The sequence below is a fragment of the Oncorhynchus tshawytscha genome, linkage group LG15, assembly GCF_018296145.1.
Source record: "Oncorhynchus tshawytscha isolate Ot180627B linkage group LG15, Otsh_v2.0, whole genome shotgun sequence".
NCBI lineage: Eukaryota > Metazoa > Chordata > Actinopteri > Salmoniformes > Salmonidae > Oncorhynchus > Oncorhynchus tshawytscha.
Window position 1 is genome coordinate 16,819,622 of NC_056443.1, and position 59,294 is coordinate 16,878,915.

The 59,294-nt window shown below is 44.1% G+C and overlaps 1 long non-coding RNA gene and 1 pseudogene across 1 annotated transcript; both read left to right on the plus strand.

Moving 5' to 3' along the window:
- The first annotated feature begins 20,145 nt into the window (after positions 1-20,145).
- Positions 20,146-49,076, plus strand: LOC112215072 (annotated as a pseudogene).
- On the plus strand, positions 34,730-37,026 carry LOC112214509. Its single transcript, XR_006078925.1, has 3 exons — positions 34,730-35,455; positions 36,552-36,583; positions 36,856-37,026. It is a non-coding gene; the product is annotated as an uncharacterized LOC112214509 (long non-coding RNA).
- Positions 49,077-59,294: the final 10,218 nt, after the last annotated feature.

A 59,294-nucleotide genomic window follows, 5' to 3' on the forward strand; every position in this document is an offset into this window, starting at 1 on the left:
ACAATACTTTTCATATGATTCTCTTGTTTGTTTAAATACATTTGACCATCACTTATTCCAACTCGCTTAATGGTTAATCGCTTAACCGTTTGGTAAACCTATAGATTTGAAACTGGTTTGTCTACTATATATGGATTTGGAGAAATACAGAAATAAAATGTGTATTTGTAAAGTATAAACATCTAAATGACATGTATGGTACATGGTACAAGGGAGATGAAGAAATAAAAGCTTGTGGACAAGAGGCCTGTCAGAGAGGTGGGTATGTGCCCCATCAAAGTGTTCAAAGAGGTAGGCATGGGCCAGGTCAAAGTGTTCAAAGACGTGGGCATGGGCCCTGTCAAAGAGATGGGCATGGGCCCCGTCAGTGTTCAGAGAGGTGGGTATGTGCCCCATCAAAGTGTTCAAAGAGGTGGGCATGGGCCCCGACAAAGTGTTCAGAGAGGTGGGTATGTGCCCCATCAAAGTGTTCAAAGAGGTGGGCATGGGCCCCGACAAAGTGTTCAGAGAGGTGGGTATGTGCCCCATCAAAGTGTTCAAAGAGGTAGGCATGGGCCAGGTCAAAGTGTTCAAAGACGTGGGCATGGGCCCTGTCAAAGAGATGGGCATGGGCCCCGTCAAAGTGTTCAGAGAGGTGGGTATGTGCCCCATCAAAGAGTTCAAAAAGGTGGGCATGGGCCCCGTCAAAGTGTTCAAAGAGGTGGGCATGGGCCCCGACAAAGTGTTCAAAGAGGTGGGCATGGCCCCCGACAAAGTGTTCAAAGAGGTGGGAATGGGCCCCGTCAAAGTGTTCAAAGAGGTGGGCATGGACCCCGTCAAAGAGGTGGGCATGGGCCCCGTCAAAGAGGTGGGCATGGGCCCGTCAAAATGTTCAAAGAGGTGGGCATGGGCCCCGTCAAAGTGTTCAAAGAGGTGGGCATGGGCCCCATCAAAGAGATGGGCATGGGCCCCGTCAAAGAGATGGGCATGGGCCCCGTCAAAGAGGTGGGCATGGGCCCCGTCAAAGAGGTGGGCATGGGCCCCGTCAAAGAGGTGGACATCAGAGAGGGGGAGGCAGACAGCCGGGAACTGTTGTGTCTATTGAAGTCCGTGCCAAATTTGTTGACCATGTAGTAAACATAGGCCTTACCATGGCAGAGGCTACCGGATTAGTTCACCCCAATCTGAAAATATCAACTGTCAATTCGCTAATGAGAATTTACCATTACATTTACAGTAAATTATATATTGTAAATGCATGCGGCCGTGTGCTGACCAACCAACAGGAGTGGGCAGTGGTGGAAATGGTGATGGAAAGGAATGACATGCAGTTGTCCGAAATAAAGCAGGCCATTGTTGGTCATCTTTGAACATTTGAACATCTTGGACATGTACTGTTATTATCATGACACAAGGCAAGACCCAGATGCAGACACAGGAGGCAGATGGTTGGAGTCTTACAATGTTTATTAATCCAACAGGGTAAGGCAAGAGAATGGTCGGGGACAGGCAAAAAGGTCAAAACCAGATCAGAGCCCAAAACGTACCGATGACAGGCGGAATCAATGTCAGTGCAGGCAGGCGGGAAAGTAGTCCAGAGTCAGGCAGGGGTCAAAACCAGGAAGAGACAGGCACAGAGAGACAGGAAACACAGGGATACATACACTCGGGAAAATAAGCGACACCTGGAGGGGGTGGAGACAATCACAGAAACAGGTGAAACAGATCAGGGCGTGACAGTTATAATCTCCACCTGGCACAGCCAGAAGAGGACTGTTCACCCCTCAGAGCATGGTTCCTCTCTAGGTTTCTTCCTAAGTTCCTGCCTTTCTAGGGAGTTTTTCCTAGCCACCGTGCTTCTACATCTGCATTGCTTTCTGTTTGGGGTTTTAGGCTGGGTTTCTGTACAGCACTTTGTGACATCGGCTGATGTAAAAAGGGCTTTATAAATACATTTGACTGATTGATTGATAGAGAACGATGACATCTTTGCTAATGTGGCATCCATCTGCCTACCAACAATCTTTTGAAGAGGCACCAGGTATCTATGAAACACATTTACCTGGTGCCTTTTAAAAGAAACAACGACCAGGTGAAACAACTGCGGGCCGAGTATGTTCAGGTACAGCAATATATACTGTATTGCCGTTACTATTTGATGCACATGCTACTTCACAACATCATATTGGAACTATACTGTAAAAAGAGGGTGATTGATGTTGTTGTGAACCATCACAAGTATATCTTTGAGTGAAGCAGGTTTCAAACTGGCCAAAACTCGGCATCGTGGGCAGAGCCTCATCAGCCAATGGGCGACCGCCCAAGTGCCTGGACAACGTGGGGGAAACATCTCCATGTGCACAGCTATCTCTGAAAATGGTGTGGTAGGATATAAGGCCATTTCTTGGAGACGACAACGCTGCACACCTCATTGTGTTTCTCAATTAAAATAGAGCAGGCCTGTCCACGTGAAAGGGTCACCTCTGTCACTGTGTGGGACAATGTCAGGTTCCACCATGCAGAGTTGGTTCAGGCAAGGTTTCGGGCCCATTCCCGATTCGTGACCCTATACCTGCCAGCATACTCTCCTTTCCTCAAAGCTACTGAATACATTTTTTCAGCATGGAGGTGGAAGGTGTACGGTCACCATCCCCATGAACATGCCACCCTCCTTCTGGCCAAGGATGAGTCATACGACAACATCAATGCAGACCGATGTCAAGCTTGGATTCGCCATGCCAAGATGTTTTTCCCACGGTGCGTGAACAATGAGGACATTCACTGTGATGTGGATGAGAATTTATGGCCAAATGCTCAAGAAACACTTCATGCAAATGAATGTGTGCTAAACATCATGTTTTATTTTCATTCATTGTATTTGTTGCATTTCATTTTGTTACATTTGATTACAGACAGTACATCTATGTTGCAATTTTATCTGAAAAGTACAATGTTTTTTTTGTATTAATGATTCATTGATCACACCTTTGATAGATGTTATGGAAATTACAGATTTTCTGTCAATTTTGTTGGGTAATCTATGTGTATTGCCTGAACTGTGTAATCTACTGTAATTTACAGTACTGGAGCATATGACTTTCATCACTTCTAAGGGTGATTTGAAACAATTATCTTGTAATGTTTACAATTGGATTAACTGGTAGTTAAAACGACTAAATTGAAAAGATATCCTTGTATTGTGTTTTGGTGATTAAACCAATGTTGTTACATTTCACTATAAACATATTTTGAATCAAGGGTTGTGTGGTGAGAGATGTTTAAAATCCAAATGAACGCACAATGACATGTTTTGAATAAAAGACGGCCTGTGTTACAAGAGTGACTAGTTTGGAGTTTTGTACCAAGAGTTGTGAAATGAATCCACATACTACTTGTGACATAAAAAAAAACTGCAACTGGACTGGTTTTCTTCCTTATCTACTGTGTGAATTAAGTCTGATCACTGAGCACGGTCTGTTTGATGATAAATATCAAGAAACGTGGACATATTTGCTCCTCTGTGCAATCATTTGAGCAATCGTTTGTAGTTCAGAGACTAGCTGCTAGGTTTAACTGAATGTGGGCTGTTCCTCTGTGTGGTGTGTGTGTGTGTGTGCGCGCATTTTGTCAGTTGACCGATTCATCTGATACCACAATATCAAAGATGTTGTCAGTATATGCACAGGTCTATGATCACCTCAGTCTCCTAAAGCCTTACCTTAACCATACACGGATCACCACAAAACTTAACCTAGATCAGTGGTTCCCAAACTTTTTATAGTCCAGTACCCCTTCAAACATTCAACCTACAGCTGCGTACCCCCTCTAGCACCAGGGTCAGCGCACTCTCAAATTTATTTTTTGGCCATCATTGTAAGCCTGCCACACACACACTATGCAATACATTTATTAAACATAAAAATGAGTGTGAGTTTTTGAAGGTGAAATTAAAAATTTAAAATTGAGGGGTATACAACCTCAGTCACAGGTTTCATCAATAATTGTATTGACGACGTCATCCCCACAGTGTCACGCCCTGGCCATAGAGAGGCTTTTATTCTCTATTTTGGTTAGGCCAGGGTGTGACTAGGGTGGGCATTCTAGTTTTGTTATTTCTATGTTTTCTCTTTCTTTGTGTTTGGCCGGGTGTGGTTCTCAATCAGAGGCAGCTGTCTATCGTTGTCTCTGATTGAGAATCATACTTAGGTAGCCTTTTTCCCACCTGGGTTTGTGGGTAGTTGTTTTCTGTATAGTTTTAGTTACTGACAGAACTGTTTGTTTCTCGCTTTGTTATTTTTGTTCTAGTGTTCAGATTTGAATAAATATCATGAACACGTACCATGCTGCACTTTGGTCCACTCCTTCTTCATCAGACGAGCGTTACACACAGTGACCGTGTGTACATTTCCCAACCAGAAGCCATGGATTACAGGCAACATCCGTACCAAGCTAAAGGCTAGAGCTGCTGCTTTCAAGGAGCAGGAAACTAATCCGGACATTTATATTAAATCCTATACCTTCAAATGAACCATCAAACAGGCAAAGCATCAATACAGGACTAAGATGGAATCCTACTACACCGCCTCTGATGCTCGTCGGATGTGGCAGGGCTTGAAAAATATGACTGACTACAAAGGGAAACCCAGCCACGAGCTGCCCAGTGACGTGAGCCTGCCAGACGAGCTAAATGCCTTTTATGCTCGCTTAGAAACAAGCAACACTGAAGCATGCATGAGAGCACCAGCTGTTCCGGACAAATGTGTGATCACGCTCTCCGTAGCTGATGTGAGCAAGACCTTTAAACAGGTCAACATTCAGAAAGCCGCGGGGCCAGATGGATTACCAAGAAGTGTACACAAAGCATGCTTGGACAAACTGGCAAGTGTCTTCACTGACATTTTCAGCCTCTCCCTGACTTAGTCTGTAATACTTATGTTTCAAACAGACCACCATAGTCCATGTGGCCAAGAAAGTGAAGGTAACCTGCCTAAATTATTACTGCCCTGTAGCACTCACATCGGTAGCCATAAAGTGCTTTGAAAGGCTGGTCATGTCTCACATCAACACCATAATGCCGGAAACCCTAGACCCACTCCAATTTGCATACCGCCCCAACAGATCCACAGATGATGCAATCTCAATTGCACTCCATAGTGCAACACCATAGTGCCCACAAAGCCACTAAGCTAAGGACCCTGGGACTAAACACCTCCCTCTGCAACTAGATCCTGGACTTCATGACGGGCCACCCCCAGGTGGTAAGGGTAGGCCTCAACACATCCGCCACGCTGATCCTCAACGTTGGGGCCCCTCAGGGGTGCGTGCTTATTCTCCTCCTGTACTCCCTGTTCACCCACAACTGCGTGGCCAAGCACGACTCCAACACCATCATTAAGTTTGCTGACAACAGCCTCTCCCTCAATGTGAGCAAGACAAAGGAGCTGGTTGTGGACTATAGGAAAAGGAGCCCCGAATAGGCTCCCATTGACATTGACTGGGCTGAAGTGGAGCGGGTTGAGAGTTTCAAGTTCCTTGGTGTCCATATCATCAACAAACTATCATAGTCCAAACACACCAAGACAGTTGTGAATAGGTCACAACACCTTTTCCCCCTCTGGAGACTGAAAAGATTTGGCATGGGTCCCCAGATCCTCAAAAAGTTCTACAGCTAAACCAATGAGAGCATCCTGACCGGTTGCATCATGGCCTGGTTTGGTAATTGCTCGGCATCTGACCGTAAGGCGCTACAGAGGGTAGTGCGTACGGCCCAGTACATCACTGGGGCAGAGCTTCCTGACATCCAGGACCTATATACTAAGCGGTGTCAGAGGAAGACCCCAAAATTGTCAGACTCCCGTCATCCAAGTCATAGACTGTTCTCTCTGCACATCGCACAGCAAGCGGTACCGGAGTGCCAAGTCTAGGACCAAAAGGCTCCTTAACAGCTTCTACCCCCAAGCCATAAGACTGCTGAACAATTAATCAAATGGCCACCCTGACTATCTACCACCCCCCTTAGTTTTTACACTGCTGCTACTCGCTGTGTATTATCTATGCATAGTCACTTTACAAATTACCTCGACTAACCTGTACCCCCGCACATTGACTCGATACTGGTACCCCCTGTATATAGCCTCGTTATTGTTATGTAATTTTGTTTTGTTTATTTAGTAAATATTCTCTCTATTTCTTGAACTGCATTGTTGGTTAAAGGCTTGTAAGTAAGCATTTCACGGTAAGGTCTACACCTATTGTATTCAGCGCATGTAACAAATAAAATCGGATTTGATTTGATTTGAGATTGTCTCTCTAAATTGTTTTCAAGAGAACTCAACAACACTCAACTCTACAATAGCTCTGTGATGTATGACTGTGTTGTTAGGGGATAGTCAGCATTCCAAATTGCACCCTATTCCCTCTATAGCGCACCACTTTTGACCAGAGTCTTATGGGGCCTGGTCAAAAGAAGTGTGCTATATAAGGAATACCGTGGCATTTGGGATGTAGCCACAGTCTCTGATGACAAATTTGGTTCTGAGTGCCAAAATGAGTTGAGGAATAGGGATGGTCTGTTGGTTGCTACCACAAACAAATAGAGAGAGTCAATGGATGTGTCTCAAATGGGTGCCTATTCCCTTTAGAGTGCACAACTTTTGGCCAGGGAACATACGTGCAGGCCAATGGTCAGGGCCCATAGGGCTCTGGTCAGAAGTAGTAACCTATATAGGGAAAATAATGCCATTTGGGATGCAAGCAATGTGATTTAAGCACACATACGAGAACCTTGTTTGGTCTTGACAAAAGTCCTATCAGGGCAGCAGCTAGTCTGTCGGTCAGTGCCTCGACAAGCTGTCGATGTACCCTTGAGCAAAGGCACTTAACCCTAATTTGCTCCAGGGCCGCTGAACTACAATGGCTGACCTTGTAATACAGCACATTTCACTGCACCAATCTGGTGTGTAAAAAATATTTCATCTAATACATCTGTCAGCTATGGAAACTCAAACGTACAGGCTTCAGTGATTATCTATCCACATACTGTATAGGCCTATTACAGGGCTTCACAGGACATCAGGACATCCAGCATTAACATAATGGACAATATGGGTGAGGGAGAGAGAGATATAACACTTACCACCCAAGAAAGATGACCACATTTTTATATGCAATTTTCTGTGAATTCAATGGTACTTAAAATTCACTTCACACATAATATTGTTTTGAGCATTTTATTACACATTCTGCCTTTTGAAACATCAGTGATGTCACTTGCTATTTTGCAGCTGAGGCCAATATTTTCTTTCCTTCGAGAGTGTTTTTGTAATCACCAACTCCAACTGACCCTATCCTCTCCTCCCTCCCCCACATCCCTCATCTCCGAGTAAAACAAACAGAGAGAGGAAGAAAAAAAGAAAGAGGGAGGGGCACTTGTTTACCCGTTCATCCTCTCCAAAATGTTTTCCTTGAGGGGGAAGAATAGATCCTTCTTTGACCGAGAAACATCTCCAGAAGTCCTGAAGCACTGAAACATCACTGCAACCATTCATACAACACAAAATTAGTTTTAATGTGTTTTCTTGAGCCTGTAGGCGATTCCGAATGCAATCTGCAGTTCACACAATAACAAAGTGGCTCCCCCACCACTATTTTGATAAAAGGCTGAGGCACGGGGCTGGAGAAATGTAACCACTAAAATTCACAGACAGAGCTATGGATGCAAGGACTGACCATCCATGATATCAAAATTATAGTTTTAACCATGTTTTGAGGCATTACAGTGTTTGTTTACAATTGTGTAAAACAAGCTTATATTTTGGGTTCGGATGGGGTACGACTGTTGAACTAAGCTCCTGAGGCATTTATAAGTTATATTCTTCAAGAATCAATGGGTATGTATGTATCATTCATTTAAAAGTCCAAAAATGGATGTACAAAGCGTAGATTGCCCCTTTAAACTCTGTGGTTCAAGTTCAAAGTCTTGGAAGTGTGGCCTTGCTCATCAAAATCATTACAATGAACCCACATTACAATAAAACAATATCCTCAAAAATAATACTACAATCTTTGAGGTCCAGATTGTCATTGCCATTATTATTATTTTTGATCTACCATCATCCTCCCTAAGAAGAGAGACAGACTGTTATGGACAGCATCAGACAAGACTCAAGGGACAATGGGCGATGATGTCTCAATATGGCCTTACTAGGAGATAGCCATGTCTTCGGGAACCACCCATCACTGACAGTACGTGGCTCGGTGTATCGTCCCAAATGGCACCCTATTCCCTATGTAGGGAACAACCTTTGACTGAAAATGTTATCAAATAAAATGTTATTTGTCACATGTGCCGAATACAATGGGTGTAGACTTCACCATGAAATGCTTGTTTACGAGCCCTTCCCAACGATGCAGATAGAGAATAAAAATGGTAACACTCTTAGAAAAAAAAGTGCTATCTAGAACCTAAAAGGGATCTTCGGCTGTCCCCATAGGAGAACCCTTTGAAGAATCCTTGTCAGTTCTAGGTAGAACCCTTTTGGTTCCAAGTAGAGCTGTTTTGGGTTCTACTTTTTGGGGTTCTACATGGAACCCAAAATGGTTCTGCCTGGAACCAAAAAATAAGGTTTTTACCTGGAATCAAAAAGGGTTATCCTATGGGGACAGTCAAAAAACTATTTTTTCTTAGAGTGTAGTGCACTACTTTTGACATTAGTCCTATGGGCCCTGGTCAAAAGTTCTGCACTATATACGTAGAGAATAGGGTGCCATTTGAGATGCAAGCCCTTGGTAGTCAGTCTCCCTACTAACATCTGGACCTGTTAGTATTGGCAGACTGCTGCTGTTACTAATGTCAGGGGAAGGGGGGAGAGAGAGAGAGCATGTCACCTCTGTCATCCTCAATAAGGACTTGGATACAACCTCTCGGGTGTTCGGCTTTCTGTCTTTCATTCTCTTTCTCTCCCTCTCCCACACTCACTCACATCACTCTTTTCTGCCAATCTGTTTCCCTCTCTAATGGTCTTTCACACAGTTCATTCTCTCTGTCACGTGACAGATTCATGATGATGACATTTTCAGAATGGGAGAACTGGTAAGAGAGAGAGGAGGTGAGGAAGAGAGAGAGTGAGCGAGGGGTGGGACAAAGAAAGAGAGAGGGGAACAAGGGAACCGATGCTACAGATTATGTTCAACAGTGCTTGCCAAGCCCAAAACTCACTTAAATCTTGTTGTTTGTTCCCAACACCACATAGTACAAGCTAGCTTATCACAGTGAGTTGGTTAAGTAAGTCTGGGTGAATGAGGTAAGGGCCTACAAAATCAGAATCTGTTTTCTATCATTATAGAGTTCCAGAATGTAACTCTATACTCAGAGTTCCACATGGGAATTCCATTGAAGAACAGTTACCCAATGAGAATGAACCACTGAAGTTGCTATCTTGTGCTGCCCTCTAGCTTCAAGAAGAATAATTGAAAATCCGGATGCTGTAGGTTGAAGTTGCCCAAAGATAGGAGCAGGTCTAGGATCAACTTACTCCCAAATCTGAAGGTGTAAATTATAAAGTAAAACACAACACTGACCATAGGTGTTTAAGTGCATCCTGGTGTCATACAATGTTTTGTAGCCTAACTTTGCTATCCTGACTGACACACACACACCAATCCAATCAGAGGGGTTGGGTAAAATGCGGAAGACACATTTCAGTTGAAGGCATCCTGTTTAACTGACCAGGTTTCCCTTTCCCATTCCCTTAATATGGCTAGAAGATACACTACATGACCAAAAGTATGTGGACACCTGCTCGTTCCAAAATATAATTTCCAAATCATGGGTATTAATAGGGAGTTGGTCCCTCCTTTGCTGCTAGAACAACCTCCACTCTTTTGAGAACGCTTTCCATTTGATGTTGGAACATCACTGTCGGCATTTCAATTCATCACAAAGGTGTTCGATGGGGTTGAGGTCAGTAAAGTTCTACCACACCGATCTTGACAACCTATTTCTGTATGGACCTCACTTTGTGCATGGGGGCATTGTCATGCTGGAACAGGAAAGGGCCTTCCCCAAACTGTTGCCACTAAGTTGTAATCACAGAAAGGGTCTAGAATGTCAGCGTATGCTGTAGCGTTAGATTTCCCTAGCCCAAACCATTAAAAACAGCCGCAGACCAATATTCCTCTTCTTCCAAACGTTACAGTTAGCACTATGCATTGGGGCAGGTAGGGTTCTCCTGGCATCCACCAATCCCAGATTTGTCCGTCGAACTGCCAGATGGTGAAGCGTGATTCATCACTCCAGAGTCCAATGGCGGTGATCTGTGCATGGTGCATGGTGATCTTAGGCTTGTGTGCGGCTGCTCGGGCCATGGAAACCCATTTCATGAAGCTTCCGAAGAACAGTTCTTGTGCTGATGTTACTCCCAGAGGCAGTTTGGAACTCAGCAGTGAGTGTTGCAACTGAGTACAGACAGTTTCCTCTTTTCTATCTGTTTCAAAGAAAGTTCCAGAATTGTAAAATACAGAATAAATCAGAATGTCTCCATGACCAGGCTGGACATGGAAAAACAAGATAGAATGTTAGGTTAGAGCCTGCGTATCATGTGCTTGGTGCTGTGCTCTGTTCCAGAACGTCCAGTGGTAGAACAATAGGGTTATTATGTTGAGATTGAGATACATGATTTGTCCCACTACAAAGTAACAAAGTACAAAGTAACAAAGTACAAAGTACAAAGTAACACTACAAAGTAACTTCGGCCCCACACTACCTGGGCAGATGTGTCTGGTCAGCTGAAGTAGGCCTACCTACAAAGAGCAAAATAAGGTTGAAGATAAAGGTTAAAGGTAGGCCTAATGTAAAAACATTTCCTGTTTTTATACACTACCGGTCAAAAGTTTTAGAACACATACTCATTCAAGGGTTTTTGTTTATTTTCTCTATTTTCTACATTGCAGAATAATAGTGAAGACATCAAAAATATGAAAATAACACAAAAAAGGGTTAAACAAATCTAAATATATTTTATATTTGAGATTTTTCAAATAGCCACCCTTTGCTTTGATGACAGCTTTGCACACCCTTGGTATTCTCTCAACCAGCTTCACCTGGAATGCTTTTCCAACAGTCTTGAACGAGTTCCCACATATGCTTGTAACGCTCAAAGAGTGAATGGGTGTTGGAGTCAGGCGCAGAGAGCAGAGGATACGGGAAAAAACATGCTTTAATGTCCAACCGAAAACGTACAATAGGTGATGCCGAACACAGGCGTAATACACTCCACCTAAGTACACACTGGCATCTAACCGGACAGCGGAAAACCCACAATAATAAAGGACACCTCTTACATAACAGAAACACAAGCGGGCTAATCGAACTTAAATAACACCAACCCAAAAACCCCAACAAGGAACAGGTGAAAACAATTAAACAAAACAAAACGAAAAGGGAAAAGGGATCGGTGGCAGCTAGTAGACCGGTGATGATGACTGCCGAGCGCCACCCGAACGGGAAGGGGAGCCACCTTCGGTGATATTCGTGACAGTACCCCCCCCCCACCCCCTGGCGCACGGCTCTCGCAGTGCGCCGACACCGGCCTGGGGACGACCCGGGGGGCGAGGCGCAGTGCGATCCGGATGGAGGCAATGTAACTCCCTCAGCATAGATGGATCCAATATGTTCCCCACCGGGACCCAGCACCTCTCCTCTGGCCCGTACCCCTCCCAGTCCACGAGGTACTGCAGGCCCCTCACCCGGCGTCTCGAGTCCAGAATGGCCCGTATCGTGTACGCCGGAGACCCCTCGATGTCCAGAGGGGGCGGAGGGACCTCCGGAACCTCACCTTCCTGCATGGGACCAGCCAGCACGGGCCTAAGGAAAGACACATGAAACGGGGGGTTAATACAATAATACGAAGGAAGTAATAATCGATAACACACCTCGTTTATTCTCCTCAGGACTTTGAATGGCCCCACACACTGCGGACCCAGCTTCTGGCAGGGCAGGCGGAGGGGCAGGTTTCGGGTCGAGAGCCAGACCCTGCCTCACTGCCTCTTCTGCCGTCCACTCGCCTGACGTAATGACTCCTGGACGGCCCTCCAGGTCTCCTTAGAGCGCTGCACCCACTCCTCCACTGCAGGAGCCTCGGTCTGGCTCTGATGCCATGGTGCCAGGACTGGCTGGTACCCCAACACGCACTGAAACAGTGACATGTTGGTAGAGGAGTGGCTTAGTGAGTGTATCCAGGGGATGTATCTCGCCCACTCCCCTGGCCGGTCCTGGCAATACGATCGCAGAAACCTACCCACCTCCTGGTTCACTCTCTCCACCTGCCCATTACTCTCCGGGTGATACCCTGAGGTCAGGCTGACCGAGACCGCCAGACGTTCCATAAATGCCCTCCACACTCGGGATGTAAACAGGGGACCCTGATCAGAGAAGATGTCCTCGGGCACCCCGTAGTGCCGGAAGACATGGGTGAACAGAGCCTCCGCAGTCTGTAGTGCCGTAGGGAGATCGGGCAACGGAATAAGACTTCGAGATCCGATCCACAATGACCAGGATCGTCGTGTTTCCCTGAGACGGGGGAAGATCAGTGAGAAAGTCCACTGATAGATGGGACCACAGCCGTTGGAATGGGGAGGGGTTGTAACTTCCCTCGTGGCAAGTGCCTAGGAGCCTTACTCTAGGCGCACACCAAACAGGAGGAGACATAGAATCGCACGTCCCTCACTAAGGTGGGCCACCAGTACTTCCCCCTAAGACCTCGCACTGTCCTCGAAATACCCGGGTGACCTGACGAGGGTAGACTATGAGCCCACCGAATCAATTGATCACGAACAGCGAGTGGCACGTACCTACGACCCTCCGGGCACTGTGGAGGCGCAGGTTCCTCCCTTAGCGCCCGCTCGTTGTCCGCGTCCATCTCCCATACTACCGGTGCCACCAGCCTATCCGCCGGAATGATGGGAGTAGGATCGATGGACCGGTCCTCAGTGTCGTAGAGACGGGACAGCGCATTGGCCTTAGTGTTGAGGGAACCTGGTCGATACTAGATCGTAAATCGAAATCTGGTGAAATACATGGCCCACCTTGGCTAATGACGATTCAGTCTCCTAGCTGCTCGGATATACTCCAGGTTACAGTCATCAGTACAGATGAGGAAAGGGTGCTTAGCCCCCTCAAGCCAGTGTCTCCACACCTTCAGGGCCTTAACCACAGCCAACAACTCCCTGTCCCCCACATCATAGTTTTGCTCCGCCGGTCCGAGCTTCTTCTAAAACAAAATCACAGGGGCGGAGCTTCGGTGGCGTACCCGAGCGCTGTGAGAGCACGGCTCCAACCCTAGCCTCGGATGCGTCCACCTCTACTATGAACGCCAAAGAAGGGTCCGGATGCGCCAATACTGGCACGTCGGTGAACAGCGCCTTCAAACGACGGAAAGCTCCGTCCGCCTCTGCTGACCACTGCAAACGCACCGGCCCCCCCTTCAGCAGTGAGGTAATGGGAGCCGCTACCTGGCCAAAACCCCGGATAAACCTCCGGTAGTAATTGGCAAACCCTAAGAATCACTGCACCTCTTTTACCGTGGTCGGAGTCGGCCAATTACGCACGGCCTTGACGCGGTCACACTCCATCACCACCCCCGAGGTGGAAATGCGATAACCCAGGAAGGAAACGGCTCGTTCGGAAAACTCACATTTCTCCTCCTTCACGTACAGGTCATGCTCCAGCAGTCGCCCAAGAACCTTGCGCACCAGAGACACAGACGCGGCGCGTGTGGTGGAGTAGATCAAGATATCGTCAACATACACCACCACACCCTGTCCGTGCAGGTCTCTGAGAATCTCGTCGACGAAGGATTGAAAGATGGCTGGAGCATTCTTTAACCCAAACGGCATGACGAGGTACTCATAATGGCCAGATGTGGTACTAAACGCGGTTTTCCACTCATCTCCCTCCCGAATACGTACCAGATTATACGCGCTCCTGAGGTCCAGTTTCGTGAAGAACCGCGCCCCGTGAAATGATTTCCACCGCCGTAGCGATGAGAGGTAGTGGGTAACTAAAACCCACCGTGATGGAATTGAGACCTCGATAATCAATGCACGGACGCAAACCACCCTCCTTTTTCTTCACAAAAAAGAAACTCGAGGATACGGGTGACATGGAGGGCCGAATGTACCCCTGTCCCAGAGCTTCCGTGACATATGTCTCCATAGCCAACGTCTCCTCCTGGGACAAAGGATACACGTGACTCCTGGGCAGTGCAGCGTTTATCTGGAGGTTTATCACTCAATCCCCCTGTCGATGGGGTGGTAATTGGGTCGCCTTCTTTTTGCTGAAGGCAATAGCCGAATCGGCATACTCAGCGGGAATGCCCATGCTGGAAACCTGGTCTGGACTCTCCACCGCCGTCGCACCGATGGAAAGTCCTACACACCTGCCTGAACACTCATCAGACCACCACTGGAGTGCTCCCTGTCTCCACGAAATCTTAGGATTGTGAATAGCCAGCCAGGGAATCGCCAGCACCACCGGAAACGCAGGTGAATCGATAAGGAACAGACTAATCCGCTCCTTATGATTCCCCCGCGTAATCATCTCCAGTGGAACCATGGCCTCCCTGACCAGCCCTGACGATAACGGTCGACTATCTAAGGAGTGCACGGGGAAGGGGAGGTCTACCTGTACTAACGGAAACCTCAACCTCTGGGCGAGTCCGTGATCTATAAAGTTGCCAGCTGCGCCTGAATCGATTAGCGCCTTATGCTGGAGAGAAGGAGAAAACTTAAGGAAACAAATTAATAAAAACATGTGACCAACAGGAAGCTCTGGGTGAGTGTGGTGCTGACTCACCTGGGGTGACTGAGGAGTATTCTGCCTGCCCTCTCGACTCCCAGATGGACTCCTCCAGCACCGACCGGAAGTGTGCCCTCTCCGGCCACAGCTGGTTCAGGATTGAGCTTCCTCCTCCGGTCTCCCTAGATGCAGCCCCCCCTAGCTCCATAGGTATGGGAGCGGGAGGGCCAGGAGGTGGAACAGACAGGACCCTTTCAGAACGTCTGCGAGCAGCCAGCAGATGGTCTAGCCGGATCGACATGTCTATGAGCTCGTCCAGGCTGAGCGTAGTGTCCCGACAAGCCAGCTCCCTGCGGACGTCTTCTCTCAGGCTACACCTGTAATGGTCTATCAGGGCCCTGTCTTTCCACCCCACCCCAGCGGCCACGGTCCGGAATTCCAGCCAGAAGTCCTGCGCGAGATGGAACAATCTATCACCCGCCGCTCGGCCCTCCGGAGGGTGATCGAACACGGACCGGAAACGGCGGGTGAACTCCGGGTAGTGGCCCCTCGCCGGGTCGGGCCCGTTCCAGACGGCATTGGCCCACTCCAGGGCTCTACCCGTCAGGCAAGAGACGAGGACACTCCCGCTCTCCTCGTCCGAGGAAGCTGGCCGAACGGTGGCCAGGTAAAGCTCTAGTTGAATCAGGAATCCCTGGCACCCCGCCGCCGCTCCATCATACTCCCTCGGAGGCGCAATACGCAGAGCGCTGGTACCAGATCCCGCTGGAGGAGATGGTAGCGTTGCCTTTGGGAGGGTTGGAGGGGTAGTAGGGAGACCACTCCTCGCCCAGTGGTCCATCCTCTCCATCATCTGATCTATTGCTGATCCGATGCGATGGAGGATGGACGTGTGATGAAGGACTCGCTCCTCCATCGTGGGGAGAGGGGTGGTCGCTGATCCTGCTGACTCCATACTTGTAGGTGTGGGATTCTGTAACGCTCAAAGAGTGAATGGGTGTGGAGTCAGGCGCAGAGAGCAGAGGATCTGGGACAAAACACGCTTTAATGTCCAACCGAAAACATACAATAGGTGACGCCGAACACAGGCGTAATACACTCCACCTACGTACACACTGGTATCTAACCGGACAGCGGAAAACCCACAATAATAAAGGACACCTCTTACATAACAGAAACAAGCCCGCACAAACACAAGTGGGCTACTCAAACTTAAATAACACCAACCCAAAAACCTCAACAAGGAACAGGTGAAAACAATTAGACAAAACCAAACGAAAAGGGAAAAGGGATCGGTGGCAGCTAGTAGACCGGTGACAACGACCACCGAGCGCCACCCGAACGGGAAGGGGAGCCACCTTCGGTGATATTCGCGACAATGCTGAGCACTTGTTGGCTGCTTTTCCTGCTTTTCCTTCGCTCTCCATCTCAATTTGGTTGAGGTCGGGGGATTGTGGAGGCCAGGTCATCTGATGCAGCACTCCATCACTGTCCTTCTTAGTAAAATAGCCCTTACACAGCCTGGAGGTGTGTTGGGTCATTGTCCTGTTGAAAAACAAATGAGATGGGATGGCGTATCGCTACAGAATGCTGTGGTAGCCATACTGGTTAAGTGTGCCTTGAATTATCAATAAATCACAGACAGTGTTACCAGCAAAGCACTCCCACACGTTAACACCTCCTCCATGCTTTATGGTGGGATATATACATGCGGAGATCATCCGTTCACCCACACCGCGTCTCACAAAGACACAGCGGTAGGAACCAAAAATCTCATATTGATTTGGGCTGCAATTTCTGAGGCTGGTAACTCTAATAAACTTATCCTCTGTAGCAGAGGTAACTCTGGGTCATCCATTCCTGTGGCGGTCCTCATGAGAGCCAGTCTCATGAGAGCCAGTTTCATCACAGTGCTTGATGGTTTTTGCGACTGCACTTGAAGAAACTTTCAAAGTTCTTGAAATTTTCCGTATTGACTGACCTTCATGTCTTAAAGTATTGATGGACTGTCTTTGCCTATTTGAGCTGTTCTCGCCATAATATGGACTTGGTCTTTTTCTGTATACCTACCCTACCTTGTCACAACACAACTGATTGGCTCCAAGAAGGAAATAAATTCCACAAATATACTTTAAACAAGGCAAACCTTTTTCATTGAAATGCATTCCAGGTGACTACCTCATGAAGCTGGTTGAGAGAATGCCAAGAGTGTGCAAGGCTATCATCAAGGCAAAGGGTGGGTATTTGAAGAATCTCAAATAATTTAACACTTTTTTTGGTTACTACATAATATAATATAATAGACATCAAAACTATGAAATAAAAAATATGTTTTGATGTCTTTACTATTATTCACTATAGTAAATATAAAGAAAAACCCTTGAATGAGTAGGTGTTCTAACCAGTTGTGTAATTTTTTTGGTTGATGACAAAAAACACAAACCAACAGACATTACACAAATATACATCTAATATATTAATATTGTCTGTTAATATTGTCCATTAATATTGTCAGATTTTGCACCATGCAGTCGAGGGAGATTGATAGTTCAAATTGTGCTATGACCATGAATGAGGAAATGTGTGGAGTGTGTGGGGCTTGCCATTTTAAGGCAACCACATTATCTTGGCTGCTGTTAGGCCTGCAAGCCAAATCCGTCTTTCCCTGTATGTTAGGTTCAGTGTAAAGTCATCGTTAAGCTTCTGTCAAAGCCACCAACTCTCCCTTTTTCCTCCAAACATAACGATGGTCATTATGGCCAAACAGTTCTATATTTGTTTCATCAGACCAGAGGATATTTCTCCAAAAAGTACAATCTTGTCCACATGTGCAGTTGCAAACCATAATCTGGCTTTTTTATGACGGTTTTGGAGCAATGGCTTCTTCCTTGCTGAGCGGCCTTTCAGGTTATGTCGATATAGGACTCGTTTTACTGTGGATATAGATACTTTTGTACCTGTTTCCTCCAGCATCTTCACAAGGTCCTTTGTGTTTGTTCTGGGATTGATTTGCACTTTTCGCACCAAAGTACATTCATCTCTAGGAGACAGAACGCGTCTTCTTCCTGAGCGGTATGACGGCTGCATGGTCCCATGGGTTTCGCTCAGCCTTCTCTCTTTCTTCTGGATCAACACACAGTTGATTCGTTTTCTTGTTGTTGGTCATGACCAATTCATTCGGGTCACGGCACCAAGTGTTAGCAGTTGATGTTACTCTTCAATAACACAGACCCATAAACCAAAAATTGTTTTATTCAAAGAGGAGATGTTATGTTGACAGGAAGATGTTCATTCTCCCCTGTCCTCAATGATTCTCTTCAGTGATTCTCTCCTGTGATTCTTTCCTGTGAACAAAGGGACAGGATATACTTTATAACCCAGCCCTAGCCTGTGGTTGTCCAATTAGAATTCCTTGCAAAAAAATGGGTACAATTGCCAAATAACAAGTATCCTATTTCAGGTTCAATGTATAAACAATTTGGACCAATGAGAACTTGCCATGTAGCTATGAGTCCCGGACTGAAATTCATCCCATGTCTCTGACCAAATATTGATCATTAATCCCCTATTACAGAAAAAACACTCTTTCCATTGATCGTTAGTACTCTATTGACTTTCGTCCTCTAAGACCTTTAGCACTCTATTGACCTCTCATCCTAAATATTCTTAAATTAAGAACCAATATTGATCGGTTGATTGATTTATAATGCATTCATAATGCATTTGTATAATGATTCTCTTCTTGTCTTTCTGTTTCTATGTTGACAGGGAGATGGGGACTACATGTTAAAAACATCGTCTTTGACTCTGCTGTGGCAGTCTGCATATAGCAGCTTGTAGTGTGTGTTAGCCTCCTTGAGATGAGACCACATCTCTGTGCCTTCCACAGCAATCCTATCTCAAGGCCATTCGATTGTTAAACTGTCATCACTAGCACATTAGAGTCTACTGCCTATAGGCATAGACTGGCTACTTTAAGGAATGGAACACTAGTCACTTTAATAATGTTTACATATCTGGCATTACTCATCTCATACGTAAACTCAACAAAAAAAAAAAACTTCCCTTTTTCTTTTTCAGGACCCTGTCTTTCAAAGATAATTCATAAAAATCCAAATAACTTCACAGATCTTCATTGTGAAGGGTTTAAACACTGTTTCCCATACTTGTTCAATGAACCATAAACAATTAATGAACATGCACCTGTCGACCTGTCGTTAAGACACAAACAGCTTACAGACGGTAGGCAATTAAGGTCACAGTTATGAAAACTTAGGACACTAAAGAGGCCTTTCTACTGAAAAACAACAAAAGAATGATGCCCAGGGTCCCTGCTCATCTGTGTGAATGTGCCTTAGGTATGCTGCAAGGAGGCATGAGGATTGCAAATGTGGCCAGGGCAATTGCCATGTCTGTACTGTGAGATGCCTAAGACAGCGCTACAGGGAGACTAGATGGACAGCTGATTGACCTCACAGTGGCAGACCATGTGTAACAACACCTGCACAGGATCGGTACATCTGAACACCTGCAGGAAAAGCACAGGTTGGCACAACAACTACCTCAGTTACACCAGGATCGCACAATCCCTTCATCAGTGCTCAGACTGTCCACAATAGGCTGAGAGAGGCTGGACTGAGGGCTTGTAGGCCTATTGTAAGGCAGGTCCTCACCAGACATCACCGGCAACAACGTTGCCTATGAGCACAAACACATCGTCACTGGACCAGACAGGACTGGCAAAAAGTGCTCCTCACTGACGAGTCGCGGTTTTGTCTCACCAGGGTTGATGGTTGGATTCGTGTTTATCGTCAAAGGAATGAGCGTTACACCAAGGTCTGTACTCTGGAGCAGGATCGATTTGGAGGTGGAGGGTCCGTCATGGTCTGGGGTGGTGTTTTCACAGCATCATTGGACTGAGCTGGTTTTCATTGCAGGCAATCTCAATGCTGTGCGTTACAGGGAAGACATCCTCCTCCCTCATGTGGTACCCTTCCTGCAGGCTCATCCTGACATGACCCTCCAGCATGACTATGCCACCAGCCATACGGCTCATTCTGTGCGTGATTTCCTGCAAGACAGGAATGTCAGTGGGTCTCTTGTTCCCCTTGGCCCATCCTCTACTCATACCGCCCGCTTCCGTGTCGGGGTGGTGGGGCTGTGGTCATGTGACCCTCTCTTCGTTAGGGCGCTGCCGAGCGGGGCGGCTTGGCTGGTGGTCGACCGTATCAACAGCCCTCTCACTGGCGGCAACTTTTGATTGTGTCACCCTGGAGGAGAAGTGTGAGACATCCAGGGCTCTGGATGGGTTCATGGGCCAGCCAACCCTGGGTACTGTGACGCCGCATTGCTACTGGGCATGGGCTAGGACAATGTCGGTGAGCGGTGGTGGTAGTAAATGTGAATGTAATGGATGGATTCTATTCATGTAATATATTCTGTTCCATTCTATTTCTTTCCGATTCATTCTATGCAATCCTTTTCTCAGGCGTTGTTCTCGTGGGGGTGTGTTGGCTATGAGCCGGAGTCACCCTACCTTTGCCCACTCTATGCCCCGGCCCACCTGAGTGCTGCTCAGCCTCATGCAGCACTTTCGCCGGGCACACGTTGGCATCACCGCCTCAGCAGAGGACAGCTGGGCGGAGACCGCCAGGGAGGTTAGCAGAGTACATGCCTCTTTTATAACAGCCTGGTAGCCAGATGTGTACTTGAAGTGTACCTACTTTTTCAGCCAGTTTTGCATTAGCTATGACATTTCAACTTTATTCTGGATTATTATTATAATGATGATGATGATTGTTTATTTCGGTATTTATTTTATTTATTTTTAAACAGAATGTTACTGCGTTGGGCACTAAGAATACATGTCATGTTTTTATACTTCTGTCCAATAGTAACTCTGAACTGTGACCTCTGACCTCTCTGAAGGTGGCCAACTCTCTGAGAAGTCATGGGATGCCGGTGAGACTGGTGGTTACCATCGGTAACGATGCCAGGTAGCGTCAGAACGACCCTGGCCAAGCTCATGAAGGTGGAGGACCCACAGAGCTCAGACACCCATGCATACCCCACAAGAGATGCCACCAGAGGTCTCTTCACAGTCCTCAAGTCCAGAACAGACTATGGGAGGCGCACAGTACTACATAGAGCCATGACTACATGGAACTCTATTCCACATTAGGTAACTGGTGCAAGCAGTAGAATCAGATTTTTAAAAACAGATACTAATACACCTTATGGAACAGCAGGGACTGTGAAGCAACACCAACATGGGCACAGACACATGCATACACACACACTCTACACACATGTACACATGGATTTTGTGTTAAAGATATGTGGTAGTGGAGTGTGGGCCTGAGGGCAACACACTTAGTGTGTTGTGAATTCTCTAATGAATGTTGTAATGTTTTTAAAATTGTATAACTGCCTTAATTTTGCCAGACCCCCAGGAAGAGTAGTATCTTCTGCCTTGGCAGCAGCTAATGGAGATCCATAATGAATACAAATACAAATAGGGCGCTGGTGAAAAGTAGTGCACTATATAGGAAAATAGTGTGCCATTTGTGACTCAGCCTGTCACACCCTGATCTGTTTCACCTGTCTTTGTGATTGTCTCCACCCCCCTCCAGGTGTTGCCCATCTTCCCCATTACCCCCTATGTATTTATACCTGTGTTCTCTGTTCATCTGTTCCCAGTTTGTCAAGTAACAAGTGGTTTTGCCTCAGTGTATGCTTTTCCCAGATGCTCTTTTTCTCGCCCTCCTGGTTTTGACCCTTGCCTGTCCTGACTCTGAGCCTGCCTGCCGCCCGTTGCCGTTGCCCCACCTCTGGTTTACTGACCCCTGCCCGCCTTGACCTGTCTATTGCCTGCCCCTGTTGGATGATTAAACCATTGTTAATTCGTTATTTGTCTGCATCTGGGTCTTACCTTCATACCTGATACAGCCTTAATGGATTATGACAGATCTGGATGATACACTGACACACACGCCCACTCCTTTCCGGGGCTTCAGCCACCCCATGAGGACCAACAGCTCTGGTGCTAGCTTGGCTGACTATCTGGTACTGGACACAGATGGGAAGACCTGGGACCTCAGGCCCACACACACAGGTTGGAATGGAGGAGTGGGTTAGAGGTGGTGGTGTGTGTATGGCCCTAACACTACTGTATGCCTACAAGATAGACATAGCGGCTGACATGTTGAGTCTAGGCTTAGTTATATTACTGTTGTAATATTGGTTGAGGTTCCTGGGTAGAGACATCCACAATTCCTGGTTTATGGTTATGATGGTGTATAGATGATATAGGTTATGGTTCAACAGGCTAGACATGAGAGCAGACATGAGGTAGGGTTAGCACTAGTGCTACTGTAGTAATACTGGTTATGTTAACCATAACCCCGTCCCCTACAGGTATTTCCCCCAAGACTTGACTCCAACTGTGTCACGTTCTGACCTTTATTTCCTTTGTTTTGTCATTATTTAGTATGGTCAGGGTGTGAGTTGGGGTGGGCAGTCTATGTTTGTTTTTCTATGATTTGGGCATTTCTATGTTTCGGCCTAGTATGGTTCTCAATCAGAGGCAGGTTTCATTAGTTGTCTCTGATTGAGAATCATACTTAGGTAGCCTGGGTTTCACTGTGTGTTTGTGGGTGATTGTTCCTGTCTCTGTGTTTGCACCAGATAGGGCTGTTTTGGTTTTTCACATTTCTTGTTTTGTTAGTTTATTCATGTATAGTGTCTATATTAAAGAACCATGAATAACCACCACGCTGCTTTTTGGTCCGCCTCTCCTTCACCTCAAGAAAACCGTTATAAACTGCTGCTTCATCAACTGATGCTTCATCAACTGCTGCTTCATCAACTGATGCTTCATCAACTGCTGCTTCATCAACTGCTGCTTCATCAACTGCTGCTTCATCAACTGCTGCTTCATCTGCACTGGAGGCACACACACATATGGAAATGCTCCACAATACATGCAATATTCCATAGTTTGCATACAGCATGGTTTTAGTAACAATACTATGTTATAAAATGCTGAAATGTTTTCTCTAGGTGTGAATCCGTTCTCAGCGGTTGAGATCTTCCTGGGATTCGCCCCGCTTGTTTTTGTCTTGTTTATTTTGACCTACTGCATCAAGTCATCTCTAACATTATCTTCCTATACACAGTATATAGCTGCTGCTCTCCAACTATGTTCCTGGAGAGCTACCATCCTGTAGGTTTTCACTCCAACCCTAATCTAGTGTATCTGATTCTAATAATTAGCTGGTTGATAAGCTGAATCAGGTTAGTTACAACTGGGGTTGGAGCGAAAACCGAGAGTACGGTAGTTCTTCAGGAGCAGGGTTGGACAGCCCTGCTGTATAAAGTACAAGCCACTGTATCACGTAAAGCTCTACAACCCGCCAATACTGTGCCTTGGGAAAATATTCAGACCCCTTGACCCCCTTCAATTTTTTGTTATGTTACAGCCTTATTCTAAAAAGGATTTAAAAAATAATAATCCTCAGCAATCTACACAATACCCCTATAATGACAAAGCGAAAACAGGTTTGTAGAATTTTTGCACTTTTATGAAAAATATCTTATTTACATAAGTATTCAGGCCCTTTGCTATGAGACTCGAAATTGAGCTCCGGTGCATCCTGTTTCCATTGATCATCCTTGAGATGTTTCTACAACTTGATTGGAGTCCACCTGTGACATGATTTGGAAAGGCACACACATGTCTATATAAGGGTTCATAGTGCATGGCAGAGCAAAAACCAAGCCATGAGCCATGAGGCATTGTCTGTAGAGCTCTGAGACAGGATTGTGTCGAAGGGTACCAAAACATTTCTGCAACATTGAAGGTCCCCAAGAACACAGTGGCCTCCATTATTCTTAAATGAAAGACGTTTGGAACCACCTAGACTCCGCAGTGGTTTAAGGCACAGCATCTCGGTGCTAGAGGTGTCACTACAGACCCTGGTTCAATTCCAGGCTGTCCCATAGGGCGGCGCACAAGTGACCCAGCATCGTCCAGGTTTGGCCGGGGTAGGCCACCATTGTAAATAAGAATTTGTTCTTAAAACCTCTTCAGGATCAGCCCCTTTTAATTTTTGCCTAAAATGACAAATCTAACTGCCTGTAGCAAAGGATCTGAAGCAAGGATATGCATATTCTTGATAGCATTTGAAAGGAAAGACTGACATTTGTGGAAATGTGAAATTATTTTAACAGAATATAACACATTAGATATAGTAAAAGAGAATACAAAAAAAACCATGCACATTTTTTTTTCCATCTTTGAAAGGCTGTAGTGTATTATTCCAGCCTAGGGGCAATTTAGATTTTGGCCACTAGATGGCATCTGTGTGTTTGCAACGTTTGACTGATCCAATGAACCATTGCATTTATGTTAAAAAAAATGTGTATCAAGACTGCCCGAATGTGCCTAATTGGTTTAATACATTTTCAAGGTCCTAAATGTGCACTATTCTCAAACAATAGCATGGTATTATTTCACTGTAATAGCTACTGTAAATTGGACAATGCAGTTAGATTAACAAAAATGTACGCTTTCTGCCCATATCAGATATGTCTATGTCCTGGGAGATTTTTATGTTACTTAACAACCTCATGCTGATCAAATTAGCCTACGTTAGCTCAACCGACCCTTTAGAGTTAACTGACTTGCCTAGTTAAATAAAGGTGTAAAATAAACTCTTCCTAGAGCCGGCCTCCCGGCCAAACTGAGCAACCGGGGGAGAAGGGCCTTGGTCAGGGAGATGGTCACTCTGACAGAGCTCTACAGTTCCTCAGTGGAGATGGTTGTCTTTCTGAAAACCTTCTCCGGAGCACTCAGGACCTCCGACTGGGGTGAAGTTTCCCCTTCCAACAGGACAACAACCTGAAACGCAGTCAAGCCAATGCAAGAGTGGATTCAGGACAAGTCTCTGAATGTCCAACGCTCCCAATACAACCCGACACAGCTGGAGAGGATCTGTAGAAAAGAATGGGAGAAACCCAAGCATCATACCCAAGAAGTTTCTAAAAACCTGTTTTTGCTTTGTCATTATGGGGTATTGTGTGTACATTGATGAGGGAAAAAATACAAATGTAATCAACTTTAGAATAAGGCTGTAACGTCACAAAATGTGGAAAGTCAAAGGGTCTGAATACTTTCCGAAGGCACTGTACATACACTCCTCACATTTACTTCTGTACTTACTGCCTAAGCTGGAAACCTAACCAATAAGATAGTTGATGCCTAACTGTTAACATCTTAAAGGGCCATTACACCACCTTTCAACCTCCATTTTCATTATCTCCAGCGACATACTGTTTCAGAGCACTCGTCTGAGTGTGCCAGAGCGCGGAATAACTGATGAATTTACTCACGCTCATTACCCGTTGAATATGGCCGGTGTCATTAAACGTTGGCAAAGAAGCATAATTAAATTGTTGCCAGCAGCACAGTTAGTCACCAACTCTCAGGATAACATGAAAACAGCCTAACTAACTCTGCTTCGTTCGAGTAAAATGGTCAGTGAGGTGTTCTCTCATTTGTGTCTGGAAGTAGCTAGCCAACGTTAGCCAGTTAGCAGTGGTGTAAAGTACTTAAGTAAAAAATACTTTAAAGTACTACTTACTGTAAGGAGTTTCTTAGGTATCTGTACTTTACTATTTCTATTTTTGACTACTTTTACTTCACTACGTTCCTAAAGAAAATGATGTATTTTTTGCTCCATACATCTTCCCTGACAACCAAAAGTACTTGTTACATTTTTAATGCTTAGCAGGACAGGAAAGTGGTCCAATTCACAAATGTACCTGGTCATCCTTACTGCCTCTGATCTGGAGGACTCACTAAACACAAATGCTTCATTTGTAAATGATGTATGCTTGTTGTAGTGTGCCCCTGGCTATCTGTAAATAACGTTTAAAAAAACGAGAATTGTGCAGTCTTATTATAGGCCAATTGAAATGACTTATACTTTTGATACTTAAGTATATTTAAAACCAAATAGTTTTAGACTTACTCAAGTAACGTTAGTATTTTTCGGGGTGACTTTCACTTTAACTTTTAGTAATTTTCTATGATGGTATCTTTACTTTTGACAGTTGGATACTTTTCCCACCACTGCAAGTTAGGTCAGAGATCAGAATGCTCGGATCAACCGAACTCCTTGGCCAGAGCGTCTAGTGTGCGCTGTGAATTTAGGAAGGGACAATCTGACAACGCTCTGAATTTACCAATGCCCAGATTGCACTCTGGCACTCCAGATAGAATTTACGAACACGTCCTAGGTCTCTTGTTTCTTAGGCGAAGCATTAACGACATCAGGTTGTGTCGGGGTCCCAACAAGATCCTGCTCACCCTCAACGACATCACCTTCATCAATCCGTTGCTTACCAACAAGGTCAGCTAAGCAACTCGACTCCAACTCAAACCAACAAGTATTGTGAAATGCTCTCATAAACAACATGTAGGCTTATTTTGCTGGGCGTCTATGACAATTCCCCACTGTTTGCACTCACGCTTGGGAAATTATGAATACTGGTGGATCTTTCCACCGATTCAGTGCCTTTTTGGGAAGGGTATCTTGGTTGACAAACTTTTGATTTCACTTAATTTTAACATTCTGTCAAAGAGCACGTTCAACTTCATAAACACATTTTCCCATCTCAACAGGTTAAATTAAATAATTACTATAGTAAGTGCCTATTAAGTGACAAATAAAATTACAGGGTTGACGATTTCATCTTAAATCAGCAATACAACCCCTTGTGACAGAGGAAGCTTGTTGTGTGCAACAGGAAGTGGTAATTGAATGCAAGCAACAACAAAATGTAATTGCTCAAACATTTCTAGCCTGTCTGAGGGTTGACATGTTATGCTCAACCCGCTCAGTTTTCTACCACAAAACACCAGAAAATGGCCAAAAAGAGCAGAACCAGCTCACCTGCTTTTGCGCTATGATTTGAATATTAGATATTCAAAGTTTCTTTTGGAAATATATTTCAAAATGAATTGTTTCACGATATAAAACCAGAAATCAGTTCACGTAACAGGGTTGACTTTAAAAAGAGGAACAGACCTAAATGTATTTCAAAATGAGTTTGTCAAAGCAACAAAGTAACTATGGCTTTACAATGATGGTGAAACTTGGAGACATTTTTGGATTGGGTCTTCCTAGAAGTGACACAGGTTGATGGATGGACATGTCAAAATGCTGAATTTTTGTACTTTAGCAAGCCTTCATTTACATAGAAATAAATCTATATATCGGATTTATTGAATTCTCCATGTGGTCTATATTAAAGGGCACTTCATTTAATATAACAGGCTTTTAAAATTCAATATTGGTGTACAATTTCTACTTAAAATATCAAATGGCACTCTTTTTGTGGAAAGACCCTGGTGTATTAGCAGTCATGATTGAACCGGTCTGCTGTGCTCCAGAAGCTGAGTATAGACGAGAGTAAGAGTAAGACCAGAGGAGTCTCTCTGAGGAGCCTGTCGCATCGCATGCGTCATGTCCCCTTCTCTGAACAATCACCTGCCACCTACGATAACTCCGTCCTCTATGAAGTAAGATGGAGGCAGGGCAAGAGATATGAAAGTGGCTCAGACAAAAGGAAAGAGGGAGGAGCAGGAGGCTAAAGTGCAAAGGGGAAGGTGGGAGGGCACGCCTGAGTCCCATGCTAAGTACCAGTGTTCTTTATATTCTATGTTCTCTGAGTTCTATGTTTCTATGTTCCATGTTCTCCCCCAGGGTATGAAGTACCCGCACCACAGGAACTTGTTTCATGGTCATCTGAAGAGCAGGAGCTGTGTGGTGGATGGACGTTTTGTCCTGAAGAACACTGACTACGGACACAACGAGGCAGCAAGTTTCCCCTACCCAGAACCGCCCGCAGAGGGTGAGTAGGTCTGGAGAGAGGTGGAGAGTTTTACCTTGAGTGCCATAAGTTCCATCTGGACAGAGTGGAATGATTCTGTATGTTTAAAAGTGAATATACAGTAACTCGTAGTTTGTTTCTCTATGCTTGTGTGTGAGTGTGTCAGAGGAGGCTGGTGGGAGGGGCTATAGGAGGACGGGCTCATTGTAATCACTGGAATGGAGTTAATGGAACAGAGTCAATGTGGTTTCCATATGTTTGATTCCATTACAATGAGCCCGTCCTACTATAGCTCCTCCCACCATCCACCAGTGTGTGCTAACTCTATGCTTGTGTTTGTCTGCGTGCATTTGTGTGTGTGTGTCCCTCCTAGACCTGTTGTGGATGGCCCCTGAGATCCTGCGGGGCCCCTCCCTGGTCTCGATGGCGCTCTCCATGGTGACATCTGCAGCTTCGCCGTCATCATCCAGGAAGGGGTTATGAGGGGCCCGCCCTTCTGCATACATGGGGCAGTCTGCTGCAGGTAAGAGACTACATTACGCAGAGTACACCTGTACAAGAAACAGGAAGTGGGCATGAGTGGGCCGACCTTCTGCATGCTGTAGCAGTCTGCTGCAGATAAAAGTACATTACCCAGAGTACCCCGGCACAGGTAACAGGAAGTGTTCCCCTGAAGAGAGATACATTTTAGTTTAGGCCCTAATCCTACACACCTGATTGAAATATTCAACACATCATCAATCCTTTGGAACTTGGTCTGTGGAGTCAGGTGTGTGACGTTGAGACAAACATAAATGTGCATCCCTATAGGTGCCCAGGACCAGGATTAATAAACACTGCTCGAGAGTCATGTTGCTACTGTATTTTTCTTTAATATACCTGACTAGTCTGTCCTTTTGATCTTTACCCCCTGCCCCTCCAGAGTTGATCCAGAAGATCCATAAGCCCCCTCCGCTGTGTCATCTAGTGGTCTACCCTGACTACGCCCCATGGAGTGTATCCAGCTGATGAAACAGTGATGGAAGGAACAGCCAGCCAGACAGACGGCCATGCTTCGACGAGATCTTTGACTTGGTATGTTTGTGTACTTTATTAGATGTAGAGATGAATCAGAATCTTTTTTATTTATTTATTTATTTATTTTACCCCTTTTTCTCACCAATTTCGTGGTGTCCAATTGTTGTGGTAGCTACTATCTTGTCTCATCGCTACAACTCCCGTACGGGCTCGGGAGAGACGAAGGTTGAAAGTCATGCGTCCTCCGATACACAACCCAACCTAGCCGCACTGCTTCTTGGAGGAAACACCGTGCACCTGGCAACCTTGGTTAGCGCGCACTGCGCCTGGCCCGCCACAGGAGTCGCTGGTGCGCGATGAGACAAGGACATCCCCACCGACCAAGCCCTCCCTAACCCGGACAACGCTAGGCCAATTGTGCGTCGCCCCATGGACCTCCCGGTCGCGGCCGGTTACGACAGAGCCTGGACGCGAACCCAGAGTCTCTGATGGCACAGCTGGCGCTGCAGTATAGCGCCCTTAACCACTGCGCCACCCGGGAGGCCAATCAGAATCAAATTAACATGTTTTCAAGACAAGGCAATGATACAAGTTATACACTGAGTGAACTAAACATTGCTCTTTTCATGACATTTACTGACCAGGTGAATCCAGGTGAAAAGCTATGATCCCTTATTGATGTCTCTTGTTAAATCCACTTCAATCAGTGTACTGGAGGAGACAGGTTAAAGGAGGATTTTTAAGCCTTGAGAGAATTGAGACATGGATTGTGTGTGTGCCATTCAGACAGTGAATCATATCAAAGTGGGCAAGTCAAAAGATTTAAGTGCCTTTGAACGGGGGATACCTAGTCAGTTGTCCAACTGAATGTATTCAACTGAAATGTGTCTTCCGCATTTAACCCAACACCTCTGAATCAGAGGTGCAGGGGGCTGCCGTAATCAACAGCCACGTCTTCGGCACCCAGGGATCAGTGGGTTAACTGTCTTGCTCAGGGGCAGAACAACAGGTTTTTACTTTGTCAGCTCTGGAATTCGATCCAGCAACCTTCCAGTTACTGGCCCAACGCTCTAACGACTAGGCTACCTGCTGTAGATGCTAGGCGTACCGGTTTGTGTCAAAAACGACAACGCTGCTGGGTTTTTCACGCTCAACAGTTTCCCATGTCCACCACCCAAAGGACATCCAGCCAACTTGACACAACTGTGGGAAGCATTGGAGTCAACATGGGCCAGCTTCCCCGTGGAATGCTTTCGACACCTTGTAGAGTCCATGCACCGATGAATTGAGGCTTTTCTGAGGGGGGAAAAGGTGGTCTTCTTAATGTTTTGTATACTGAATGTACAGTGGCAAGAAAAAGTATGTGAATCCTTTGGAATTACTGCAATTTCTGCATAAATTGGTCATAACATTTGATCTGATCTTCATCTAAGTCACAACAATAGACAAACAGTGTGTTTAAAACTAATTACACACAAATTATTGTATTTTTCTTGTCTATATTGAATATATCACTACAGTGTAGGTTGGAAAAAGTACGTGAACCCCTAGGCTAATGACTTCTCCAAAAGCTAATTGAAGTGAGGAGTCAGCTAACGTGGAGTCCAATCAATGAGATGAGATTGGAGATGTTGGTTAGAGCTGCCTGATGTGAACCATGCCTTGAACAAAAGAGATCTCAGAAGACCTAAGATTAAGAATTGTTGACTTGCATAAAGCTGATAAGGGTTACAAAAGTATCTCTAAAAGCCTTGATGTTCATCAGGCCACAGTAAGACAAATTGTTTATCAAATGGAGAAAGTTCAGCGCTGTTGCTACTCTCCCTAGGAGTGGCCGTCCTGCAAAGTTGACTGAAAGAGCACAGTGAGGTTAAGAAGAATCCTAGTGTCAGCTAAAGACTTACATAAATCTCTGGAACATGCGAACATCTCTGTTGACGAGTCTACAATACGTAAAACATTAAACAAGAATGGTGTTCATGGGAGGACACCACTGAAGAAGCCACTGCTGTCCAAAAATAACATTGCTGCATTTCTGAAGTTTGCAAAAGAGCACCTGGATGTTCCACAGCGCTACTGGCAAAATATTATGTGGCCAGATTAAATTAAATTTGAGTTGTTTGGAAGGAACACAACACTGTGTGGAGAAAAAAAGGCACAGCACAGCAACATCAAAACCTCATCCCAACTGTAAAGTATGGTGAAGGGAGCATCATTGTTTGGGGCTGCTTTACTGCCTCAGGGCCTGGACAGCTTGCCATCGGAAAAATGAATTCCCAAATGTATCAAGACATTTTGCAGGAGAATGTAAGGCTGAAGTAAATCAACAACAGAATGACTTCAACAGAAGAAAATACGCCTTCTGGAGTGGCCCAGTCAGTCCTGACCTCAACCCGATTGAGATGCTGTGGCATGACCTCGAGAGCAGTTCACACCAGACATCCCAAGAATATTGCTTAACTGAAATAGTTTTGTAAAGAGGAATGGTCCAAAATTCCTCCTGTCCGTTGTGCAGGTCTGATCGGCAACTACAGAAAACGTTTGGTTGAGGTTATTGCTGCCAAAAGAGGGTCAACCAGTTATTAAATCCAAGGGTTCACATACTTTTCCAAGCCTCCTCTGTGAATGTTTACACAGTGTGTTCAACAAAGACATGAAAATGTCTACTTTTTAGTTGTTAGTCTAAGCAGGCTGTTTGTCCATTTCATCTGTTCTTAGATGAAGAACAGATGAAATGTTATGACCAATTTCTGCATAAATCCAGGTAATTCCAAAGGGTTCACATACTTTTTCTTTCCACTGTATATCCGTGGCTTGATATTGACTAATATGATTTAACCCTACTAGTATTTCCATGGTCATACGTTTATCAGGGTGTACTTCTTACCTTCAAGTCGGTCTCTGTTATTCACTCATAAACTTAGGGTCACTGACTGAGCCTGTACTGTGTATTCCTCTCAGTCTCTCACTCTTTCCCTCACTCGGTCTCATCATTCACACACTATATACTCTTTCTGTCTCCAGTTTAAGAAAATCCACAAAGGCAGGAAACCAACATCATAGATTCTATGTTGCGGATGCTGGAGCAGTATTCCTCTAAACTGGAGGACAGAGGAGCTAGATATAGAGAAACAGAAGATCTGAGAAACTACTCACTCAGATGCTGCCTCCATAAGCCATATAAAGACACCGGTACACACACACACACAAACACACCTGTAATGTCTCCCCCTCGCTCCTAGGTCCATGGAGGATGCCCTAAAGGTGGGTGGTAGGCGGTGGTACCAGGCAGTGATACAGCCCGACAGGATGCTCTCGATTGTGCATCTGTAAAAGTTAGAGTGTTTTTGGTGACAAGACAAATTTCTTCAGCCTCATGAGGTTGAAGAGGCGCTGTTGCACCGCCTTCACCACGCTGTCTGTGTGGGTGGGCCATTTCAGTTTTTCCGTGATGTGAATGCCGAGGAACTTAAAACTTTCCACCTTCTCCACTACTGTCTCGTGGGTAGGAGGGTGCTCCCTCTGCTGAAGGAATTCATGTGTGTTATTATCACAGCTGTTTACATACTGTCACAAGCAAATGCCCGGAGGCAGTCTTTATTGTCATGGGTGATTTTTAACCAAGCACGTTTAAAGTACATTTTTCTAAAATATCACCATGTGTCCACGAGAGGAAACAACGTGCTGGACCATCTATATGCAAACATCTGTGATGCATACAAAGCCATTCCCGCCCCCACTTCTGTTAATCAGATCACGTCTCTCAGTTCCTACTCCCTGCCTACAAGCAGCAACTCAAGCGAGCCAACACAGAATATTGAGGCACTGGACAGAAGAGGCAGACTCAATACTGCAGGACTGTTTTGGAATTCAAAGCCGTTTGTTGCCAAACGAAGCCTCACGCCCAGACAAGCTTTACACATTCTATGCTTGCGTCGAGGCAGACAATACTGAGCTATCCAGATAGACTCTCACTGCTCTGGATGACCAGGTGCTTTTGCTCTCTAAGGGTGACTCTCAAACTCTCAAAGGAGACCAAAGCCGTCGGCCCAGGCATTCAAATCAAATCAAATATGTTCTGTTATAATCTCCACCCGGCACAGCCAGAAGAGGACTGGCCACCCCACATAGCCTGTTTCCTCTCTAGGTTTCTTCCTAGGTTTTGGCCTTTCTATGGAGTTTTTCCTAGCCACCGTGCTTCTACACCTGCATTGCTTGTTGTTTGGGGTTTTAGGCTGGGTTTCTGTACAGCACTTTGAGATATCAGCTGATGTACGAAGGGCTATATAAATACATTTGATTTGACCAAAGCCATCGGCCCAGATGGCATTCCTGGTCATTGTCCTGCTATTCATTCGCCGCCATTACCTCATGTTACAGTATGATAATGCACGGCTCCATGTCGCAAGGATCCTCATCAATCTACACACAATACCCCATAATGACAAAGCAAAAAACAGGTTTTTAGACATTTTGGCTAATTTATCATTTAAAAAAAAAGTTATAACTTTACCATATGTATTCAGACTCTACTCAGTACTTTGTTGAAGCACCTTTAGCAGCAACGAGTTCAATCTTGGTTTCATCAGACCAGAGAATCTTGTTTATCATGGTCTGAGTCTTTAGGTGCCTTTTGGGGAACTCCAAGCGGGCTGTCATGTGCCTTTTACTGAGTAGTTGCTTCTGTCTGGCCACTCTACCATAAAGGCCTGATTGGTGGAGTGCTGCAGAGATGGTTGTCCTTCTGGAACGTTCTCCCATCTCCACAAAGGAACTCTGGAGCTCTGTCAGATTGACCATTGGGTTCTTGGTCACCTCTCTGACCAAGGCCCTTCTCGCCTGATTGCTCAGTTTGGCCGGGAGGCCAGCTCTAAGAAGAGTTTGTGGTTCCAAACTGGGGATCTTCAATGCTGCAGAAATGTTTTGCTACCCTTCCCCAGATCTGTGCCTCGACACAATCCTGTCTCTGAGCTCTACGGACAATTCCTTCGACCTCATGGCTTGGTTTTTGCTCTGACATGGACCGTCAACTGTGGGACCTTTTTTTATATAGACAAGTGTGTGTGCCTTTCCAAATCATGTTCAATCAATTGAATTTTCCACAGGTGGACTCCAATCAAGTTGTAGAAACATCTCATGGATGATCACTGGAAACAGGATGCACCTGAGTTCAATTTTGAGCCTCATAGCAAAGGGTCTGAATACGTATGTAAATAAGGTGTTTCTGTTTTTAATCTTTAATACATTTGCAAACATTACAACAACTATTTTCGCTTTGTCATTTTGGGGAATTGTGTGTAGATTGCTGAGGATTTATAAAATGTAATCCATTAGAATAAGGCTGTAACGTGTGTATAGATAGGAGCCTCCACTGCTCAGAGGAGGAAGGGGAGGACCATCCTACTCAGTGAAATTTCATACAAATAGTAACATTATTTATCCTTAGATAAAACTATATTAAATATATTCCTGTCACCAAATAATGGATTCAAATACAATGTTTTGCAATGAAGGTCTACAGTAACTTCAACAGCACTGTCTGGGATAGCACCATGGTGTAGCCGGAGGACAGCTGGCTTCTGGCCACATTGACTTAAATACAAAATCTAGTAGCTGGTAGGTCTCACCCCCTTCTATAGACATACATGGTAATTATGACCACTTCCGGAGGACGTCCTCCAACCAATCAACTTTTGCTGTATGAACTGACATGTTGTCCATCAATCATAGAATTAGGATCAGAGAATGAACCTGGTGAGTTGTATTGGGATTGTGCCACAGAGCATTACGGGGGTTCTATGTGTTGAGAAGCTTGGTGACATTGTTGGATAGAGATTAAGAGTGTGTGTGTAACCTTTATTTAACTAGGCAAGTCAGTCAAGAACAAATTCTTAAACAAGGATGACCCTGGTCCAATTGTACAGTCCCATATGGGACTCCCAATTACAGCCAGTTGTGATACAGCCTGGATTCGAACCAGGGTGTCTGTAGTGACGCCTCTAGCACTGAGATGCAATGCCTTAGACCCCTGTGTCACTCGGGAGCCCTAAGTGAAAATTGATAGTTGAGCATTTTTAAAATATATATTATTCAATTCAAATTAGTTTTTTCAATTTACAGGAGACGGAGGAAGTAATATTATAAAATGTATTGGTTTTATAACTTTGTGTCCAGTTAAGGAACATTTAAATCAATTGAACCGTTAACTTCAGTAGCTAACGTTAGCTAGCTACCAGCGCGAGTGTGCTGTTTTCTCGGCCAGAATGGTAGATTGGCTGACGAAAATGTTGTGCATTTTTTGTTGAAGAACCCCTTTCATTCTCTGTGCAAATTAAAAGTGAGGATCGACCTTTGCCTAAAATCAGTTTCATGAAGGATGAAAAGGTGCGTGCGTTCAATAGCAACTGGCATCAAAAGTATAGCTGGTTAACAGGAGCCTCTCATCAAGCCTGTAATTGCTAGCCGTAGCTTGTTTTTTTGAAAGTCTGAGCCTTGGTACACTGACCCGAAGACCATCGACTGTTCAGCAGGCAGCATATACATGTCCATATCGGATTCAAGCTACTGGGAAAAATCTGCATCGGTCATGACGAAAGTCTGCGTCTTCAAACTGGGCGACACAGCCAGAAAGTTAGAAGAAACAGGGATGTTCTCAAGCGGTTTATCATCACCACTGCGTTTTTTGTGCATGCAAGAATGTGCTTTTAGAGGACACTACGAGATGGAAAGTCCCGCCGACAAAAAGTTAACTACAATGAGCTTGCAGAGGTAATTGCACGTAGCAATGCTTTACTTGCTGAACATATCGAACTTTTGAATGTCTTTTCTGGAATTCCGAATGATTTGATAGCTTCCATTAAAATATTAGAGGTTGACGCAGCTCATGTAGGCTTTCCACTTTCCTCCGGTGTTTATTTAACAAAGATGAAAACACAATCACTCCGGACAGACGAGCAAAAACTCATAATATAAATGTTGCAGCAGTCTAGGCTACACCTTTAACATTAGAGATCTGATATGCTGTATGGGATAAAAACTAGACAAATTTTCAGTCTGATCAACGGCAAGCTACTAATAAGAGCAGATGCAAACATTCTATGTGTGCTGTCCATTTGGTCAGGATATTGGTAATTGGTAACTTTATGTATTTATAGTCCATTTGTGTGTCAGGAGAAAATGTGATCAAATTTGATTTCAACATTGGGCTGGCTAGGCTGGCAATAAGTTTTCAATCAAATTATTAACTGGAATTAATCAATCAACATAATAGTGATGACCAATGTGAGTAAATGTTTTATAAGGCCTAGAACTGCATGATGTAAACATAAAGCAAACTCAGCCCTGTGTTATATTGTCTGTCAGTTGTCTGGGTAGAGGAAATCCCCCCTAATCTAGTATAAATATAATTCAAATGAACAAGTGTAAGGTTGATGCAGTTTGACAGGGTTTTCATCTGCCCGGGGCCAGGAGTTTATTTTTCTGTTTTTAAAAACATGCGACTTGATTAGGAAAAACAGGTCCCATTATAACCCTTATAAAAACATTTTGCAACTGATTTATCACTGTCTTTACTTATAGGGTCCAGAGTTTTCCTGGTTAGGTTAACAGATAAGGAAAAACTCTGGGCCCCAGGGGGTAAAAATTGTGCCCCGCTCTGGGACCTATGGTGCCACCAGTCTGCTTGCAGTTGTCTGTTATGGTCAGGTATGTGGATGATCAGGGCTTTATTCAGGAATGTTTCTTGGGCTACTTTGATGTGTCAAGTGGGCGAGATGCCAACTCTGTGTTTAACTTCACAGAGAAGCTTCTTCAAACCTACGATGGCGCAGCTGTAATGTAATGTATCTGCTATTTGTATTTCCAGCAAAGTCCCCTCCTGTTCCCTGATCTTAAGAGGTGATGACCAGTCCACTCTGCTAACATTGTCAACTCTGTCCTGACATGAACTGAAGCCACGTCTCATGTGCCCGCTCATCCACTTTCACATTGAATGTTTCCTCTCCAAGCACTGTGTACCCCTTTCAATTTTCTCTCATTACTCAATGTAGAGTCAATCACATACACAATCACATTATTACACATCAATCATTTTGCTCCTTGCTTGGACTAACTCATTCTAATCTCGTTGGTCTAACTGTGTTGTGTTATTGTTTTTTTTGTCTTCCCAGACATTCTGTCCTGCACTGAAGTCAAGCCTCTGAACGCCTCAACTCAAGCCTCTCACACTCATTCAGTCATTGCTGTGATCCCTTCCAACCACTAAGTAACCCTCTTATTCCAATTCCCCATAATATTGTACTATAAATGTCTTTTATTAAACGCTTTAGGTTAAATAATTACTCTTTTGACGATTTTTGAAACACTCTGACATCTCCGTGCGTTTAGCACCTATACCGTGGGTCTCCCATCATCAATTTTTCAAGTTACCAGCCTCCACTGATAGACAGATATATATATATATATATATATATATATATATATATATAAGTCAAAGGTTTGGACAACACCTACTCATTCAAGGGTCAAAATATATTTTCTATTTGAGGTTCTTCAAATAGCCACCCTTTGTTTTGATGACAGCTCAAATAAGAAAAGAGAAATGACAGTCCATCAATACTTTAAGACATGAAGGTCAGTCAATCTGGAAAATGTTACGAATTTTGAAGGTTTCTTCAAGTGCAGTCGCAAAAACCATGAAGCTTCATGATGAAACTGGCTCTCATGAGGACCACCATAGGAAAGGAAGACAGAGTTACCTCTGTTGCAGGGGATTTCATTAGAGTTAACTGCACCTCCAGACATTGCAGCCCAAATAAATGCTTCAGAGTTCAAGTAACAGACACATCTCAACATCAACTGTTCAGAGGAGACTGCGTGAATCAGGCCTTCATGGTCGAATTGCTGCAATGAAACCACTACTAAAGGACACCAATAATAATAAGAGACTTGCTTGGGCCAAGAAACACGAGCAATGAACATTACACCGGTGGATGTCTGTCCTTTAATGAGTCCAAATTTATGTCTTTGTGACGTGAAGTAGGTGAACGGATGATCTCTGCATGTGTGCTTCCCACCGTGAAGCATGGTGGAGGAGGTGTGATGGTGTGGGGGTACTTTGTTGGTGACACTGTCTGTGATTTTATTTAGAATTCAAGGCCCACTTAACCAGCATGGCTACCACAGCATTCTTCAGCGATACACCATCTAATCTAGTTTGCGCTTAGTGGGACTATCATGTGTTTTTCAACAGGACAATGACCCAAAACACACTTCCATGCTTTGTAAGGGCTATTTTAAAGGAGAGTGATGGAGGGCTTCATTAGATAACCTGGTCTCCACAATCACCTGACCTCAACCTAATTGAGATGGTTTGGTAAGAGTGGGACCGCAGAGTGAAGGAAAAGCAGCCAACTAGTGCTCAGTGTATGTGGGAACTTGTTTTAAGACTGTTGGAAAAGCATTCCAGGTGAAGCTGGTTTAGAGAATGCCAAGAGTGTGCAAAGCTGTCATCAAGGCAAAGGGTGGCTACTTTCTAAAATATATTTTGATTTGATTTATTATTTCATAGTACATTTGATTTATTATTTAATGTGTTATTTCATAGTTTTAATGTCTTCACTATTATTCTACAATGTAGAACATAGTAAAAATCAAGAAAAACCTCAGTGCTGTGGGCATCTACAAGATGAGACACATGCTTGAAGTCCCTATACGCATAGGACTACACTCAGGTGAGTGGGGACACATACCTTACCTCACCTATCTGTGTCTATCCAATAGGTCCATGTGTAGCAGGGGTAGTAGAACTGACTATGCCCAGATACCGTTTATTCGGAAAACTGTCACCACTGCCTCTCGTATGCAGTCTACTGGGATGCGTAAATTACATATGCATGTATAATAGATATGTAACGTAGTCTATGCACTGTTGCTTAAAAGTGAAGGACTTGTCATGGGTACACGATTGACTGAGCCAGGAAGCTTCTTTATAAAGTGTGTATGAATTAGAGTTTTGAGTGTCATGCCGCCTGTATTTGCAGCGTCCAGAATCCACATCCATAACAGCACAGTTAAAATCCTCCTGGATCTCAAGGCAGGATACAAGGTGCAACTGAGGCAGGACAGACCTCAAGGTAAAAGTCACAGGTAGAACCGACTACTTGGTACCACCATCATGTTACATACAGTAAGCTCAAGAATACTTAAAACTCCCGACAACACCCTAAAACTTCATAGAACTGTCTAGAACTCACCTAGACCTCCCTACTAAACTCTTTCTCTCCTTTCCCTGCCCTCTGGCTCTCTGTCCTCTCCCCTCTTCTCTTCACAGGGAAAAGGGGGAACAGAGGAGACCTACTGGCTTATAGGGAAGGGCAACTTTGAGAAACCTCTCCCCGTCCCTCCCGAATTCAAGAAAGGGTAAGGACCGCCCTCCTTCCTTCCCTCCCCTGTCTCTCCTCCATTGTCTGTCTTTCCTTGTTGATCCTGCCTCTGTGTCCGGTTCGTTTTCCCACTGGCAAATGGCTCACGGTCTGCAGATGGAGAAGATGGCGAGATAGAAGATGAAAAAAGCTGATGAATTGCAACAGCTTGCAAAGAAAAACAACTGCATTTTACATAAGGTAATGTTATGCATGAAAAACGTATAACATGACTTGTTTGGCTATGTTTTTACCTACTGTAGTTTAGGACTTGGGGCTAGTTGGGATCCTTATAAAACGTTTTGGTTGGCGTCACCCCACTGCCATTTATATTCATTTGTTGGTCACTGATGACTCGGTTCTTCTACTTTACAAGTTTGAGGCCATAATTCGGTCGAAGGTACGTTGTTGACAATGCGCCTTTGATTGAATCTCAAGCCTAAGTTTCACTTGTAAACTTAGTGTTAAGAAACTGTATGTGTAGATTTGGTTCTAAGTTAGTATGAAAGGTATGGAAGCACTATTGCAAACCAGAAGAAAATAAAACTTACAAGATGTCCAGACACATACTGATGTTAACCTTTCTGGTTATAACCTTTTTCGGCAAGACAGATCTTCCAAAGGTAGGAGTGGCAATCTTTACCAAGGATCACCTTCAGTGCTCTGTTGTCTCCACCAAGTCTGTCCCCAAACAATTTGATTTGCTGGTTTTAAGTTTTAAACTTTCAAATAGCTCTTTGTTGACTGTTGCTGGGTGCTTTCGTCCTCCATCAGCACCGGCCTGTAACCTACCTGCCCTAACCTCTCTCCTTGCCCCTTTACACTAAGTCTGAATTTGTTCTGCTAGGTGACCTAAACTGGGACATGCTTACACCACCTGACCAAGTCCTAAAGCAATGGGACTCCATAAATCTTTCTCAGATTATTACCAATCCCACAAGGTATGACTCCAAAGACCCAGAAAAGGCTACTCTTCTTGATGTTATCCTCGCAAATAATCCTGATAGGTATCAGTCTGGTATTTTCTGTAAGGACCTTAGTGATCACTGTTTTACAGCCTGTGTTTGTAATGGCTGCTCAGTGAAACGACCTGTCCTGATTTGTCGTAGATGCTTGCAAAAAAAAAAATATGAGCAACGCCTTCCTTCATGAACTGGCCTCTGTAAAATGGTATAGAATCAGCTTGATCCCCTCTGTCGATGATGCTTGGACCTTCTTTTTGATATTTTCAGTGGTACACCCCCCTCATTAAAAAAAAGAGAATTAAAAGCATGTTCAGCCCCTGGTTCGACCCGTGATCTTGCAGAGTTACTCCAAATTGCATTTGGTCAAATGCTCGGCGCGCGTATGCTCAGGCTCAGCACCCGCATGCTCCAGCTTACTGTCTCTCTTTCAGGCAAATGAGAAATAAGTGCACTCAGGCTATCCAGAAGGCCAAAGTTAGTTACTTTAAGGTGCAGTTCTCTCTCTGTGGGTCTAACCCCAAAAAGTTATAGAAAACAGTTAAAGACCTGGAGAATAAACCCTCCTCACAGCTGCTCATGTCCCTTAATATTGATGATGTGGTTGTTACTGACAAGGAGCACATGGCTGAGCTCTTCAAACACCACTTCATTAAGTCAGAATTCCTATTTGACTCAGCTATGCCTCCTTGCCCGTCCAACATTTCCTCATCTCCCACCCCTTCTAATGCGACTATCCCTGATGCTCCTCACTCTTTTTCCCCCCCTGCCCGGCTACAAAGTTTCTTCCTGCAGGCAGTCACTGAGTCCACGGTGCTAAAGGAGCTCCTGAAACTTTTAGACCCTTTCTTCTTTGAGGTTGCTGCCCCTATCATCGCCAAGCCCATCTCCAACTTTTTTAACCTGTCTCTCCTTTCTGGGGAGGTTCCCATTGCTTGGAAGGCAGACCTGGTTCGTCCTTTATTTAAAGGGGGATATCAAGCTGATCCTAACAGTTATAGGCCCAGTTCTATTTTGCCCTGTGTTTCAAAAGTGTGAAAAACCTGTAAAATAATCAACTGACTGACTTTCCAAATCAAATCAAATCAAATCAAAAACCTGTAAAATAATCAACTGACTGACTTTCTTGGTGTCTATAGTATTCTCTCTTGTATGCAATCTGGTTTCCGCTCAGGTTATGGATGTGTCACTGTGACCTTGAATGTCCTCAATGATGTCACCATTGCCCTTGATTCTAAGCAATGTTGTACTGCTATTTTTATTGACTTGGCCAAAGCTTTTGATATGGTAGACATTCCATTATTGTGGGCCGGCCAAGGAGTATTGGTGTCTCCTGAGGGGTCTTTGAGCTGGTTTGCTAACTACCTCAGAGTGCCGTGTATAAAGTCAGAATCTGCTGTCTCAGCCACTGCCTGTCGCCAAGGGAGTACCCCAAGGCTCAATCCTAGGCCCCACGCTCCTCTCAATTTACAACAACAACAACATAGCTCAGGCAGTAGGAAGCTCTCTCATCCATTTTATATGCAGATGATATTCTTAAACTCAGCTGGCCCCTCCCCTGATTTTGTGTTAAATGCTCTACAACAAAGCTTTCTTAGTGTCCAACAAGCTTTCTCTACCTTAACCTTGTTCTGAACACCTCCAAAACAAAGGTCATGTGGTTTGTTAAGAAGAATGCCCCTCTCCCCACAGGTGTGATTACTACCTCTGAGGGTTTAGAGCTTGAGGTAGTCACTAGGGATACACTATATATTTGTGAACATATCGGAATCGGACGATATACAAATATAATACAAATAGTAGAATCATGCCATACTTTTATTTTGAAGGCTAACCGTAAAGTCCACTATTGTGGCTAATCCTTATTGTGGCTAGCTTCACATAGATGGGTCCGACCACCATTAATCAAATAAGAACTGTCTTATAAATTAGGGTTATTTTAGATGATGACACCTAGCTATATTTTTAGCTAGCTAACTATGGCTACTGAAACAGAATGTCATTTTGCTATGTTTTTGGGGAAGCATTGTTTGCATCCATGAGCTAGCTAGCTTTTTTATGACCAGCACTGTAGGTGCGCGAGATAATGTTACCAGCATCATAGCATACGTATCGATGAATCGTAGTGACATATGAAACACGAGTGATAGTGTAATCAATGTGTAAAAAAAAAGGTACAATTATTTTATGACGTGCTGTCATATTCGGGCCCTGATTGGTCAAAAATCTATTTGAAACGTCAAATAGTGTTATTTGACACGCAAAGACCCAAACGGTGTTCCATAAAAATCCTGGTTCAGAATGAAACGACTTAACAAATGAACAACGAAACAGCACAGCAATAAGTGAGAGGTTTTGATTATGTTTTACTGGTAATGGGGACATGAGTAAATGTTTAAAAAAAAATGTTTTACCTTTATTTAACCAGGCAAGTCAGTTAAGAACACATTCTTATTTTCAATGTCGGCCTGGGAACAGTGGGTTAACTGCCTGTTCAGGGGCAGAACGACAGATTTCTACCTTGTCAGCTCGGGGGTTTGAACTCGCAACCTTCCGATTGCTAGTCCAACGCTCTGACCACTAGGCTAAGCTGCCACCACAAAAGTGCGTGTGTGCGTGTGTGTGTGTGCGTGCGTGCGTGCGTGCGCGTGCGTGCGTGCGTGCGTGCGTGCGTGCGTGCGTGCGTGCGTGTGTGTGTGTGTGTGTGTGTGTGTGTGTGTGTGTGTGTGTGTGTGTGTGTGTGTGTGTGTGTGTGTGTGTGTGTGTGTGTGTGTGTGTGTGTGTGACCTTCTATTTAACTAGGCAAGTCAGTTAAGAACAAATTCTTATTTACAATGACGGCCAGGATGACGCTGGGCCAATTGTACGCTGCCGGATGTGATACAGCCTGGATTCAAACCAGGGACTGTTACTCCTCTTGCATTGAGATTTAGTGCCTTAGACCGCTGCGTCCGTGCATGTGTGTGTTAATTATTTAACTGTACTAGAATGCTTAAAATATTGGTCTTCAGTATGGGTATCGTTTTTGGGGGGGCAAGTACTTGGGAGTATGACTAGATGGTACGCTGTCCTTATCTCAGCACATACAGTGCCTTGCGAAAGTATTCGGTCCCCTTGAACTTTGCGACCTTTTGCCAAATTTCAGGCTTCAAACATAAAGATATAAAACTGTATTTTTTTGTGAAGAATCAACAACAAGTGGGACACAATCATGAAGTGGAACGACATTTATTGGATATTTCTAACTTTTTTAACAAATCAAAAACTGAAAAATTGGGCATGCAAAATTATTCAGCCCCCTTAAGTTAATACTTTGTAGCGCCACCTTTTGCTGCGATTACAGCTGTAAGTCGCTTGGGGTATGTCTCTATCAGTTTTGCACATCGAGAGACTGAAATTTTTTCCCATTCCTCCTTGCAAAACAGCTCGAGCTCAGTGAGGTTGGATGGAGAGCATTTGTGAACAGCAGTTTTCAGTTCTTTCCACAGATTCTCGATTGGATTCAGGTCTGGACTTTGACTTGGCCATTCTAACACCTGGATATGTTTATTTTTGAACCATTCCATTGTAGATGTTGCTTTATGTTTTGGATCATTGTCTTGTTGGAAGACAAATCTCCGTCCCAGTCTCAGGTCTTTTGCAGACTCCATCAGGTTTTCTTCCAGAATGGTCCTGTATTTGGCTCCATCCATCTTCCCATCAATTTTAACCATCTTCCCTGTCCCTGCTGAAGAAAAGCAGGCCCAAACCATGATGCTGCCACCACCATGTTTGACAGTGGGGATGTGTGTTCAGGGTGATGAGCTGTGTTGCTTTTACGCCAAACAAAACGTTTTGCATTGTTGCCAAAAAGTTCAATTTTGGTTTCATCTGACCAGAGCACCTTCTTCCACATGTTTGGTGTGTCTCCCAGGTGGCTTGTGGCAAACTTTAAACAACACTTTTTATGGATATCTTTAAGAAATGGCTTTCATCTTGCCACTCTTCCATAAAGGCCAGATTTGTGCAATATACGACTGATTGTTGTCCTATGGACAGAGTCTCCCACCTCAGCTGTAGATCTCTGCAGTTCATCCAGAGTGATCATGGGCCTCTTGGCTGCATCTCTGATCAGTCTTCTCCTTGTATGAGCTGAAAGTTTAGAGGGACGGCCAGGTCTTGGTAGATTTGCAGTGGTCTGATACTCCTTCCATTTCAATATTATCGCTTGCACAGTGCTCCTTGGGATGTTTAAAGCTTGGGAAATCTTTTGTATCCAAATCCAGCTTTAAACTTCTTCACAACAGTATCTCGGACCTGCCTGGTGTGTTCCTTGTTCTTCATGATGCTCTCTGCGCTTTTAACGGACCTCTGAGACTATCACAGTGCAGGTGCATTTATACAGAGACTTGATTACACACAGGTGGATTGTATTTATCATCATTAGTCATTTAGGTCAACATTGGATCATTCAGAGATCCTCACTGAACTTCTGGAGAGAGTTTGCTGCACTGAAAGTAAAGGGGCTGAATAATTTTGCACGCCCAATTTTTCAGTTTTTGATTTGTTAAAAAAGTTCTAAATATCCAATAAATGTCGTTCCACTTCATGATTGTGTCCCACTTGTTGTTGATTCTTCACAAAAAATACAGTTTTATATCTTTATGTTTGAAGCCTGAAATGTGGCAAAAGGTCGCAAAGTTCAAGGGGGCCGAATACTTTCGCAAGGCACTGTATCAAAGCTGCAGGCTAAAGTGAAATCTAGACTTGGTTTCCTCTATTGTAATCGCTCCTCTTTCACCCCAGCTGCCAAACTAACCCTGATTCAGTAGACCATCCTACCCATGCTAGATTACGGAGACATAATTTATTAATTGGCAGCTCTCGAGCGGCTAGATTTTCTTTACCATTTTGCCATCAGATTTGCCACCGATGCTCCTTATAGGACACATCACTGCACTCGATACTCTTCTGTAAACTGGTCTTCTCTGTATATCCGTCGCAAGACCCACTGGTTGATGCTTATTTATAAAACCCTGTTACCTCAGATAGGGGGGAGTGAGGCTATCTACTGCAGCCCTCATCCGCCACATACAACACCTGTTCTGCCTGTCACATTCTGTTAAAGGTCCCCAAACGCACACATCCCTGGGTCGCTCGTCTTTTCAGTTCGCTGCAGCTAGCGACTGGACTGAGCTGCAACAAACACTCAAACTGGAGTTTTATCTCAGCTGTATCTCTTCATTCAAAGTCTCAATCATGGATGCTCTTACTGACAGTTGTGGCTGCTTTGCGTCTCTACCTTCTTGCCTTTTGTGCTGTTGTCCTATATTTATATATATTTTTTAATGATCTCAGCCCCTGTCCCTGCAGGAGGCCTTTTGGTAGGCCGTCATTGTAAATAAGTAATTGTTCTTAACTGACTTGCCTAGTTAAATAAAAATATGAAGTAGGGCAGGGACAACACCAGTATTGCGGTACTCGTTAGTATCATGGAAAGGAAACAAAACAAAAAGCGCATTTAATTCTTTAGTAAAACAGCCCCAATGTTGGAAATAAACATCATTATGTTGTCATCCCGAGTCACATTTGATTTATTTTCCAAGCTATAGCAAACAATATAGAACAGGTTTTCAAAGGACAAAAGAGTTAGATCTGCTTTGTGTTCATTTTTGCCATGGAACAAAATATTGTGATACTGGTATCGTCCAGGCCCTAATATGAAGCACGTACTATAGTTTCTTATAGCATTTTATATCAGCTGCCAATAATGCTCCCTACTGTATGTGTGGAATCCTACATATGTTGTTTGTACTGTACAGTCGTGGCCAAAAGTTCTGAGAATGACACAATTTTTATTTTCACAAAGTCTGCTGCCTCTTTAGATATTGTCTTTAGATATTTTTCTCAGATGTTACTATGGAAAACTGAAGTATAATTACAAGCATTTCATAAGTGTCAAAGGCTTTTATTGACAATTACATGAAGTTTATGCAAAGAGTCAATATTTGCAGTGTTGACCCTTTTTCAAGACCTCTGCAATCCGCCCTGGCATGCTGTCAATTAACTTCTGGGCCACATCCTGACTGATGGCAGCCCATTCTTGCATAATCAATGTTTGGAGTTTGTCAGAATTTGTGGGGTTTTGTTTGTCCACCTGCCTCTTGAGGATTGACCACAAGTTCTCAATGGGATTAAGGTCTGGGGAGTTTCCTGGCCATGGACCCAAAATATCGGTGTTTTGTTCCCCGAGCCACTTAGTTATCACTTTGGGCTTATGGCAAGGTGCTCCATCAGGCTGGAAAAGGCATTGTTCGTCACCAAACTGTTCCTGGTAGGTTGGGAGAAGTTGCTCTCGGAGGATGTGTTGGAACCATTCTTTATTCATGGCTGTGTTCTTAGGCAAAATTGTGAGTGAGCCCACTCCCTTGGCTAAGAAGCAACCCCACACATGAATGGTCTCAGGATGCTTTACGGTTGGCATGACACAGGACTGATGGTAGCGCTCACCTTATGCCCCAAACAATTGGAAAGGAGATTCATCAGAGAAAATGACTTTACCCCAGTCCTCAGCAGTCCAATCCCTGTACCTTTTGAAAAATATCAGTCTGTCCCTGATGTTTTTCCTGGAGAGAAGTGGCTTCTTTGCTGCCATCTTCAAAGTCTTCACCGCACTGTGCGTGCAGATGCACTCACACCTGCCTGCTGCCATTGCTGAGTAAGCTCTGTACTGGTGGTGCCCCGATCCCGCAGCTGAATCAACTTTAGGAGACGGTTGTGGCGCTTGCTGGACTTTCTTGGGCGCCCTGAAGCCTTCTTCACAACAATTGAACCACTCTCCTTGAAGTTCTTGATGATCCGATAAATGGTTGATTTAGGTGCAATCTTACTGGCAGCAATATCCTTGCCTGTGAAGCCCTTTTTGTGAAATGCAGTGATGACGGCACGTGTTTCCTTGCAGGTAACCATGGTTGACAGAGGAAGAACAATGATTCCAAGCACCACCCTCCTTTTGAAGCTTCCAGTCTGTTATTCGAACTCAATCAGCATGACAGAGTGATCTCCAGCCTTGTCCTCGTCAACACTCACACCTGTGTTAACGAGGGAATCACTGACATGTCAGCTGGTCCTTTTGTGGCAGGGCTGAAATGCAGTGGAAATGTTTTTTTGGGGATTCAGTTAGTTCATTTGCATGGCAAAGAGGGACTTTGCAATTCATCTGATCACTCATCATAACATTCTGGAGTATATGCAAATTGCGATGTGGACACCAAGGAACTTGAAACTCTCAAACTGCTCCACTACAGCCCCGTCGATGTTAATGGGGGCCTATTCGACCCGCCTTTTCCTGTTGTCCACGATCAGCTCCTTTTTCTTGCTGCCAATACCATGTTTCTTCAGCAGAGTTGATTCTCCCTGGTAATTTGTTGATTAATTGCCATGGATTGACCATTGTGTCCACTCCCCTGGTTGGGGAAGGATGAAGACAGAGATGGAAATGAACCTACCCCACTAGCCCGAGGCTAGTACAAAATTGTCTTTTTAAATATCGCAGGGCGCAGATTTAGGACCCGGACTTGTAAAACTTGTGGTTTATTAGCCCGACTGAGCAGTGCCCAAAATCCTTAACTTCTTATGGGCAGGTGGGACGCTGGCCAACATCTGGTGAAATTGCAGGGCGCGAATTTCAAATGACAGAAATATAAATATTTAACATTCATGAAAATACAAGTATTATACATCAAAATAAAGCTTCTTGTTAATCCAGCCTCTGTGTCAGATTTCAAAAAGGCTTTACGGCAAAAGCACACCATGCGATTATCTGAGGATAGCGCCACGCATACAAAAACATGAAAAAACATTTTCAACCAGGCAGGTGCGACACAAATGTCAGAAATAGCGATATAATAAATGCCTTACCTTTGAAGATCTTCTTCTGTTGGCATTCCAAAAGGTCCCAGTTACATCACAAATTGTCCTTTTGTTCGATAAATCTCTTTATATCCATCAAAACTCATTTTAGCTGGTACGCTTCATTCAATAATCCACCGGTTTCCCTCCTTCAAAATGAATCGCAAACGTTACCAATAAACTTATCCAAACAAGTCAAACAATGTTTATAATCAAACCTCAGGTAGCCTAATACGTAAATAAACAATACAATTTAAGACAGAGAATAGTATGTTCATTACCGGAGATAAAGAACACGCTTTCACCCACGCGCATAGAAACACTACAGCCAAAATGGGAGCCACTTAGAAAGACTACAACTTCTAGCTTATTTTTCCAAAAACCAGCCTGAAACTCATTCTAAAGACTGTTGACATCTAGTGGAAGCCCTAGGAACTGCAATCTGGGAGGACTTCGCCTCATAATAAACATGAAAGCCATCGGAAACAGTGGAAGGCTGAAAATTATTTTTATTTTTTGGGATGGTTTGTCCTCAGGGTTTCCCCTGCCATATCAGTTTTGAGAAACTTTAGAGTGTTTTCTATCCAAATCTACCAATCTACATATTCTAGCTTCTGGGCCTGAGTAACAGGCAGTTTACTTTGGGCACGCTTTTCATCCGGACATGAAAATAATACTGCCCCCTTACCCAAGAGTTAAGTTCCATCCCTGAATGAAAACCAGCAGCAGTGTTGCTGCCAGTCAGACCTCCAGGCTTAGATTTGAATACCCCGTAGTAGAGCCATGTATTTCTAGAGTTATTTAGAAGTTGTAGAATGTTGAATCTTGTTCTAATTCTAGACATTCATTTGCATAGCATTATTTATTATTTCAGGTCCTTCTACAAAACGTTCCAAGATGATGGGGCAGCAAAGCTAAAAGCACTCTTAACTAGACTCCATTCTTGTGTTGGGAACATTTATATAAAACTCTCTCGTGTCTTTCAGGTCTGCCCAGGAGATCAACAAGGACTTCAAGCGGCTCCTCCAGAAGGCCGTGAAGAAGATCTCCACCATCAGAACAGTGGCTCAGATCACTATGCTGGACGATGACAACGTCATGATGCACCACGACTGACCTTTGACCCTAGCCAGAAAGACGGGCATTGTACAAAGGCTTATTTTGACTCCATTTTGAACCAATGGAACTTGGGTTTGACCAATGAGGGTCACCAATTGACTACTTAAAAAAAAAAAAAAAGATTCTGTGGCTCAAAACAATCTCTCCATGGTCAACTTTGAAAGAGAACAGCAGAGTCTAGTGACCAGCTTGTGTATGCAAGTTTTTGGTGACTCTTCAAAAAGGGCAAGTGTTTAGTCATGCATTGCACAAGCCCTGGAACTGTCTCGGGGGTGGGGCAAAGTTGTGTGCTGTGCAGAGGTTACTGCCGCTTGTTTTAAATAAGAAGCACCTTGCAGGATGGTAGGATGATGAGTCACATTAGCCAGGGACTATTAATAGGACTCAGTAGGACTGTATTACTCAGCAAACCACGGATTGAATCTTTCAGGAGATGAACACTTTATGCAAAGCCTCATCCTTCTGCTCCCTTCTTTCTTCTCCTACTCCCCCCCTCTTTCTCTCCTTGTGCCCTAATGAAAGTCTGACATGATTGGACACAGGGAACATGACAAACTTTCAAAGGAAGCGCACTTTATCCGACTGCGGACTTTGTCCGTCTGCTGACTTACTGAAACACAAGGTTTGCATTTTTTTTTTTAAAGTCTTATCATGTGTTAATAATGATCTTTTATGTACACCTCAGTCTTCTGGGAAAACACTCCTGGGTTTTGAACAGCAGAGGTTCCACTGGTGGGTAGCTACAGGTGTAAAGACCAAGTCCCCAAATAAGGGAAAAGCTACTGTAACATGTACAGTACATTGGTTGATTCACAAAGTTTTTTTTCTCCTCTATTTATGGGAACTAAGAGGATGCTGCTATGAACACGGAGACACATTTATGTAATTTAACAGAAGGTCTTATTGTCAGAATCGTGTGTATAGGTGGCAGGGAAGTCAGGCGCAGGAGAGTCAAACGGAGTGTAAATGGAGTATTTTAATATAAGTCCACTTAACATGCTCCAAACACTACATACATTACATGCATGCATGCATACATGGACCCGCCTCGCACCTATAAAACAACACTTGACATAAAACAATCTCTGACAAAGACATGAGGGGAAACAGAGGGTTAAATACACAACAGGTAATGAATGGGATTGAAAACAGGTGTGTGGGAAGACAGGACAAAACCAATGGAAAATGAAAAATGGATCAATGATGGCTAGAAGGCCGGTGACGTCGACCGCCGAGCACCACCCGAACAAGGAGAGGCAACGACTTCGGCAGAAGCCATGACACTTATCCAGAGCAACTAACAATTATTCATAGACATTTTTTTTTAATGTGAGAGACAATCCATCAAAGCTCACTTTGTAAGAGTTATCTGATGCACAATCATACACTCTGAAGCACAAACATTCCCTGTATAAATGTTTTATCTGACTTTTTGTTTTGATTGTATTCATCTATAATTGTGTACTGTAACTTTGTTAGCATGGCTTGCATTAGATACAATTTTCATGGCTTCATAATAGACTAGTCACTACTGGTCAATTTACTCACAATAATGCACTTTCATGATCCATATGTGGTGACTCAGACAAACAGTACAAATGCCTACAGTATGGCCATATAGCTAAATGACTGTAACAGTGTGCCGTCTTTCAATAAACATATTTCCCAATATCACAAATACTGTAGCTTTGGTATTCTGAATGACATTCAAATTAGATACACAGAGGAGCAAGTAAAACCTAATTGCTTACATCAATTATGAAAACTTGTATCTGTACTTAGAGTGCACATTCAACCTACTCCCATGATCGAATGATATCTGACTGTCATAATAAACAAATATGTATCTTCGGTGTTCTGAATGGATCTCAAATTAGATAAAAGATGGGGCAAATAAAACCTAAATCTCAATGAAAGGGTTATGAAAAATATATGTATCATTGGTTACAGGCAACCCCTGTACCTGTAGGCCTACTGTCTGTCCCTATGTACCAGTACATGTCTCAGGGTTTAATCAAACTACAGCACTCCCCCTGGTGGCAGAGGGAGTAAAAGCAGCAGATGGTAACCCAGAATGCAACTGGGACTGGGATTATCTCATAGAGATAGATATAGGACTCAAGTGCCCAAAAGCCTGTTTTAGCATGGACAGTGCCATTGAGGACTTTCACCATTTTGAACTAGCCAACTGGGTGGGACTTCCCAAATCAAATTTTATTTGTTACATACACATGGTTAGCAGATGTTAATGCGAGTGTAGCGAAATGCTTGTGCTTCTAGTTCCGACAATGCAGTAATAACCAACAAGTAATCTAACTAACAATTCCAAAACTACTGTTTTATACACAGTGTAAGGGGATAAAGAATATGTACATAAGGATATATGAATGAGTGATGGTACAGAGCAGCATAGGCAAGATACAGTAGATGGTATCGAGTACAGTATATACATATGAGATGAGTATGTAAACAAAGTGGCATAGTTAAAGTGGCTAGTGATACATGTATTACATAAAGATGCAGTCGATGATATAGAGTACAGTATATACGTATGCATATGAGATGAATAATGTAGGGTAAGTAACATTATATACGGTAGCATTGTTTAAAGTGGCTAGTGATATATGTACATCATTTCCCATCAATTCCCATTATTAAAGTGGCTGGAGTTGAGTCAGTGTCAGTGTCAGTGTGTTGGCAGCAGCCACTCAATGTTAGTGGTGGCTGTTTAACAGTATGATGGCCTTGAGATAGAAGCTGTTTTTCAGTCTCTCGGTCCCAGCTTTGATGCACCTGTACTGACCTCGCCTTCTGGATGATAGCGGGGTGAACAGGCAGTGGCTCGGGTGGTTGATGTCCTTGATGATCTTTATGGCCTTCCTGTAACATCGGGTGGTGTAGGTGTCCTGGAGGGCAGGTAGTTTGCCCCCGGTGATGCGTTGTGCAGACCTCACTACCCTCTGGAGAGCCTTATGGTTGAGGGCGGAGCAGTTGCCGTACCAGGCGGTGATACAGCCCGCCAGGATGCTCTCGATTGTGCATCTGTAGAAGTTTGTGAGTGCTTTTGGTGACAAGTCGAATTTCTTCAGCCTCCTGAGGTTGAAGAGGCGCTGCTGCGCCTTCTTCACGATGCTGTCTGTGTGAGTGGACCAATTCAGTTTGTCTGTGATGTGTATGCCGAGGAACTTAAAACTTGCTACCCTCTCCACTACTGTTCCATCGATGTGGATAGGGGGGTGTTCCCTTTGCTGTTTCCTGAAGTCCACAATCATCTCCTTAGTTTTGTTGACGTTGAGTGTGAGGTTATTTTCCTGACACCACACTCCGAGGGCCCTCACATCCTCCCTGTAGGCCGTCTCGTCGTTGTTGGTAATCAAGCCTACCACTGTTGTGTCGTCCGCAAACTTGATGATTGAGTTGGAGGCGTGCTTGGCCACGCAGTCGTGGGTGAACAGGGAGTACAGGAGAGGGCTCAGAACGCACCCTTGTGGGGCCCCAGTGTTGAGGATCAGCGGGGAGGAGATGTTGTTGCCTACCCTCACCACCTGGGGGCGGCCCGTCAGGAAGTCCAGTACCCAGTTGCACAGGGCGGGGTCGAGACCCAGGGTCTCGAGCTTGATGACGAGCTTGGAGGGTACTATGGTGTTGAATGCCGAGCTGTAGTCGATGAACAGCATTCTCACATAGGTATTCCTCTTGTCCAGATGGGTTAGGGCAGTGTGCAGTGTGGTTGAGATTTCATCGTCTGTGGACCTATTTGGGCGGTAAGCAAATTGGAGTGGGTCTAGGGTGTCAGGTAGGGTGGAGGTGATATGGTCCTTGACTAGTCTCTCAAAGCACTTCATGATGACGGAAGTGAGTGCTACGGGGCGGTAGTCGTTTAGCTCAGTTACCTTAGCTTTCTTGGGAACAGGAACAATGGTGGCCCTCTTGAAGCATGTGGGAACAGCAGACTGGTATAGGGATTGATTGAATATGTCCGTAAACACACCGGCCAGCTGGTCTGCGCATGCTCTGAGGGTGCGGCTGGGGATGCCGTCTGGGCCTGCAGCCTTGCGAGGGTTAACACATTTAAATGTCTTACTCACCTCGGCTGCAGTGAAGGAGAGACCGCATGTTTTCGTTGCAGGCCGTGTTAGTGGCACTGTATTGTCCTCAAAACGGGCAAAAAAGTTATTTAGTCTGCCTGGGAGCAAGACATCCTGGTCCGTGACTGGGCTGGATTTCTTCCTGTAGTCCGTGATTGACTGTAGACCCTGCCACATGCCTCTTGTGTCTGAGCCGTTGAATTGAGATTCTACTTTGTCTCTGTACTGACGCTTAGCTTGTTTGATAGCCTTGCGGAGGGAATAGCTGCACTGTTTGTATTCGGTTATGTTACCAGACACCTTGCCCTGATTAAAAGCAGTGGTTTGCGCTTTCAGTTTCACGCGAATGCTGCCATCAATCCACGGTTTCTGGTTAGGGAATGTTTTAATCGTTGCTATGGGAACGACATCTTCAACGCACGTTCTAATGAACTCGCACACCGAATCAGCGTATTCGTCAATGTTGTTATCTGACGCAATACGAAACATATCCCAGTCCACGTGATGGAAGCAGTCTTTGGAGTGTAGAGTCAGCTTGGTCGGACCAGCGTTGGACAGACCTCAGCGTGGGAGCCTCTTGTTTTAGTTTCTGTCTGTAGGCAGGGATCAACAAAATGGAGTCGTGGTCAGCTTTTCCGAAAGGGGGGCGGGGCAGGGCCTTATATGCGTCGCGGAAGTTAGAGTAACAATGATCCAAGGTCTTTCCACCCCTGGTTGCGCAATCGATATGCTGATAAAATTTAGGGAGTCTTGTTTTCAGATTAGCCTTGTTAAAATCCCCAGCTACAATGAATGCAGCCTCCGGATAAATGCTTTCCAGTTTGCAAAGAGTTAAATAAAGTTTGTTCAGAGCCATCGATGTGTCTGCTTGGGGGTGGAAATATACGGCTGTGATTATAATCGAAGAGAATTCCCTTGGTAGATAATGCGGTCTACATTTGATTGTGAGGAATTCTAAATCAGGTGAACAGAAGGATTTGAGTTCCTGTATGTTTCTTTCATCACACCATGGGTTAAGGAAGGCTCACATGAGTCCATGAGTCCATCTTGATCATAATTAGGGATCAGCCAATGAATTACACTAGTGAGCAAACATTCCATAACTAGGTGGCAGTAAATCTCCAACCTTGGCTTTATACCTGTTCAAACAACACACTCTAGGTGGCAGTTTGCACCCTTTCAGTGTGTTTGCCAACTCATAGAAGTAGTAGTAGTACATGTACTATTTCAAAATGAAGATGGCCTCAATGGTGCTGCCCATGCTCTCACGTGAGCCATAATGGGACAGATACAATGATGCTATGTCTATCTACTCTGAACAAAAATATAAACGCTACATGTAAAGTGTTAGGCCCATGTTTGATGAGCAGAAATGAAAGATCCCAGAAATGTTCCATATGCATAAAAATAGTATTTCTCTGTTAGTGAGCATTTCTCATTTGCCAAAATTGTCCATGGACCTGACAGGTGTGGCATATCAACAAGCTGATTAAACAACATGAACAGGTGCAACTTGTGCTAAGGACAATAAAAGCTCATTCTAAAATGTGTGGTTTTGTCACACAACACAATGCCACAGATGTCTGAAGTTTTGAGGGAGCATGGAATTGGCATGGTGACCACCAGAGCTGTTGCCAGAGAATTGAATGTTAATTTCTCTACCATAATCTTCTTCCAACGTAGTTAAAAAAACAAACATTTGCAGTACGTCCACCCGCAGACCACATGTACAATGAACACAATTGCATTTTATTGATGGCAATTTGAATGCACACAGATACCGCGACGAGATCCTGAGGCCCATAGTGAGGCCCATATTTTTAAAGGTATCTGTGACCAACAGATTATTATCTGTATTCCCAGTCATGTGAAATCCATAGATTAGGTCCTAATGGATTTATTTCAATTGACTGATTTCCTTATATGAACTGTAACTCAGTAAAATCTTTCAAATTGTTGCATGTTGCGTTTATATTTTTATTCAGTATAAATGAATAAATTAATTATCTACTGCTCTACTCCGGGCGGCCGGGGCAGTCTGCCTGCTCCTAGAAGGACATCATGTGTAGGAGGGCTGGGTCATCCTTTACCATATTATACTCACACTACAGCCCCAGTTATAAACCTGCTCGTAGATAGAGCCAGACACAGATTATATGCTGCCTGGGAATATGTATCAGACTACAATACATTAACATTTCAGTGTTATCAGATTCTACTACTCGACAGGACCAAAAAACAGCAAACCCAGATTATAGTCCCTCTGCACCATTTATAAACCTAATCATAGAGCCACAGACAGATTGAGGTTATATGAGAACACACTGCTGCCTGAGAATATGTATCAGACTAAAGTATAATTTAGTTTACAGTATAATCTGGGTTAGCAGATATTTTTTCAACCCCACTACACAGAGTATATGATAACACTGCTAGTCTGCTGGGAATAAGTATCCGTCTAGTCACCATTTATTGTACATGGGGGCTACTGTCTGAGTTTGCAGAGATTTTTTCCAGACCAGCACTACAGACAGATTATATTACAACACTTCACTGGTCTGCTGTGTTGGGAATATGTATCAACAGACTAAAACACAATTTACAGCACATCAGGATGAGCATAAATACTATGGTTTGCAGGGTGTCATTCTTGTCCAGCACTAACCAGATCAGTTTAAAAATATTTATGGTGGACTTTAATCAACAGATCACTTCAGTCTGAACTAGTTAGTCATATTGGGTGTATTAGTGTCAGGCTAGAACAAAAGCCTGCACATAGCTCTCCAGCAATTATTATTATTAATGATAAAGTTCTGTAATACATACTGGTTAAACACAGTAATGCATGTATTGCACAGTATGTCTGTATATGGATATACAGTGCATTCGAAAAGTATTCAGTCCCTTTGACTTTTTCTGCATTTTGTTACGTTACAGCCTTATTCTAAAATGGATTAAATTGTTTTTTCCCCCCTCATCAAACTACATACAATACCACATAATGACAAAGCAAAAACAGGTTTTTATAAATATTTGCAGATTTATTCAAATTTAAAAACTGAGATATTACATTTACATAAGTATTCAGACACTTTATTCAGTACTTTGTTGAATCACCTTTGGCAGCGTTTACAGCCTTGAGTCTTCGTGGGTATGACTCTACAAGCTTGGCACACCTGGATTTGGGAAGTTCCTCCCATTCTTCTCTGCAGATCCTCTCAAGCTCTGTCAGGTTGGATGGAGAGCGTCGCTGCACAGCTATTTTCAGGTCTCTCCAGAGATGTTCAATCGGGTTCAAGTCTGGGCTCTGGCTGGGCCACTCAAGGACATTCAGAGACTTGTCCCGAAGCCACTCCTGCGTTGTCTTGGCTGTGTTCCGAAGGTTGTAAGTTATATTGGAAGGTGAACCTTCGCCCCAGACTGAGGTCCTGAGCACTCTGGAGCAGGTTTTCATCAAGGATCTCCCTGTACTTTGCTCCACTCATCTTTCCCTCGATCCTGACTAGTCTCCCAGTCCCTGCCGCTGAAATACACCCCTACAGCATGATGCTGCCACCACCTTGCTTCAGGTTTCCTCCAGACATGACGCTTGGCATTCAAAGTTCAATCTTGGTTTCATCAGACCAGAGAATCTTGTTTCTCATGGTCTGAGAGTCTTTTAGGTGCCTTTTGGCAAACTCCAAGCGGGCTGTCATGCGTATTTTACAGAGGAGTGGCTTCCGTCTGGCAACTCTACCATAAAGACCTGATTGGTGGAGTGCTGCAAATATGGTTGTCCTTCTGGAATATTCTCCCATCTCCACAGAGGAACTCTGGCGCTCTGTCAGAGTGACCATCGTGTTCTTGGTCACCTCCCTGACCAAGGCCCTTCTCCCCCGATTGCTCAGTTTGGCCAGGTGGCCAGCTCAAGGAAGGGTCTTGGTGGTTCCAAACTTCTTTCATTTAAGACTAATGGAGGCCACTGTGTTTCTTGGGGACCTACAATGCTGCAGACATCTGTTACCCAGATCTCTGCCTAGACACAATCTTGTCTAGAAGCTCTACGGACAATACCCTCGACCTCATGGCTTGGTTTTTGCTTTGCTCTGACATGCACTGTCAACTGTGGGACCTTATATAGACAGGTGTATGCCTTTCCGAATCATGTTCAATCAATTGAAATGACCACAGGTTGACTCCAATCAAGTTGTAGAAACGTCTCAAGGATGATGAAGATGCATGATGCACCTGAGCTAAATTTCGAGTCTCATAGCAAACGTGTCTGAATACTTATGTAAATAAGGTATTTTTGTTTTTTTATTTATAATACATTTACAAAAAAATTCAAAATAAACTGTTTTTGCCTTGTCAATATGGGGTATTGCGTGTAGATTATTTAGGGGAAAACATAATTTAATCCATTTTAGAATAAGGCTGTAATTGTGAATGTGAAAAAAGTCAAGGGGTCTGAATACTTTCCGAATGCACTGTATGTGTAACGGTTTTCCTTAGGTGAAAGAGAGTCAGACCAAAATGCGCGTGGCTATTGCGATCCATGTTTAATGGGACAAAGTAAACACGATCAAATACAAACACAAATAAACGTAACATGAAAACCGAAACAGCCTAATACTGGTGCAAAGTAACACAGCGACAGAACAAGGACAATCACCCACAAACCCCAACACCAAACAGGCTACCTAAATATGGTTCCCAATCAGAGACAATGACGAACACCTGCCTCTGATTGAAAACCATATCAGGCCATACATAGAACTAGACAAACTAGACATGTAACATAGAATGCCCACTCAGCTCACACCCTGACCAACCAAAACATAGAAACATAGAAAGCAAACTATGGCCAGGGTGTGACAGTATGGCATGCAGAATAGGAAGGAGACGAGAGAACAGTCATTTTGGGATTAATTCTGTAATCTGGAGTTGAATGGTGGTTGAGGGGGAGGGGTAAAGGGGAAGGATGGAGGGAATTGAAGGGGGATTGGTGAGGGGGGGAGGAAAGGCGATAGCCTATAGCATTATATGTGAAAACATGCAAAGTAGGTAAGCACTTTTACTTTTCACTATTCCATTTTAGTTCTATGTCCATGCATCTTTAGATAAAATAACCAAACAACTACAATACATAACTATAGATGTAACTACAGCACACCCAACTGCGTTTTTCTCTGGCACATTGCTTAATCAGGCCTATTACAACATATTATGGTGGTCCCATTATTATCAGATGGCATAACATTTACAGCACAATGGGCAGACCTTCTGTAATGTACTAAGGAAACCAGTAGAGGATGCTCAAACTGTCTGTCATAATGCCAATGTAATACTGTTGAACATTCGTCTAACAAAAGTACTGACAAACACATAACAATGACTATTAAAAGTTGTGGTATAATGTCTTACAGATATGCCAGCAAAGGAGTGTCCACTCCTTCAATGGCCGGTATTGTTTGATAAATTCACGTTGGGTAGGCCGTCATTGTAAATAAGAATGTGTTCTTATCTGACTTGCCTAGTTAAATAAAGGTTAAATAAAAAATAATAATAATAAAGATGGGGGGGGAACTAGTCCAATCCAGGGATGTCCCATGTCAAATAATGAATGTGAAAAGTGATTAAAATAATGTTTGGAAAGAATGAATAACTCATTATTATACTTCACACCCATCTCTGTCTCTCTGGAGCTTGACCAGACAGCAGGTCACAGGTAAATTATTGCACAAGCGCCAAGCGGCAACAACAAAACAAAAACATAGGCATGCTGAGTCATGATTCAAACCACTAATCATTGTACAGCAAGCTAACTAATAAGATGATTGCAAAAGGAAAACACAAATTGTCAACAGATTCTACAAACAACACCCTAAATAATTACTGTGGCCCCTGACTGTGACACCTGGCCCTTCCAATTTTGCAGATCTGAAATAATCAGATAGGTGCTATCAGTTTGGTAATATCTGCAACCATTCCAATGGTTTTACTGGAGCCCACTTCTTTGGAATCTGTAAAGTACACCAAATGGGAAGGAGGCAAGGGGTTGTTTTGGGGCACATTTTGCCCAAGGCTTTGCAAAATTTTGGGGTGGCAAGTAGCCTAGTGATTAGAGTTTTGAGCCAGTAACCAAAAG